The following is a 72,089-nucleotide window of genomic DNA, read 5'->3' on the forward strand; positions in this document are numbered from 1 at the left end:
AGCTCTGATATCACACATACTGCTCAGGCCAGAGTTTTTGTCAGTGAGGAAAGCAGTCGACCGACAAAATTGGAAGAGGGTATTTATTTTACTATTTCTTCTCTACTAAGGATATTCATACTTCCAAACATTTATGATTTGGATTCAAGGTACTGCCATAAAAGTGATCTATGACAGGTAAGTTTTCTAGGGCCCCTTTGCTAGTGCAGCAGGTTTACAGCGGTGCTGAGGAAGACCTGCAGGACCACATATCTCTGGAGGAGCTGTGTCCTGGCTGGGCCCTCCAGTAGGCCTTTCCAAAAGCAGTTTTTTGTGTCCCCTGCACACAGTGACCAGAAGTTTTCTTCCTCAAAGGTGAAACGTTGTTAAGTTCTGCACATGTGAGAAACAGACGGTCTTTGTGCAGCCAGAGGCGGAGGGATGGAAGGGGCTTTGCTTTCTTTTGGTGACTTATGAAAACGTTCCACCAGCTATAGCTCCATCTCTCCATGGAAAATATTAGATGATGGGTTCATGCTGGCCAGATTTCTCTGCCTGCCAGGCTTGAGGATCAGAAGCACAGTGGCAGAAGCCCAAGAAATGCTCAAAGCAGAGCTTACCTGCCTTCTTCTGGTCTCTCCCCAGGCTGTCCTCTCACCTCATGAATATCCTGCCAGGGGCTGGGGAAAGGGTAGATGGACAGGGTGTCAGAGAGACTTCGGGGACAGAGCAGAAGATGCTGGGGATTAAAGTATGGGAGGGAGCAGGGAGACCTTGCCCACTACATGACAGGCAGATACAGGCAGGTGAGCCACTTTTCCACTGACAGCAGCCTGGCTGCATCTTCTGCCTGCAACCGCCACCCTTCCCATGCAGAGCAATGGGGTTATGGCTGTGCATTTTATCCCCATCCATGTTTTCCACAGGGTGAGGCACATGGGGCTGGGGGCTGTGCTATGTGGAGACATACTGTGTCAAAAGGCTGCTCCATGCAGGTGAACCCCTGAGGTGCGCTCACAGCATCACCTGTGCTGCTGTTCAGCTTTGTGCCTGCATTTCAGCGGATATTTTTTCTCACCCTCAATCCATTTCATTGCTATGCTTGGGTAGGAAAGGCTTCTTAGGTTGCTGCTTCTCTGCGGTTAAAGTGGGACATCTGCCCAAAATGGGATGGTTTTCAAAAAATCTTGATAAAAAGAATTCAGACCCATGCAATGTTTCTTATTTTGCACATTACATCATCAGCCCCATCTGTTTCCAGCGTTTCATGAGGTTGCACTGGAATTGATATTGTGGGGCAGAAACTGATGATCCCCCACTTCGCTAATGAATCAGCAAAAGGAAGGAGGGAGCTGAAAGAGCCTTTTCTTTGCCTAGGACTGCTACAAATTTTAGGCATGAGCGTTTGTGTTGAGGTCCTTCAGCCCCTGTTGACATTGGTGTGGTGAAGGATACATACAACTGAAATCTTAAGACTCTTAATATCAAAAAGCTTTAGATATTGCTCTTGGGACCACACCTGAAACAAGGTCTTGCTACGGCTCACATGCCATTACACTGCATTTCCTTCATGCTTAGATGCCAAAATTACGTTGCTAAATTATAAGTAGTTTACATAATCCCAGAATGCAACATGAGAAAGCTTTCAAAATAAAAATGAATAATAAGATCAGCATTTATTGGTTTTTTCCTCCTACGTTACCACTGAAAATTCTCATTGGTGTGGCTTTATATGAATAGGTCTCTAGAAGTAAATTATGAGCAAAATTCAAAGCCACCATAAATTAAATGTGTTTTTTTCCTGCTTTGGTGTACAAGACTTTCCATTAAGCTAGCCCCATATAATATACCTTGGATGTGTTCAAGAAAGCCCTGTAAATTATAGTAAGTATTTAAAATGGTAAGTAGACATTGAAAAAGGCCACATTAGGATTAATGAATGAAAGGGTTGATACTGAAAATGCACTTGTAAATAAATAACATGAAAAGTAAAGATGACACACTGTTAGGTTAGAGTTACAAGTGGGAGTATGATGATAAATCACATGGCTGTTTGTCAGAGCTTCACATGTGGGTGCACGTACTCCTAAGTTCCTTTCTTCCTTTCCCTCTGAGCAAAATCTCTCCCTCCCATTGCCCCACTCACTGTGCCTCTGGGAGACTGGTGGAACTTGTCTTTGCTTTCAGCGCTTTTGGTGCTGGAGGTGTGCTGGGCTGTAGAGTTTGCTACCTCTGAGGAGTAAAGCATGCCTTTCACAGCTTTGGCTATGCAAGTGTAGTGCTTCAGGCCTGCTCTATCTGTTCTGATAATAAAATGCACATTGCTGACAGCAGGTATCTGCCAGGGGTGCAGCTGAGCCTGGATTCACTGCTGCTGTTCACAGGGGTGTAGGGTACTTCAGTGTGTTACCCCCAGCAGCTCTTGTTGGCAGCAAGCTGTCTTAGGATGGTAGCTCATAGCAATAGACAAGCCGGGGGAAAGCTGAGGATGATGTGCAGCGCGGTGTGGGGGATGCAGGGCTTGCGGCTCAGTGCAGTGGGTGAAGGAGAAAGCTTCTTCCCCTCTCCCACCCCTCCATAGGTCCTGGGCGTGATGCATGGCACACATTAACCCACACACATGTTAACATACAACACAGCTGGGGCTTTAGTAACAGTGCCATGATCATGGTCTGAGGTCTGGTCATGGTAGAAACTTTAACTGTAACTCTCTGCCTTGGGTTGAGCAGGTTCTCAGAAAATGTGCTAAAACCCCGAAACCCAGAGAGGAAAAAAGTTTCCTCCCAGGCAAGGTTCTTCCGTGTTTTCATTGTGCCAGCCATAAAGGCCATGTATACCGATAGCAGATACTGGCGTCATCACATCTTGTATCTCATATCGTCATCATCTGTGGGAGCAGTTCTGTGCAGCCTGTTCTGGCTCTCCACTGAAATAGCTCACAGACTGCAATCCAAAAGCATGGAGCAAAACCGAAATGGGTGGGGCTGTGGGACCACAAAACATATGTGTGTCAGTACTTGCAGGTCACCTGGGCTAAGGAAAATGTCTGCCTAATTACATTAGAGTTTGCATGTCTGAAAAAGCACGTGTGCAGTTAAGTAGGCCTTATGTAGCTGGGATTGGAAAGTCCACATTAAGATTACCTCTGCTTAGAAACTATATGATGTGGCTGCATGCAATCAAATTCTGGCTCCTACTGACACAGAGCAAGACCAAAATGTGATGCCCTTAATAGAGCTGCTCTGGATGCAGACTGGTGCGAGACAGGATCAGGCTGTGGCATGTACACTACATGAAGTGATGGGTGGGTACATTTTTATAACCTGATTTTACTTCCCTCCATAGTATTCAATTTTATCCGCATAGGTCCATTGAGAAAACAAGGTTCTGCTCTCACTGAAGTGTTTATGGGCCCATACAGCCAAAGGAATACCTTTTATGTGCCTGTGGCACTTTGAATATCTTTGAATGGGAAGGAATCTTTGTGGGCAAGAATAAATCCACATACTTTTTGGTCTGCCATGCAAGGAAGGGCAGAGCAGCAGTCAGTGCCACCTAAATCTTTGCCAGACCCCAGGGAAGGATTTAAGTTCAGGTTCCCTATTTGAGTAAGCACTAGGAACAAATGGTAACATAAAGGTTAGTAGAAGATTATAAATAGGATAATAAATGGAGAAGGAAGGATTATACTACCACATTAGAAATCATTTGAAGGGAAGGTAGAAACTCTCATGCTTTGCAATAATTTTTGAGTGCCCAGATTGATGGTAATCTATCTGTGTTATTTATTATAGAGATATATGTTTTGAAATATTTTTTTTAAAAGAGCTTTTTTAAATTATTAGAGCTACAAATAGAGTAGAGCACCAAAACTCTAATAGGCTGAAGTAGAATGTTAATGGTGTAGATATAAATATTTGCTGTGGAGATGTGTCTGAGTACACCCAATCAGCTGAAAAAGGAAAAGAACCTGTTTCTCATGTGGCCAGTATTAGCTAAGTAATTTGGCTTATATTTCTGAATACTTTGATTAACTGTTTTATGAAAAACACTCTGTCAGATAAACTCAGATAATTGGTAAAAGGGAAGAAACCATAGTCTATCCACAGACAGACTGTGAGCAAAAAGAGGTAAATTAGTTCATCTGCTTTGAGCTTTTCATTCAGCTCAGTGCAGTCCATAAAACTGAAAAGCCAAACACTGTGTAGTAAAAGAAGGGCTTAGGAGTTGAGATGGTGGAAAGGGAGTAACGGTCTCTGCCCTTTATTGGTCTCCCTAACCAGAGTCTACAAGTGCCTCACAGCCTTCAGTTTTGCACTCTGAGGCATAGATACAGTAGCATCTAACAAGCAGATGCAAGAGCAAAACTACCAACATCTGCCCGAGCTGAGCAGCATCACTTAGGGTTGACCTGATTGGAGCCACTTCCCATGTGAAAAAAGATTTCCAGTTTTCAGGTAGAGTAATATATTTTGCAACCATGCCATGTTAACTCAACTGTTCAGGGCTAGCTTAGCTGTCCATTTGTACCACTGCAGCTGAGTTATGCAGAGGTGTCCTGCCACGTGCCAAGCCCCACAGCATTTTATAAACGAGAGTCTGAGGAGCTACATGACGGCCAAGTGTTTGTTGTCAAACTTGCAATGGAGCAACGAACATCTCCCCTGCCCCTGGATCACTATCCTTCCCCTTTGGATGCATCTAGTCAGAAACTTGAAGGTGCAAGCTCTCTGTCAGTTAGTACACATGTTATTGCCTTCTAGTTAAGGCGTACATGTCTAGTATCCAGGACGTGTAGCAGCAAAGGGTCTGGTGTGTTTTTCACAGACAAACTAATGGGAGCTTTGAACTGCAGCTCCACTGCCAGCGTTGTTTTCGTCCAGCCACCAAAGGCTAATGTGGGCGACCATAGATGTGATGTAATTGCATCCTTTCCTTCTGTCATGCAGGTAAATGTGGTGAATATTCAAATGTTGTGGCATTGACAAAGGTGGTGTTGGGTGAGGAATTGACAGCAGCAGTGTCTGACAAAGCAACGGAGAACAACCAGAACTGGGACATTGAGCAAAATGGTCATGGGATAGTCCAGGAAAGAGGGTGCTAGCCACAGTCACAAACAGAACAGGGAAGGGGAGAGTGCGGATACTGATGCCACCAAAGGTAGAGGAAGACAGGGATAGATAAAAGAAGCCCTTTTTGTCATTAATAAACATGTCAAAATGTCACTGCATGAGAAGGGATTGGGGCAGGAGCCAAACAAGAATGCACGCAGGGACAACAAAGGGAAGAACTACAACTGCAGTAGAGAGGGCACTGAAGATTTCCAAAGGACAATCCCCATTAGGTGAACTTCCACATTATTTTTTACCTTGGTCTGGTTGAGAAATCCTGCAAAGAAGATCTTATTACAACCTGTCACATGTTTGGGCTGGGCAGCCAGACTACTCACTGCTTTCAAAATACACCTGAAATGCTGGGAAGCCCCAGGGAACTGCTGGGTTGCACTGATGAGAAAGGCATTTGAGGAGCAGCCTTGGCTCTCAGGTCTCAAAGCATGGGTGTCTCATGGTGGTGAGGACAGCCTTCTTCTGCTGCCTTGTTCCCTGCAGTGTTTTTGGCAGATGATACTTACAACCTTGTTTATGCTAGTAACACTGTAGTGGTTTTGTAAGTCACTAAGCAATGTCTATGAAATTGAGCTCAGCTTTGTGTCTCTGCTTTAAAAAGGTTTTGTTATATTTTAAGGGCATGTTTGTTTCTTTTTGTGAACCTGAGAGCTTTTTAGCTGTTTCTCCCACTCTTAGGCTTTCAGACGATGAGATTAGTTTAGCAATCAGGAAATTACTAGCATCATCCTAATTTTAGTATTGTTCATGCATTGCAAAGCAACTTGCTACGCAAGAAAAAAAACCCACATGTCTGAACAATATTGGTGCAATATGTCAGACGTAGCAATATTCTCTGTGATTATCACCCTATACAATTTTCAAAGCAGTGATGAATTGTGACAGATCCTCCTCTGAAATAACCCAACATAGTTTATGAAATCAGTGGAAGTGTATCAGTTTACATCAGCTGAGGATCTGGGCTACGTTTCTAGCTTTCTGCTAATACTTTTTTATGACGGAAGCCAGTACCTGAGATGAACTGAGAGTTAACCTCTCTAGGTGCACTTTATAGTCTTCTTGTGAGAAACATTAGATATGTCTCAAACTCATTTAAAAAAAGAGATGCAGCCACTGAAAATGAAAAATATTTCTGGCAAAGTCTGGCAAAAATATAATAGAAACTTCCGCCAGTTGTGGCAAGGATTTGGGAGGTCAGGGGCAGTTAATAAATTTCTTAACTGGCAAGCAAAGAAACTTTTAGACATGATGGCAACAGAAAGCAGGCTGCACTTGCTAATTTTTTTATACAAGCGATTTTTGTTTACCTAGATGTACACCTCCAGTATGCTCACAAACGTTTTGTAACAGATATTTATAATCACAGTGAATTTGTAGTACCATGGGATCTATTGCAGTACCATCAGTGCCATTTAAGCTTTACCATGAAAGACCACCATTTTCTGTGTGTGAACAGTCAAGCGTGGGGATTAGCGAAGTGTGAATTAGCGCAGTCCTTCTGACTGGCTAAAAACTTTTTCTTGTCATTTAGAGGTAAAGAAGAGTTAATTCAGAGAAGACCAAGTTACTGACAATTTTAATAATGAAGTAACACTTCAGAATGGTGGTGCAACATGAACAATTTGCAATGACCAGTATAACAATGTGAGAGAGGCATGTCATGAGCTTCTCCCTCTGTTGACATGTCTGAGACTGCTCAGCAGTTACCATCCTTTAGGAGCTTTTCTAGTAATTTCTTTTTATTTATATACGTGTCTTTTCCCAAACCTGCCAAAAATGCTATTTAAAAAGACCACACAGAGAACGGATCTACCTTACACAAATGTCTGGTGGGAAATAGTCATGTAAATTTTGATTTACTGAATGCACAAAAGAAGGAGGCCACCGCCTAAGAAATGGATGACAGCATCCGAAAGTGGTTCCAGCATTTTAAAAGCAATTATGGGGGGCTAGATTTATGCACAAGACCTGCTCTGTACATTAACTAAATTTGTGGGTTTAATCACTGGAAGGAGAAAACCAGATATGAAATACTCAAAGTAACAGGTCATTGTAGATATTCCCCTGAGGACATAATTTGTGTGGGTGTGTGTAGACAGGACTGCACGTATGTGTTGCAGAAGTGACAAAGGAAGAAGTCAGTGAACATCCTCAAAAAGCAAATACAGAAGAATGTTGGAATATATGGCTTCCTGAATAAAGAAAATAAAGCTGTGACTATGTGAAGATTTCTTAGTATGGGAATGGCAAAGGAGTAACGCATTCTTCACTCCAGTGGAAATTAATGGAGCATGCATTCCTCATTCTCAGTCTATTTGAGGCTGCAACAGGGGATATCACATCTGGCAAAACTACTTTGAGTCATGTTATACCACTTATAACATCATCTGGACCTTAGGAAACAGCTTTCTGAAAATAAGGAATGCTGTACAGTACCTGACATTAGCCCTGCTGAAAGGTACTGATAAGTTGCAGAGACCTAAGAAATTAAGGGCCACATTTACATGGAATTTCCCTGCACTTTATTACAGTCAGTTCCCTGGTTTTGCAATTTTAACTGCCCTTTTCCCTTAAGTGCCTTCCCCTGGGTCAGTAGGGGATGCTTGTTTGTGAAAGGGAACCAAATCAGTCAGAAAGGAGAGCATCTGGGATAACAGAAGAACACTGTGCACCCAGAAACATTACAGAATCTGGTATAAATTGAGAGCATTCATTATTAACAGAAATACTATTTTCAAACTGTATCACACTTTCACCTCTGAGGATTTCACATGCTATAGTCCTGATCCCTTGTTTGCAGTCCTAACTCCCACAGTTAGCTCGATCAGATTTGATGGAATTAGTGGTGTGAGGAGGATGCAGAGGACACAGATCTGCAGAACTTGTACATAGACACAGCTTCATAAAAACTTAACTACTGCTGGGATGGAAGGCACTGTCCTCTAGATTTTTTGCATATATTCTGCAGTTACCTTGCAGGAGGGGCTGGTTTTGGCAGTGGTTGGTGACTTTTTTTCAAAAGCACCTTAGGATTCATACAGCATTTGCAGAGCAGAGAAAAGCCTCAGTCTTTTAGTACCCACAAGTGAGAGAAGCTCACACACAGCACTGAATTGCATGTGCAGGGTTCAGATTTACCACCTCGTTCTTGCTTTAGAACAAGTGTGAAATGGCAAAAAAGTGATGTCCAGGAATACCTGAAATAAAATGAACAGAGCTGGCTGGTATTCATAAACCAAGCTGATGGGAGATTTGGAAATGCAACAGGGAGAAGGAAAATCTGAATGTCTTAAAACCTCCTACTGGAGCACATTGGAATAAGGGCTATGGGTAGAGTCAGTGTTTGCCCTCAAACCAGAGTGTGATTCTGAGTCAAAATACCAGATCTGTGCACCTCTATGGATGGTGGCCTTTTAAACAAACACCTCCATCCCAATATGTTCCTTTAGCATCACCTGTCACCTGGCATCAGCTAGTTTAACAATCCCAGGGAGGTGATCATAAACAAATGCAGAAACTCCTGTATTTGAGTGTCTTTGAGTGCGTGTGTAGGGGTAAAAGTGTTACTAAGTGCTCTGTTCAGGGGTCAATAGGTTAGCAGTTATATAGAGTGGCATGAGGTTTACTACTCAAAGTAAACACGCCCTTACTAAAAATGTACAGGGATGCCCATTTCTGCTATAGGATTATATCATGCTGGGGGATTGAGGTTTTTAAGGGTTTTGGGTTTTGGTGGTGGTTTTTTGGGGTTTTTTTTTGTTTTTTTTGTGGGGTTTTTTGATGTTTAGTTGTTTCCAACATTTGTTATAAAAAGTCCCCAGTATCCCATCCTGCACCCGGGATTATAAAAATATTTGAAGTCACAGAATGGATATATGGGTAGGCAGACACACATTTTGATTTATGTTATACTATGGTTTAGGCACACATTTGAAGGCAAGGTTTTTGGCTGACAACAGCATCACAATAGCAGTCTTCTAGCCATATATTATAGTGATGACCCCAGAAAATTATCAGGGTTTAATACAAGGCTATAATATAGGGTTTCTGAAAACTCTACATAAGCAATAGACAACATAAAAAGTCATATTACTATTTATGTGCCATCAAATCACATTAGAGGGGATTTGACCACATAAATAGTAAAATGACTTTTTGGGAATATGGAAATCAAAGAAAAATGTTTCAAATAGAAACCATAATTTACAGAAAAATCACAAATATGCAACCATGTTACGAAAGTAGGAAAGTAAGAGAGGCAAAAAGGGAAAGGAAGAGTTCTTGGAATCTTTTCCATATAATTCTGTGTAAGATTTTAATTTTTTAAACACATCCAATCAAAGATGCATCCTGTCATGTCATATCATTATTACCTAAATTTATTGTATTACATTGCGAGATACATGGGAGTTGACCAATATCTTTGTTGTTAACTGTTTGCCGGCTGTTTGCTCCTGGGGTGAGTGGGGAGAATTTTAGCTTCTCAGAACCATCAAAATAAAGAGCATCATTTCTCTTTGATCTTTCTCTGCTGTGAGAAAATGTTCTGTGGATAGAAATACTTCCCAGTCCCAGAATCTTACCCTCTAGATTTTCTTGAATTAGTTGTGAATACATATCAGTATTTATTTGGTTCTCTTTGTTTGCTGATGCCAATAAAAACTGAGGAGTAAGCAAGAATAATAACTGTGGTAATTTTGGAATATCTGGAGTGTACTGAGTGCTGAAAAGACAAGTGTGAAAGTAAGGGGCCACTCCAAAGAAAAGTTTAGTACCCAAAGAACGTAATTGAAGTTTATGAGAATTTTGCCATTGAACTCAGTGTGAACTGCGTTGACCTCTGGCCATGCAAAAATGCCGGTAGATGAGCTGTCGCTTTGCCCGCAGGTCCCCTCTGCAGCACAGCATGGGGCTGTACTGCTGCAGGCCAGCCTGTCCTGCACATCCTGCTCATAACCCTTCATTCCTCCTTTGTGGGAAGAGCGCAGAGTGGACTGAAGTTTGCCCCCAGTGACTGTAACACACAAACCCAAAATATTCAGAAGCAGAATAAAATTGTAACAAATGCTGGCAATTATTATCCTAGGATTTTGGGAGATGAGGGTGAAGAAGGAGTTGTTATACTCCCTGCGATCTGACTGGAATCTTTGATGAAGGAATTTTTCTTCTATGGTTCTGATTCAGTAAGTGCTTAAAACATGCCTAGCATTAAACATGTAAGCAATGCTTCTGCCTTTAAAGTGAATTTGTCTTATGGGATGTGAATATGACTATTTGTTTGCCTAAAGTTTACCACATGCCTAAGTGCTTTGCTGGAGAGATGGTCAATATTCTTAGATTATTTTTAAGAAAAAAAGGATTTTATTTTGAGGTAGTAATAAATACTAAATTCTTGGAAGATTAAAGGATTGAGGAGACTTTACATGTCATGTACATGTGCGTGCACAGCTTCCTTTGAAGTCAATGGAACTTGTGTGTGCAAAAGGGCAGAGATACAGGGCAGCAGAAGTTCATAATATTGTGGCTTAGGAGCCAAAAAGATCAGGGGATATCTAGAATGTGTATATGAACTTTTAAAAGCTTGAGTGCTTTAAAGTGCTTCTTTCTTTCTTTTTCTTTCTTTCTTTCTCTTTCTTTCTTTCTTTCTTCCTTTCTTCCTTTCTTCCTTTCTTTCTTTCTTTTTTTCTTTCTCTCAAGAAAACAACCTGGAACTTTATTTTTTACCTAGAATATAACAGTTAAAATCCACTTGCAGGAAAATCTGTCTTTCAGGGAGCTTCTCTGAGAGTAAAACAAAACAGTGGTTGTTTAGAAAAGCTGAGGAGAACCTTGGGCATATACAAAAGGCGAAAGAGGCAATCCAGAAGCAGAAGGCGATGTTGCTGGAAACAGGAAGGTGAGCTCTTGAGTGTAAAGAGATATACCCGGGAAGCAGAATGATCATTTGCCAAGGGAAGGTGGACAAACCATCCAAGAGAACAGCACATCAGAATCTACCTCTGGGAAATGTGTTGAATCAGGAAGGCTGTGAATATCTTGCACCTTGGATTATTTGTGTGTGCTCAAGCAAGAAAACTATATAGCTATTTACTTCCTTGCTGAAAGAAAACAATTAGCTAACATTCTTAGTGATGCTCTTAAATGAGAACATTATTTTCTTTTTGCAAAACATTGCTTTCATTGATTGACTTTGTTTTGTAAACCTGCAAATGTTAGATTTCTCCTTAGATTGGGGGAAGGCTTAGAGCTCTTTATGATTCTGTCTCTCCACATGAGCTACATCTAGGAAAGTGCTGAGCAAAGAATGAGGGGTGCTTAGTGCTCTCCCACACTGTCTAACATTGCCATAAAATTGCACCTTTGAAGAGCTGGGATAAAGACTGTGAAGCTGAACTATTCCATTTCTGGTAACAATAGCATAATAATAATCACTTATTAACAGCCTTGTTCATTTGGCTTACTTCCTCACTTTTTACCAACCTTCTAAAAATCCTGTTTTGCCCTTGCTGGTCTCTCTCTTGTAAAATGGTATCAGCAGCTGTATCTTGGTTTGGAAAAGGAAAGGAAGAGGGAAGACAGGCTCTAGCCAGCACACTACTGCAAAACGACTGCTAGCTCACCACATTGCACTCTTTTTCTGCTAATTACAGGAAAAATGATTTATTAATATTTGTGCAATGGTAACTTCTCAGCTCACCCACAGCCTTTTCTAATCCAGCCACTTATTTTCAGTACTACTTTTAAGCTCTGACTTTAATTAATGGGGTGCAGAAGTTTAAAGCATATGGGGTTGCTTTTCTTAAGTCTGGGAACAAGCAGAGTTTAAAAACCTTGCAGATACAATTCTCAATACTGACTTAAACTCTGTTTCTGAAAATGCTACATATAAGTTGTCACATTTTCTTCAGCTTGACATAAAATTCTGTGACGTGTCACATCAAATAGCAACAATCATGAAATTTTTAGAGATGTGTCAGTTTTGAGATCTGTACTTTCTTGCTTTGATCCATCACAGTTCAATTGGAAGATAAAATAATCACTTCCATTTCTCACTACTTTTTTTATAAAAACATACAATAAAAAATATACATTTTAAAATTTTCAAAGTATTTGTTCTGAAGCCCCTTTAAACAGAAAACTCTTGTAGCTGCTAAAATCTGCTGCAAAACCAGCGCTTGAGTTGCGGTGATGTTTTTTGCCTGCTCCACGGCACAGCTTGAAAGGTGTCATCATTTAGGGGATGCCCACGGTCATCTCTGGTCCGCTTGGTCTCCCCACATCCAGAGCATGATCCTCGCCCTGTGAAGTCAGGGCCAGTGGCAGACACTCAGTGCCTTGTGGATTTGGTCCGCCTGAATAAAACTTCAGGTGCCTTTTAAAGTGACTAAAGAGATAACCTCCCAGAAAATGCTGGCTCACTCGCCGTGCTCCCTTCAGCAACAGGTGGAGCGAGGAGCATGCAGACTTTGCTGGGATTTCACAAGGAAGCCACCTAGCTAGGGCACTGCCTCTCCCTCCTGGGTGAGCTCGGGTGAATGAAGAGTGAGCAAACCCTGGTGCCCTGGACTCCCCCCATGCCGTCCCCCAATCCCTCTTGGGGGCTCATCCATCTTGGGCGCCCGTCGGGGCCACGGTGGGTGGCGGCGCACATCTGCCAGGGGGCTGGAGCACAGCTGCGCGAGAGGAGGGGGCGCAGACCAGCAGCCCTGTCTGCAGGGCGATTCATCAGCAGGATGGCTACTGCTGGGAAGAATTCCTCCCCGGCGGGATGAACCTCCAGTGACTCTTCTCGAGGGCTGAGGACATCCCCCTCCCACACGGGCAGGGCCATCGCTCAGCCCCAGGCTGAACTCTCCCTCACCTCCTGACCCCCTCTTCAACTCCCACATATGCACCAAGGCGTGAACTGGGCCTCCGCGGGGCCCAGAGGCCTCGTAACCCACTTCTGCTTCATTTCCAGCCCCACACTGGATGCTGGCTGCCCTGTCGGGGTTGGGGGGTTGCTGTCTTTGGCCCCTCAGTGTCGTCTCTGCCTCTCCATGCCTACAACAACCAGCCTAGGAGGCTTGCCTGCCAGACCCTGATGGGAACACTGTTGCATGCTGGAGGGTGCAGCCGCCTTTTAACAATTCAGTCTTTTAGTCTCCTCCTGGCCTGGCCCCTCCAAACACACCTAGGGGCTCTCCTGACAGACCGCATTGCCACTCTCTGCCCACCGCTGGCAGCACAAACCAAAGGAAAACTGGTGTCACTCTGGGGCCTCATCTGGTGTCGGGTGGGGATGTCCTCGGTTTTGGAGAAGTGAGCAGTAGCTTTCCCTTGGTGGCTCTGGAAGCCATCGCCAGGGTGGGGGACTGTGATGAGGTTCCTGAGGACAAGTGACAAAGGGCACAGTGGGTGCCATTAACATTTTCAAATCACCTGGTCTGATTATTTCATGCCGGGGGAAGCGTTAAGGAAACAGAAACCCAAGGACAGCAGCTGAACCTTTGTGCTTTTTGTGCTTTTTCTTTCTTTCCCCCCATCCCCCAAGCTTTCAATGTACTTGCCTGCTGGGTCCTCAGGGAATAACGTGCCCTGGCAATTTATTACACTGTCTCTAGGCAGAGCCTACTGCTGCTGTATCAGAGAATTACTTAAGGAGTTACTCAGGTCCAGGTGGCTGTTTGAGAACTTATATCAAGAACTTACATCACCTGCTTTCTCTTGCAGTTAAACGTAGGTCCCTTCCTTTGGCTCATTTCTCCTTTTATCAGAGCATAATTTAACCACTGGTCATTGGAGACAAAGAGAAGCCTAAATAAGCTTCAGAGTACACCTGAGGAACTCTGCTGAGGAAAGCTAAGCAGCAATGTTTTCTTCTGAAAACCAGTGTCCTTTCACAGCGACTCTAGTAGCTTCTGCTCTCCAGGGTTGGATGAAGGAGCTACTAGACAGGAGAAAAGAGGCAAAAGATAGCATGACAAGAGATATCAGAAAGGCCAAGGGGAAGGCAAGGAAAAAGTATTTGCTCATATCTGAGAAGAGGCAAAAAAAACCCCCAATGTTTCTTTACATTTTAACTCCTCGGGTACATTCACCAGTGAGAGTGGCATGAGTGTGCAGCCTCAGCATCCTGTGTCCTGGACCAGGAAGATGAGTGCTCAGGTGCTCTGACACTTGTTGCAGGTCCAGGGAGCTGGTTAGGGTCAGGAAAGGAGGATGTGCAGGGACACAGTTCCTGTTAATACCAGAAAATGCCCAATTCCAAGGGCTGGTGGCAGAAACTCTATGGAAAAGCAGCTTGTGCTTTAAGTTTGTATTGCATTGAAACGTGTGTTTCAGTGCTTTGGCTGTTTTTGTAAAAGCACAGTGAGGAATATAGAGTACATTGGGACTCTGACTACTAGGGACCGCCTGTATGGGGACAGGTGGTGGACGTACCTCTTTATATTGTGCCATTCTCCATAGAAATCATCTAATGTTTACAGTGAAGCATTTTAAGGCAAACCAAAATCAGTGATTGTTGCAGTGAAAAGTCTGCCCTCTAAACTGCAGTGGTTTGGGAGTTGATTGACAAGCAGCTTAGACATCTGGACACTGAGAGCAGGTTAGACAGCTGAAGCTGCCAACCTTTTCAGCTTGTCCCAAGGTAAAGCTGTCCCAGCTCATCAGTCAGCACCCTAACATTCCTTAGGCCTCCAGATTTTAAAGAGGCCATGTTGACCCATAAAATCTAGTAATATGGATGGGTATGTTTTATGACTTTTTTTGGCTGAATAATAACTTGGGAGTCTGAAATGTCTGAAGAATTTTCTTTGCTCAGACCCTCCAGTGTGTAGAATAGGATGTTTCACAGCAGGGTTTTTTGTTTTTTTCCCCCCTTTAATTCTGATGCAATTAAAAGCAATGAGTGCAGCAAGTGCCTATAAGTCAGGCAATTATGCCACGTTTTTTTCCAAGGAACCGGTAAGCATTGTACAAACTTGACAGCTAGGACTGTCTGATGCCGTAGGCCAGTAGCCTTTCAACTCAAAAAACCTATGTTCAGTTTTGGAGATGAGCTGTTCACAACAGTGTACTAGATTTGTTTCTCTGCTGGAGAATCTTTGTGTACATTACAAAATGCCTTGCACCATTTTAGGCAAAGTGTAGTCTCTTAGCAGCAGAAGGGAGGAGACATTAACAAGTGTATCTGGGACAGATCGAGATGCAATGCGAGGCTGTCTAAGAATTCAATGGGCCAAAGAGTTTTGAGGCCCATCATAACCTATCTCTGAAATTCATCCAAGCCAAAAGCATGGGCAATGTGAGACACCTAAAACCTCAAAGTAAGACCCTGTTGTGACAGTCCCTGCATGGTGCACAGCACAGGTCACCAGTATTCACTGCACTCCTTTCTGTGCCAGGGTAAGGGAGCTCCAGCATGAAGCAGAATCCCCCCTCCTGAGCAGAAGTAAGCCCCTGAAGTGCTCACCTTCTTCGTTACACAGGATTAAAAAAGGGGTTATGAGCAGAGAATGGGCATATAGATTTTACAGCAGGCTTGACTTCAGAGCTGAGGGAAAAGCTACACATTTCTTTCCCAGCCATAAGGTAAAACAGGTGGCTACATAACACCTCCATCATCCTAGCCCTAATTCCTCTCTGCTTAGCCCTTTCTGCTTAGTCGTCTGTGTGCAATAGTCTTTCCTTCTGTGACTCATGAGGCAGCCTGAGGCGAACCTAACCTAGGACATCTCTAATCCTCCTTACAGACATAGACATACATGTAATGATCTGACTTTGGATGTACCAGAGCCCATTCTCAACAACCTGTTTTTCAAATCTGTCTTCCGTTCAGTTTGTTTAGTAATGACAATCAATAAATGGTTATTGGTGGTTCTGATCCATGTCAGCAAGGTCAGTTGCATTTTCACGATGGGCATTTGCAAGGACGCCTTCATGTATCACTACCATAGCACTTCATCAGTGTGATACTGAGATGTGAGATGCCTGAAGTAAAGCGGGCATTGATTCTAAGAACCTCTTGAGTGATGTGGTGCTGATCATCATCCTGGTGTGAGTAAGCATTGTCTCAGAAATGTATACATAATATACCATAAGCGTTTTTTTGTCAATCTAGTGTTCTGAAAGAGGGGGTTCCCATACCAGCTTAAAATAATCCTTTGGAGACAAATCTAGAAAAAAATATTTATAATTGTGTTGACCGACATGGCTTGAGCCCATTTCCATTTCTGGGCCCTCTTGGGGAAGTTAGATTAAAACAGGGGAAATATTTTGCATAAAAATTATTTTCATGGAGTAATGAATAAAATGATAATGCGCAAGCTACAGTGCATTGATCACACTGGTGAAATAACATCTGATGGGTTCCATAAAACTGACCTTCCTCCTTTCGCTTTTTCCTGGAAATATCTGTCTTTTTCCACGTGTAAACTCTGCAGCTTCATTATGATCTCCTATAACTAGTGCCTCCTTATTATCAGGTGAAGAGCAAGCCGAGTGATACTGCCTTTTTCCTTCTTCAGCTACTATCAAAACAGTGCAACAACCCCAGTCACAAACTCAAGAGTCTTTTGACAGCAGCAATTAAGCAACTTAATTAATGAGTGAATAAAAATGATAATATTTACTGAATGGGAGCATCCTGTTTTGCATTTTTATTCAAACTGTGCACCTGAAGAATACCACTGAGTATACTACCACCTCCCCTTCTGCTTGCAAGATCTCTTCTTTTTTTCCCCCACACTATTTTGACTTTGCGAGCACCCAAAAGCTATTGCATGCATAGACACTGGCACGATGCTGAGGCATCAAAAGTCCCTTCCAGCCAGATGAGGGGAATATGCTTCTATCTTGCTGTGCTTCTGCTGACCCTTAAAACTTGGCTTATATTTAAGGGACAATTTCCATGGTGCATTTGTAAGCCTGAACTTTACATGAAAGTAGGTGATTAATTACAGATAAATGGCTAATAAAACATTAATGCATTTTGTAATTAACAAACCTTGGAATGACAGTTCTCTCCTCCCACTTTCTCAACGTTTCACATGCATGTGTATAGACTTCTGTTCTCCCATATTCTTTATTTGCCTGTTAATCTGTGCAACCTCCATATATCACATGCATACATATAAATATACATTTTAGTCTACATGGGTTTTCTCAATGAAATATATAACCCATCTCAAGTGCAAGTAAGCCCCATACATAATTATTTTAGAATGACAGACAGTGAATTCCTTAGCTATTATTTTTGACGACCCTGTCATGGATGCCAGGCATATATTGTGGTAAGAGCCTGAGAAACTTGGGAAAACCCACCTGGGGAGCAAACTCCTTTTTTCTTTATGGAAAGGTTCCCCAAGTGACAGGCCTGCAATCCTGGGTGAGCTTAATTAAAGTCAATAGAGAAAACTAAAGCATTCAAAATTGCTGCCTTTGGGGCTTCCCCGCTCTTCTTTTTCTTCATTTGCTGACACTTTTAAGGGGAAGGTGCATTTTAAATTCCTTATTTGGGGCTTGGGGCTCAGTTCATCACATTCCCCTTCTGTTCTGTATCCCACATTAAATCTCTCTGACACTTCAAAGTGTTGTTTCCCATGATTTATGGCTAACTAATGCAGGTGCACTGGGCCTCCTGTGAGGTGCTGAATGCCCTCTTTGACATCAATATTAATGAATGAAGTTTTGATACAAAGCCAGGTAAGGGGTATTACCTCAGAGTACAGATAGGTAAACTGAGGCACCCAATAATACAGCAATGAAGCCAAAAGATGAACTTGACCTTACCTGGCTCCCAGAGTTCTGCATTTTTTACTAAGCCTTTTGTAGGATGATGTCTGCTGAGACTATGTTTTACTCCTTGGGTTTTTCCAAAATCTGCCTAACCAGACTTTGTGTCCCCATTCCTACCTTGTTATTCCTCCTTTCCATCCACAGCTTCCCATCACAGGCCAGAGACAAGCAGAAGTAGCGGAGCTGGGTGCATATATGGGTGAATCAAAAATGCCTTTGTATAACAGGTTCTTGACCATCTGCTGCACCTGCCTTTTCAATCCCTTGTCTGTTTTGAATTATACACATTGAAATGTCACAATCGCCATCAGGCCTGAAGCTTGGATTAGTTTTTGAGTTTGTAATGCTTGCTTTGGAAATGAATGATGAAACGCCCACTGACTTCAACATGAGAAAATCTCATCAACTGATAGCTACATTCACCTTCATTTGGACCTCACCTTTCCTGGTAGAACTCATTAGAAGTGTTGTCAGTAACCATACTGGGACTGGGGCATTTGTGACAAACTACCTTTGGGGTTTGCTTTTGGAATGAAATCCTCATTTACCAGCCTCTGGTAATGAGGCGGCCACACAACTGAAGAATGAAGGCATTTTCATCAGTGTCTAATGTTAGATATACTAAATGAGGTTTGTAGATTAGGAAAGAACTTTAAACACTGAAGTGATCAAAATCCCTGATGATAAGAATGGGTGTCAGAAACTCCACAGTTCTGATTTTTGGTCCTATAGAATTTACATTATTCACTGCATGCTGATCTAGGCTGTTTGTACATTTATTGTAGAGGGAGCTGTATGGTAGGATGGTAGTAATTGCCTATTTTCTCCTCCACGGCACTCAGAAACATAAGATGTATGCTATGTCAAAAGCAGGGGGAAGTCAAAGTCCAGTAAGAACAGAAGGGGTTAAAAACAGAGCTGCTGGACTTGCACATGGAGCTGGAAGAGGCTGAGGTGAGGAGATCCACTCAGCTTCGTAGTGATGTACAAAATGCTTCCTGGGGTGTCGATTCCACAAACAACCCTTCCCATTCTGTTTGGGGCTTGTGGGATATCTAAATCTGGTAGACCTAGTTCTGATCTCTTTCTATTTCAAACTATGGCAGAGCAAGCATCTCCTCTTTTCCCTGTTCCTCCTTACCACAATCCCTTGGCAAACAGCTCGCTGCTTTGCTTCCCTCCTGGAGGAAGGATATCAATGCTGAAAAGGTTAAGTGTGCTGCCTTATGAGTTGGGATGTTGTGAAATTTACACTCATTAACTTCTCTGGGTGGCCATCAGGAATTTAATTAATATCCTTGACATGGGTTGTTGCAAGTCATATCGTGGCTTCCAGATGCCCATTGCTGAGAGAGACAGAGATTGCACTTGTGAAGAGTGACAGCTTTCACAAGTACACAGAGGCTTTGTACTCTGTCTTGCAAGAAGAAAGACAGCTCTGGTTGCCACCTTCTTCCTGTGGGAAAAAAGGAAGAAAAAAAACGGCAGCCTTTTTGCAGGTAGCCTCACTCATGACAGTAACATCACGTCTGTTTCTGCCCTTGTCAACACATCTCACTGTCCACAATCACTCATCATCTCCAGACAGACAGCACTGGAGGAGATCATCAATTGCCAATGCAATTCAGCAGATACACTTCATAAATTTTAATTACATTCCCACTGAAAATGAATGGTCAGAAAATATAAAACATCTGCCATCCAGATCATTTACATTTTTCGTACAATAAATCATCAGCAACATCCAAAACAATGGATTAAATCATGTGGAGTGTGATAGGTCAAGAAAGAAGGAACGGCACCCATTGTGTGATTACTGTTTGGACCAAAGCCATTACACGATGTACAGTATCAAGGAAAATAAAAACATTAAAAAATAGTAACCGTTTGGACTTGTCCTCATAAATAAAAGATCCCTGGTCTCAGATAGACCCTGCTAATGGATCTATTACCGTGTCTATGGAAAAATGAGGGATTGTTTAAGTAAAGGAATATTTAGTTAATTAAGATGGAGGAAAATGAGCATTTATCAATTGAGTGGCTGGGCTATTTAGCTTGTAAATAGAATAAAGAAATGATGTCAGAGGAAAATAATCTGTTAATCAGGTTTAACTAACATGACTGTTAAAATACCTCAATCTACTTTTTCTTCAAGAGTGGCGTGAAATCCTGGTGTGAGATCACCAAACAATGTGTCCAAACTACGTATTTTACTTGGCGAAACATCAGACTAGAGGCTTAGTAAGCCAGGCGTGGGATTCAGAGGCAATCTATTAGATCCTCTTGGCCTGTGTTTGGCAGGGGAGCCAGCCCTGATGGTGATGGGTGCAGCGATGCTAGAGGAGCCCTGCCCCAGGAGGTAAAAGAGCTGCATTCAGTTCCTCCTCTCCTTCCAGCCACTGAACTGCTGAAGAAACAGGCCAAGGCAACAGGACCCATGTTTCCTTCCACAGAGGGGTTGAAGCAATGCAACTAGAACCACAATGGCAAAAAAAATCTTTCCGGTCTAGGTACTGCGGATTTCCTCATATCTGGTGAGATTTAATTGCCTCAGACTCTTGAAAGTTTTGGAATATTTTTGCCCTGAATTTTAGGTGTTTCTGTTGTTCAGTATTATATGTAAAATATTTTCTTGAGCAATGATACCATCTTTATGTCACTTTGTGCTGCAGCTTCCCCCAGATGATGCTTTCTTCAGCAGTCCTTCTTACTACTTGCACTGTTACCAAGTCTGAGACCTTGTCTTCTCTTCCTTGAGCCATTCTTATTTTCTAAAAACTGAAAGTATTTTGGCTAGACCCACCTTAAGGCTTGTTTGTTTGTTTGTGTTTTAAATAGTACCAACACAAAGGCATGGGAGTCCACCGAAACTGCAAACTGAGAACACACTCAATCACAAGTTGGTGGATATGGCACATCTCATCCCTAGAGCAGATGAGAGATTAGCGTGTTTGTTAACCTCGGTATCTTTCCTGTTGAATGAAATGGGTGGAAATCAGGTATACACTGAGCAAATGTTTATTTTGACTGGAAGCCCTGTCACTTTGTGTATTTATGTGAAATAGAGAGATGTATGCTTAGCCTGAGGAGGTATCTGCACTCTTCAAAAAAAAGGCCATTGATGAATGGCTGTAAAAGCTATACTTTTATCTGTTTTATGCTCTTCTAATGCTGCTAAATTGTTGTATATTAGGTTAAAAAATAGTTCATTCTGACGTTACATCATGAGCATGTCTCGCAATGGTATGTGCCATATAAGCCTCTTTCATTTGACAATTTACTGCTGTTAAAAGGAAATAAAAATCCTCATAGCATATGAGAGAACAATGTATCCGAGGGATTTTTCAAGGTGTTCAGCTTGAGATTTTAGGCTTGAACTAGGAATAACGGGTTTTGACTCTATGTATCTGCATATTTTTAATTCAGTTACACAAATATCATAGGGAAAGAGGTAGCAATTTTTTCCCTCATAGAGATGTTTTACTTCATACTAAACTCCTTTACAACAACAGTAATTATTGAAAAATATCACAGAAGTACCGCAGCACATGTTATTATTATTAGTTACTATTTATACAGTGACACATATTGCTCTACAGACAAATAAAAACAATGTGCTTTTCCTTTCTCACAGCTATGGTTTATGGGCTTTTTACTACGAGTTTGGCCAGCTGGTTTGGATATGACAAGTAATTCTCCCCAAATCTATTCCTTTTCCCCCAAGACCCGCCCTGAACAGAGGTGTGTTTTTAAAAATCACAGTGTTCATTCCATTCGGTGTCTCATCTTCCCACCTTGTGCCCTGTCTCCCCACTCTCAGTCCTCCCCATACTTTTCCAGTCTCTCAAGATCTACTGGTTTTTTCCATCCCATTATTGCCATTTTTCACATCTGCTCAGTCCAGGTCTGGGAGCAAAAGCATCAAGCCATAGTGCAAAGCACACAGTATCTCTGCCCAGCCTGGTAACGAAAGGTATCAGCAGGCCAGTTTTCCCACTGTTTCCCGTCTTTCGCCTCAACGGTGCTCTTCTGTGCATGGAAGGATACAGGACAGTCCATCAGACCAACCGCTTCCTTATGGCTTTGCCCTCCACCAAAGCACAGTCCTACGTTACCCGCTGCCCATTGCTTCCTCCTAGACTTTCACAGGAGCACTTAGGGAACCCAAACCATGCTCTTAAGGCACTGGCTGGCCCAGCATGTTGAAAAGGGTATATGCTACATACTCTTAAAGGAAATAACAATTATACTTGTGCTGTTCAGGGATGGCTAGGGATTGCTGAGTAAAGCCTTCCTTACACCTCAGATGTACAGATTTCAGGGGGCCAGCTGAGAGCTTACATTCCCAAGAGTTCCTTCAACCAGACACAAACAAGTTTTAGGAAGTTTGTCCAGTCCTTTAAGTGGCTTCAGCACTTCTTGCTCAGTGTACCTCCGACATTAAACATCTCCTGCCAAAATTACAGAGATTGAAGAGAAAATTCAAAAAAGCCTGTAGGCACCTAACATGCTGCTTGGGCGGAAGGCAAGTGCCTCAGTTGAAGTTGTCCACTTAATTTCTTAATGCACCTGAAAATCAGCTCAGGTAGGGTACCTAGAAGTTTCTAATACAGCTTTAGTGCTGGTGACCTGGTTTGGATCAAGTGCATGCTGTTGACATATGCCTCCTGATCACTCCCATCAGCTGAGCTTCATTTTGTGTCCCAGAGCAATGTCAGAATGTGCCAGCTGGGTTCTTTTCAGGTGAAAAACAGCAGGAAAACACACTGCAGGAGCCCCCTGAACATGCTGAAGCCATGAATGGGCAGCTCAGCCTATGGGACCATGCTGCAGCTAGTCCAGAAAGACCGCCCTGAAAGGTGCATGCTGTGGACGTGCGGTGCTCACTCCTAACTCTTTCGCTGTACATATCTGCTCCTATTGGTCTGCACGACTAATGCAGGCACAGCCACTGTAGCTGTGCAGTTCATCCCAGAGCTGACTGCATGTGTGCATACATGTATGGGTCTATGTCACCCAGACGTGCGTGTGCGTGCACATGTGTGTGCACGTGTAATTTATCTTTTTTGTGTGATACACCAAAAATAATGTATGAGCTCCCTCTGCTGCTTTATACAAAGAAATTAATCAAGAAAATTCCTTGCAAAGCTGAGAGCATTTTATTCATATCTTGCTGATAATGCTGTATGCACAAGTAGTAATGAAAACAATAGTATGTTATGCTTTAAAAGTACTGTCCAAATATTAAATAATTAGATAAATGAAAGACTCTGTGTTGGCTGCATTGCCTGGTAAAATATTCCAAATATATCTATTTTGATTGAATGAAACATGTCAACATGTTGGGTAAAAGACTGTTTCCTGACTTCCAAGAAGGCATCATTAAAAACAATGAAATCTCTGTTGAGGGGTAGGATACATTAAGTATACCTAGGTCTTTTTCTTTTCAAAAAAAAGAATAAATAATTTTCAGATGTTTAAAAGTGATATATCATTGTGTGTTAATAGGTTTTGATGTCTTTTGCATTTTGTTAAACAAGCTTTGCATAGTTAAACAATGTGACACAAGCTACTTCTTGAAGTTTATCTGAACTTGTATGACCCATAAAAGACAAATCAGATTAATTTAGTGATGAAAAGAGAGCCCTGCTGAATAATGTGGCTTTAAAGACTTAAGAAGCTCCAAAATATATTGTCTTCTTTTCTTTCTGTTCTCTTCTTCCTCATTCTGCTGCTTTTAAAAATGGTTCAAGAGACGTATCTGAAACACCTTACTTTTTTCTGTATTGGAAAGTGTAATTTTGATAAATTGACTTGCAAACAGTTTATTTCCTGAAGGGGCAAAATCAAAAGTATAGTTCTTTGAATGTTTTCAGAGAAAAACTTCAATTAGAGCTAGATGAGAATATGCAGTCAATTTTTCATCCTGAAAAATATAGATTTAGTTAAACAGGAAGAAAATGATGTATTTCTATCAATTCACAGGATTGGTTTGAATGACTTTTGAAAGATTTTTTTGACATTTTGAATTACAGAATAATAGACTGAAGGTACCCCTGGAGTCATCTGATCCCTGCCCAAATTAAAGTGTCTCAATATTGCTTAAGTGGATGCTTTTCTCCAAAAATGTACTTCATTAAAAAAAAGATATGCAGAAAAAAGTCCCAGAGTAGATGAACATTCTGAGTCACATAGACTCTGAATTTGACACAAAGCAATGCCTGTGCCTTTCATCTTGCTGAGTATTCAAAAAATATGTAACCAAAAATTAAAACAAAACAAATTTATTGTCAGAGCTGTCCATGAACAATTAGGTATATGTGCAGGGCTACTTGAAATCTTGACCTGAACTGAGAATGAAAGACAGCGAGAACCAAATAGGAGAAACCTTTCACTGGGATTACACCAACCACATAGGCTGAGCCAAACATCTAGTAGAACTTTTCCATACTAATCTTTGCAGGAATCTGCAAGAACTGTAGAAGAGAATAAACTTCAGCAGTTTCAAGTTTTCAGAAAATTTTCATTATTATGACTGCTTCTGCACTTTGACTTACCAGGACTGAGTGTTTCCATGGCTTTTGGACCATTGTCTATTTAGGTTTCTCACAATACCTTTGTTTAACAATTATTTGCTGCATTGTTCTGGTATGGGCTAAGTGGGACTATCACCCTTTACTTAAATTTCAATCTATACATTTCAGCTGCCCCACAACAGAACCGCAACTGAAAGGCAATTCGTTGCATCCACTTCTAGTGTGGGGCTATTATCTCATTTGTCATAATTTTTTAAACATCTGGAATTTGTTTCTCTACTTGCATACAAAAGCATTACCATGCACAGACAATTGTTACAAGACTAGACTAACCATCTAGCTATCTGTATTTTCTCTACCATTAATGACTTAGCAAGAATAAGTAGCATTTGAGATCCTCTTTTTTTTTTTTTTTCACATCTTGCTCCAGTGAAACTACTAGAAAACAATATCTCTACCTGATTAGAGTGTCGAGCTGGGATTTTGAGCTTTCCTAAGTAACAAGTATAACAGAGTCCTCTTCTATGCCTTAATTGCTGTGTAATATTACTGCACTGTATTGCACAGTAACTGTTAGGTAGCTGCATCAGAAATGGATACACTTCTCACAAAAACTGAGTTTTAGTGAGCCATCCTTATTTGTCCACATTTGCTGGCCCTTTCTACCATGGCAACCTTGCTGTGAACACTTCTGATAACATTGGTCTCTATTCTGTTTTATTACTGCACCAAATTTGGGTCTAATAAATACACTATTCACTGATGGAGCTATAATTATCCAATCTGCAGGCTTTGCACATATAGGAGTTGATGAATCAGATATTCTAACATAGGGCCTGATGTCTCTTCTGGCAACTCCACCACCTCAGTAGCTTGTGTTTTTCAGTTTTAAATTGGTAACATTAAATGTCTTTAATAGCTTATTACTGGAATCCTTTACACAACAGAGATGTGGTGAATACAAATAGGGTACTTGACAAATCAGAGACTGTGATGTCTGGCAGATCCCATTGGCAATTTAGTAATGGGCTCAGGATCACAGATATTAGAGTTGGAAAAGACACATTAGGTGAAATCCTAGCCTGACTGAAGTAAATGGCAGAACTTCAGCTGAGTTCAGTGGGGCCAGTTGCATTAATAATGTTGCATTATACCACCTTCCAGTATTGATCATAGTAATCCAGTCTGTGTGCCATTCTACAGGGAGCTCCTTGAATCCAGGCACTGAGGCTTGGTAGGAGAATAAGTAGCTATAAGCTTTATTGATTGCTGTATCCATTTAGCACCGACCAAACTCCCAAGGCCTTACCTCTGGGCTTATTCAAAATTTACAGAGAAGTTTCTTCTTGTTGCATAGTTCTGGTCAGGAATCCAAAGGGATGTCCCTTGGACATTGCACAGTGCAGCTTGAAGTGACTCAAAACTCTCATAAGATCCAGAATGACTTCTGCTGAGCTTCCTAGATGTTTCCAGCAAGCAACAGTAGGTTTACTTAAGGTTGTGTGTTGGAGCCATGGGCTCCTCCTTGAAGCTTGAGTCATATTTCCCACTGTCATCAGAAATATAAATGAAAACAAAATATAAAAAGATATAAAAAGTATAAAAGAGGCAACTGAGTATGCATCCTAAAACAAGGTCCTCTCAGATGGCAAACAGGCAGGAGGCTATCAAGGAACTGAGGCAGCTTGTGCGGAGGGTTGGTATTGGAAGAACAGTGCAGGGCACTCCAGAAGTCTATAGCAGAAGGCATAATTTAGAGCACCCTAAACTTCACTGGCCCTCAGGTTGCCCTAAATATTCTTCAAGTCCATTCTGGCAGCTGAGGTTCAAGATCAATACAGTGGAAATGTGACTCGGATCCACTTTTCTACTTGTGGTCATAATGAACGTAAACTAAGCATTGAGTCCCTGGCATGGTTACACACAGTTTCACGTAATTTCTCAAGGTTTCAAGTTTCTGTCCTGCTGAATGGAAACTAGAGGCCAGTCTCCAGATAAGAGCCCTTGAGAAGAAAAGCTACCAACGGCTGCAAAACTCTACCTTGTATATAACCTGTGCACTAATGCATTCTGCTGATAAAATCCCATGGTCATGTATCATTTCAAATCCTTCCACTGACTTTCAGGCAGTAACTGAAAAGCAAAAATGCAAGGTGATCATTGCCTCAATAAAAACCTTTCAAAGCCAAGTGTAAATGAGTGCTGTGAATTACACAATTTTTTCCCCATGCGTCTCACAGATCTGAACTCTAAGGATCAATCAGTTGCACACAGGAGTCACGACCCTGCTCTCATTGCTCTAAGGAACTGTTGTCTCACTGCAGGCTATGACCCTTGGCGTGAACCTGGTAATATTACTACTTGTGGGTCTATCAACAACAAGCCCTCTGTGGTCCCAATGTGCTTAAGAAAACTTAATTCCTCTTGTTCCAAATGTAGGGATCTCTTTTGTGCCAATTACCCTTTGACACTGCTATTCAAGCTTACTTTTCCAAACACTGGTCCCATAAACACTGCTCCCTTCACGGGGAGAGAGGCTAGCAATAGCAAGGAAAGCTACTGTAAAAATGTTTTCTCTTGATGCTCCCATTTTGGGATGGCTGCTAAATGTATGTCAGTGTCTTTTAGGAAGTTTTAGATAACGGCTGGATAGCTGACTTCCTCATGACTTAATCTACAATTTTCTTGTAGGCTTAGCAGACAGGTTGCAAATGCTTTATTGCCCCCATGGTAGTGTTATATCTTCCTATGTATCTATGGGTGAAATCAGATTCCTAGAAAGCACTATTCAGATATACCTTAGCATCAACTGCCTCAGTGGTCAGTCACAGTCTCAAAGATACCTTGTGGCTATACTAGCCTTGGAAATAAGTATTCCAGTTATTTCTACATTAGTGGACTGAAATCACTTCCTCCAACAAGAAGGAGAGTCCTGGCCAAGCCAGCGTTCAGATGCTGCAGCAGCAGCATTATTAATACCTATGTTTGCTCTGCTTTCTGATTCTGTAGAAGGAACATCAGGACAATGCACATACATCTGCTAGCAAGTGTTTATGTGCGAACTATCTATCAGGGCCTAGGAAGTGAAAACCTGCTGTGAAGCACACCAGAGCACAAGGGTACGCTTGGCCTTCACTCCACTTCTGCGCTGGTGACTTTTATCTACCACTCAGCTACTCTGCTGAGCAAACAAATAAAACCAGCCCTATCACCAGGTCCTGGTGTGTTCCTGGCTGAGCGGCAGGATGCCCCTCCAGCAGGCAGCTGGGCGGCACAGGTTTAGGCTGTTCATTTGCAAAGCGAGCAGGCTGGTGGCCCTGGGATGCAGGAGCACTGATACCTGAAGGAGAGGAAGCACAACTGATGGCAGCTGATAGCTTGATGGCCTGGAAGCCTTTCACAAGCTCATCCAAGGTACAAGTGCCACTTCGGGTTCTTGAGAAGGGCAGAACGAGCTTAAAAAGGATGAAGGCTGACATTGCAAGGGGTGTTGTTGAGGGAGACTGGGCTTTCTTCCTGGTCACCAATCTGCTCTGGGGCTTTCAGGAATGCACTGTCTCTTGCTTAGCCATGATTCCTGCACTCTGCTGTAGCTCGCTGAGTTACACTGTGCTCCCTGGGGCAAGGCTGCAGCTGCCTACCCTTCTCAGCAGGGCTCCCTGGCTCCTACTCAGCCCAGCTCCTGCTGCAGCATCCCGGCTGCTTCCCAGCTTGGAGGGGAGCAGGGGGAGCTCCTGTGTGTCTGTGAAGCGTCCACAGCCAGGGCTGTTGCTACGATTGCACGTGGACCAAGCTGGGGGTTCGTCTCATATTGGGGGCTGTGGTTGGGAGCAGCCACCGTGCAAATAAGCAACCCTACTCACCTTGCCTCTCCGGTGGCTAAAATGGTAATGAGGTTCTTTCTTGGACAGATGCAGGCAAATGGAGGGGTGAGCTGCGATGGTTAGCAGCAGGCAGGATCTGTTTCTAATGCCTGTCATTCCCGTGCCGAAAGACCACAAGGATGGCCTGTGACCCAGTTCATCTGGCCTGAAGCTTTCTGCTCTCAGAAGAATAATAATGAAAAAAAAAAAAAAGTTCGCTGTCTGCTTTTTCTTTTCCTCTGGTTGTTCTGTGAAAATTGATGTTTCTCTTGCTGTTGCTGTTGCTGTTGCTGTTGGCATTTTTAACCAAAAGTTAGCAGCTGGGGAGCTGGTGGCCTGCCAAAGCGGTTACCATGTGCTGCAAGGTGAGGGTTTCCCACACTGGCATTGGGCTGGGCAGGTTGCGAAAGAGAGCAGGGACAAATGAATGAAAGTGGATGGAAGTTGTAGGATCTGGTTCACTTTTCAGGGTTACGCTGGACGGTCTTAATTATAGTAATGTTACTTGCTTCCTTCTCCCTGGGATGTTTCAGTCATGTCCCATGGGGATGGCTCAAATAAGCTACCGTATATTTCTTTCCCTTAGCATGTAGCACTGGTGAAACCATGCTCCCATTGCTGGCTGATATAGTGAAGGTGTTACTGTCCTGGTCTTGTTTACTGTCAATTCCTGTTATGGGCACACAGCAAAAAGGGAGTCTTTTTATATATACACCCTGTGTATTGGAGGTGGCAGTATCTTTTTGTCAGAAAACTTTTTGCCTAGACTGAAACAAAGAATGGGGAAACCTTCCGCCCCAGAGAAGAGACGTTTGGAAATTTACATGCAAAGGAAAACCAGATATGCAGCCTATCCACTGAATCCATACCGACTGGATTTTTCCTAACATGCTAAAGACACCGAAGTTTCAGCAGCCTTTGATCTTTGGTACTGATTATAGCAACTCAATTTCAAAGGACTGACTTGGGTCATCTATTATTATTATTATTATAGTACGTTTAGTGGTTTTGTTTGAACAGCTCCCTTAATTTTAGGTGGAAAAGGCCTTATTCCCCTGTGGTTAGCACTTTGGGTAGTCACTTCCTAAAGAGCTTCCACCCTGACAGCTCCCTTTGGGCACTTATTTCCAGTGAGTTAAGGTGGGCTTTTGGGTCAGAGCTTACAGAGCTGTGAGTCAGAAGAGAATCAAGGATGATGTATTTTTCTCACTTTCTCTATCTCTGTACTGCTTTATTTCTGGAAAATCAAATATAACAGTTTAATCAAAAAGGAAGTGGGAAACAATATAAAAAATACTGCCTAGCTTTTGCACAAATAAAGAATAAATGAAATAGAAGCATATTCATCAAAATCCAAGTCAATACTGAAATAAAGTTGGCCCCTGTTGGTATATGTAACATAAAAGGAAAAGAAAAAAGTGAGGAACAAAGCACTTCTAAAAAGGATATATATATTTTTGTGAAATAGCTGTATTTCAGAATATAATAGTAGTAATGCACTTTATGCATAAATGTTATGAGAAGGGGAAACTTCAGGTTTAAATTAGATATTTTTCTTTCTCTGCAAACAGAATAGCAGAGAATAGCTTTGGATATAGCTTAGGACTGGGAATTAAGACCTAGGTAATTGAGGGGTGGAGGCTGAATTACAAATATCTGATGTGATCAATGGTAACAGGGCAGATGGGCCCTTTAAAGTCCTGGCAAGGCAGGAGGCCACACTTGTAATACTGCAATGTACAGGGACCAGGAATTCACCCAGGGGACTGGGAATCCTCCCAGGGGCTCCCAGCCAACAGCCTTAAATAAAGCTCTCTGGTGCAGAAGGAACATTGTAAATGTAAAAAAAAAAAACAACCAAAAAAAACCAAAGAAAGAAAGAAAAAAAGAATAAGAGAAAAGGCAAGGCAATGAAAGAGAAAAGGCAAGGCAATGTAGGCTGCAAAGGGACCATCAGTAGAAATATTTGTCCAAAAGTGTCTGAGGGAAACTGCTGCTTGGTTTTTGTTTGTTGCTCTTTCTCTTAATCTGGGTTTGGGGAAAAGCTGCTCAGGAGTTTTCCCTGGCACAGCTACAGTTCTTGGCCCTTTAACCTGGCAGAAAATGAGCCAGGGCTGCCCCCACTAGCTACAGGGTGGTCTCTAAGAGGTGACCTGATACTCACTCAGATCAACAAGCATTCCTTCAGCTCACCTGCACCACCTACCTACAGAGCTCCAATACCTTAATTCACCACCATGCCAGGAGGCAACCACTGGGGCTAGAAAGGATCTGACCTCCTCAGGTGGAAAGATGTATCGAAGAACAGATTCTAATAGAAGGATTCTTTGCCATGCCAAAACAGTAGCTTAGAAAGTGATTGGGAAAACTAAACAATGACCTGTTCCATCAGATGATCACTGGATGCATGTTTTCCTCTCAGGTTTTCCCATGGAGTACAAAAGTGTTGTCAAGAAGGGCTTTAGGAAATGTTACGACTTACAATTTTTTTTTCTGGTCTTGTTCTTTAGGATTAGGAGAAGCTTTTGGGATCGGGGTGTGAATTTCTTTCAATAAAAACTTGGGTTCACTGATGCCAATATAATTCTGCCATAACTTTCTCTGTGTCATCTCAGTAAGATCTCTTGATGCCAAATGAATAATTTCTGGACAATGTAAGAGTAAGGCTGTACAGCCTAAGCCAACCTCTCCTTGCATATTGTCCAAGAACCATAAACCTAAGAAAAATACTACCAAAGTGAAAGGCAGAAAAGAGCAGAAGCTCATCAGTCCTCTTCCTTCCCTTTCCATAGATGTCTTTATGATAACCATATTTCATGAGAAACAAGAATCTGGAAAAAAACTGGGACCCAGATTCCTCTTGGCCTTGAGGGGATACCTGAGGAAATTCATAGAGCATTTCACATAAAAGTTTAATAAAACCACTTTTGAGTCCTATATGGTCATCGGTGTTACAGAAACTCCAGTTTACTGCGTCTGAGAGGAGGCCAACAAATGGATCACATTGCCAAGTGGTTGTGGTACTGGTAAAGTTTCTGTCAAGAGATTTCAGTTCAAGTACACTTCACACCTGATGAAGGCATTGCTTTTTTAATCTAATTTTACACTTTGGCCCCTTGTTGGATGCAATCTCACTTCTGGTGCCTCAGATATGTGGTCAGTTCAGTACAGAATGCAAAATTACTTTTCTCCTTTTTATCCAGAAAAGGAGAAAGAAGGCCAGCACCTTCTTCCAAGGACATGGGCCGGGTAAAAGCATAGAAAGAGAAGCCCAGACTGCCAAGGGAAGAAGAATGACACCAATGTCATGATTCCCAGACGTAGTGATTTTCTTTATCCGGGTCCCTCCTATTCTACCCAACAGAGGCTGTGTTGCACCTAGTGCCTGTGAAGACTCCCCTTACCCCCACTCCCTCTGAACGTGTTTTGGCAGGACTGCATTTCCTGACTGATTTTTTTACTGTGGGTATTGGAAAACCAGATGTGTGGTTTGCCTCCCGAGCCGGAGAGCAACTGCCTGCAGAATGCTGTTAGCTGGGAGATTTAGCTGCATAAACTGAAGTGCTGTAAGTGGTGATTTTAGAATTTTCAACTTATAAACCTATTTTGATATTTATATAGAGCCATAAAATATAGCAGGAACGTTTTAATGTATTTACTTTCACAGGACAGCTACATATAGTCTGAAACTGAAGTTTTTATTTTTGTTTTCTTTACTTGTTATCCAGTAATATGTAAATTATTGATCACATCTGCTCAGGCTTAGCAAATCTTGCATTCACATATACCTTTTTAATGACTGAAAAAGTGATTTTTTTGAGTCTGTGGGTAGTAATGTTAATTAGCATACAGTGCTGAGGAACTGTTTTAACCCATGTACCAAACAAATATGTCTGCCATAAGGCTGTCATGGTAACTTTAATCTGAAATCACCATCCTGTTGCACAAGAAAGGACGGACAATGTTACCTGGAAAGAAGAATTCGGCTAACAATGACACTGATTTCTAAGAAGAGATTCTGGCGTTATTGCTGCTACTTTGGCTTTCCTGGAGATACTGAGTTGCAGCTGAGGGCAGAAATGGAAACAAAATGTGGCTTGTAAAGGGGTTGAGTGCCTGGCAAAGAAAGAAAGAAAGAGAGAGGGGAGGACCTTCTAAGATTGTAATGTATTTGCTAAGAAAGAGACAGATGAAGGTAGAGAGAGTGGAAAGTTTTGACAAAGTTGGAAGGACTGAATAAAGGAAGTTCCATTCAGGGTGGGAAGTGCGGTCTTCAACATCACCACCACTTTGGCTCCAAGTCAAATTAAATAATGGATGTTTTCCTTGACCTTGTGCTACTTTTGCAGTGTGTTATATGATACATTCAAAAATTAAACTGGTCCTTAATAAGACTCCTTACTTTGGTGTTATTATTGGAGTACCACATACAGTCTAATCCTCCAGGCTTCACTTGGACAAAACTGCCAGTGTTTTCAAAGCAGGTTTCACCAAACTGTCCAAAGAAAGCTTGTGAATACAGTCTCATTTTTGAGCAGTACTACAGATTCCCACTGTTTGCTCAAATTGTAGCTGAAATGGGTTGGAAATATCACAGCAGCAGTGTTTGGACATATGTCAGCATTGCTTGTTTTCATCAGTCTGGAAATACTAGGAGATTGGCTGGAAGCAGCAAGGGAGGAGTGAGGCTTTTCAATGGGAAATAATGGACTTCAGGTTAAGGTGGAAGATGCAGGAGGGTGCCTCTTGCAATCAGCTCGTTCACCTCTGGCCCCTAGAAAACATGCAGTAATGGACCAACACTATCAAGGACCTGTAGCTGTGAGCTCAGAATTATTTCAGATCAGCATAAATGGGATTTGTCTGTGCTTGTAGAGATGCCTAGTCTGCATTTTTATAGGTGCATAAATAACTTGGCAAACTAAATTAATGCACAAGCCAGGTTAAGACCTTTATAAAAGAAAAAGATTGTTGCATTATTGGCATTAATGTGATTGAAAGGGTGAGTGCAGAGATATAATACCATATGGTGGCAAGCAAGGCCTGTGATAAGCTTTCTGCTTCCCTAGGCACTGGGCAATAGGGTTGCAGCTTGGGGAAGAGGAGAGTGACCAGTGTACCATTCTTAAGATCTTTCTCAGGTTTTCCCTCTCATAGTTGCTAGTGAAGGAACAGGGGACTTTGCCCATCCTCACATGCTGTGGAGTCTAGAGTATTTATAGGCTTTTCCCTTAGGCCAGGGGAAGGTTTGCCTTCGTGCACTGCACAGTACTTTTCCTTTATTTGTACTTTGCCTTCTGCCTCCAAATGTGCTTGCCATCTCAACTCCACACAGATCTCTTGTTCAGGAGAATGCTGCCTAAAGTGAAAAGTTTGGAAGAGCTCTCGAAAATACACTTGGATGCGATAAACATTCAGGTTTCAAACAGGTAACGTTCAGAATGTGCACAGAGCACTAGAGGGAAGGACAGAGAATGAGGAGGAGGGAAGAAGCTCAGTATTGTCAGAAAGCCACAAGACCTTTGAATTATTGCGCTGGAAACTGAAACTGCTCTATCAAAGTTGATGGAAGTGCTATGCAAGGTTGTTCTCTCCTGTACCTTATTTCCAAAGTTTGCACTTTGAAATGTGTTTATCTGTAATTCAAACCTAGGGGTCTGACTCTGAGTGACCTCGAGTTATTTTTTTAAGCAGCCTCTATTTACATGACTCTATGCATGGTGACCCTTTGGGCACAGAAAGACATGCTGATGTGCTCTGAAATCAAAATGAATACACACACCCCTACCCCTTTATTGCCACCCCGCCCCATGTGGTAGCTCCTAGAAATTTGTCTTTTCTCTAAATCTAAGAAAATCTCACAGAAAATTTGGCATGTTATTGTTAGGAGAATGCATGAAACTAGTTGCATAGCTAGAATATTATGTACATTATTAAAATACATGTGTATGTACAGTTTCACATGCCCATACTGTGCAAACATACGATGTCATGTGAGAGCACTTGAGCAAATCATTACAACTCATAATATATTGTGTCCCCACACCACTACTTGAAGATGAAAGTTTTCAACACTAATGTTGCAAAGTGGGTATTATGCTTTATGTTTTTCGGTTCTATAGATGCTGTCATATTATATTGTTAAGTGATGACACTGGTGAAGTACTGTTGCTTCAAATGTTAGCAGCCCACTAGTGCTGGTGTGAAAACAGCAGGGGAGCCACCCACTTCTACAGTCTCCATGGTCTGCTAGATGCAGCTGGGAACTGGGGACTTCTCCAGTTATTCCTTTTCTTATGCCTTTATTGGCACAGCTTGCTGTATAGAGGTTACAAGGTGCTGAAAGTGAGACTTTTGTCAAATGCCTTCCAGTTTATTACTGCTTGGCTACAACAGGGCCCATTACAGTGGACTTGAGACCTTCCTTGGGCACCCACCCTAACCTAGGAGCTGAAAATGTCCATTTGTGTGCCACGTGGTACGGTAAGAAACCTCTGTGTGAGCCAGCAATCTCTGTGCCTTATGAGCAAAAGCCTACCTGTGCCCATAAGCAAGGCTGTCTAGCCTCTCTTCAGAAGGGGACAAGTTGGATGGATGTTGCTTAAGTCCCCCTGCTGTCCCCACTAGTGGGACTACTTGGAAGAACTGAAGAGAGAGGGGTGAGGGCCGGGAAGGGCGATGATGATCAGTGATCGGCTCTTCTTCCTTTGCAGCATGGACACGCTGACTCTGCCATCCCCCTCGATGGCAGCGCAGCGTGGGCTTGTGCGTTGCTGAGTGCCCTGTTTGTTTCCAGAGGAAATGTCAGGGCTTAAGGGAACAGAGGAAAATACCGATCTTAAAACAGCTGCAAAGGACCGCTATTTGTCTTGTCCGATTGGGGTATACTTTTAATTATTGGTAACGGTACTTTGTGCTAAGCTGAGGTGAAATGTATTGGCATTCATGCATACATACAGCCAATGAGCATTGCTGTTTCAGCTAAGAGGTAAGGAAGGACTGCCATTTTCATGTTGACTCTGAAGGAGGTGTTTTAATGAAATGGAAATGAGTGAAGATATTTTGCATTCACCTTTTGTGTGATTTTGTGTTTGCCATGTCCTGTGCTCAGGTGCATGCAAGAACTTCATAAGAGGAGTGCAAACTGGGACTGACACAGATAACTTTCCATGTCCAGAGTGGGATATGGGAATGGTTTTTTTGCATTTGGCACTTTCTGTTAATTAGCAGAACATGGAGGGCATATTGGCTTCTAGTGAGTGTATAACAGAGCTGATGCTCAACAATGCAGTAATAAAACATTGCACTATTTTAAAATGATCATTTAGGTCATGCTATATCATGGCTAAAATAACATGACCATCACCTATCTACCTGTTGTCAAATTTCACCTCAAAGGATGCGTTCTAGCTGTGTAATTTCTCTTCCAAACAGCTCCAGATTTACTATCTAAGCCCAGCCTGAACTCAGTCCTCTGCTTTTGATCACTATATTAATTTAACTGAAGAGCCCTAAAACAAGAAGAACATTGATAGCATGAAAACGGAGGATATAGAGAACACAGCAATACAAGCCTTTCTGGTGAAATAAAGTTGCCCTGCAGAAGTAGTAATAGATCAAACGCTCTTCATCTCCAGGCATGTCTATGGTAATAGAAGTTAACACTAGTCCATTCTTCTTATTGACACATCATTTGTTTAAAAAGTAAACTGGGTTTGACTCATGGACTGTAATGATCAGTTTGTGACATATGGTGGAAAAAATTTAAAGGCTGGTGTGTGAGTTTTTTCAGCAGTGTCTTGGTGCAAGGGTGTGGGGTAGGACAGAGTTGCGGCTATTGAAGCACAGAAGGGGAAACACTGGACAGTCCTTGGGAGACTGTAAGAGAAATGTTTCTGGGTTTCCACATTATTTCGTTTCTGCAACTGGTCCATAGCAAGAAGTTCAATTAAACATCAGGGATCCTTATGTGCTTCTGCCTGCTGGACACCATGCTGAGGCTTCGCCCTCTAGTCTAGTGCATGGTTTCATGATATGGGGCAAGCGAGCCCCATGTCACTGAGCACTCCTGCATAACCTTGCAGGAGGATACTATATCTCCACACTTACTAAATGTAGGGTGGAGGCAGATACGTTCTCATGCAGGACAGTGGGGCAACTGCTGTTTCTCCCTGCACACGCGTTTCTCCTCTGCACCCTGATTACACTGACGCTTGGATTTCAGCACTTCCTCAGATCTTGGTGGCATCCTGTTTTTCCATTAATTACTGGATTTCTCCATCAAAAGGATCAGTGATGCAGTGAAGACTGGCAGTAAATAATACTGTAATCATCATTAGCTATCATATGGGGAATTGTCTCCACCTCTCTTTTAGCCTGGGGTATTTGACGCCTCTGGCTACGCACATGTGTGTTCATATATGTGAGAGTGCATGTGCTTGAATGTGTATGTGTATATGCATGAACGAGCATCCAGAGTTTGCTGTGCACATCTTCTTGCACAAAAGAGGCATAACGATTTGCCTTGACATCACTAAAAGGAGCAGCATTCAGCTAAGAATGAAAACACCCTCCTCACCAGTGAAATAGCATGTTTGAGCTGATTGCTGTTATTGAAGCAGTTTATTAAGTATACAAGGAAGTCTAAAACAACAAGTTCAGAGGTAAAGAAAGGTTGTAAAGGCAAAGACAACAGCTTTCCTGTGAATCTACTTATTATGGAGTCATTTGGGCTGGTCACTACTTTTCAGGAAAATGGTATTTTTCAGGAGAAAAGAAAAAAGAGAAAAAAAAAAAGAATTTACAAAAGCCAAAGTGCTCTATCCTACTCTCCTCCTTCCCTTAACTCATTTTTCTGATAATCTCTGGTATTCACTGAATCAAATGGTGACTGCTGATTGTTTTGATGATAAATTGCCTGCAGCGCATGTGGGACTAATTATGAGATGGCACATTTCATTCTGCCACCTGTATAAACTAAATTTTAGACAGGCACAATAAGGGGAGTATTCACAACAACACAACATTTGGAAAAACTGCAGACCTCCCCGTTCCCTCCCCCACTCTTACTTATGGAAGGCTTTGTAATAGAGAGTTGTGTCTTGAGTCTATAAAGGGAAAACCTGAGGGATTAGGAGGATGTGAATAGGGGAGAAATCAACCTGGAGGATCTACAGGAAAGGAGAAATAGGGATCTGGGAGAAAAGAAGGAGAAGGGCAATATGTCCATAGAGAAGGAAAGATCAAAAGGAGGAAAAGACCTGAAAGCAATAAGATTTTTTTGGCACATGAGAGGGAGATGGTGAGGCTCAGAAAGTTGGCCTGGGGAGTAAATGCTCAAAAGGTACAGACAAAGAACTAAGAAAAAAAAGAGGAAATCTGGGTCAGACCCTCCTTGGTGACTGAGGGCTGCTTGATATACCTTGGAAAAGTGAAACAAAGGGTGAATTGTGACCTTTTCTGAAATCCAGGCATGGACAGGACACAAACATACAGTCTACGTGAGGCCAAAAGGGAAACTGCAGGCACTTTTTGCCTAACTCTCTCTTGCTTCTTCTTGGGGGTGAGGTGATGTGTGATTTCTATTAGTATTCTTCAGCAAGAAGGATTCTTTTTGTGCAGGAGAAAAAAATCCAAATCCTTATAAACTGTATTATATCCTCTGCTTGATATTTCTCTCACCAAATGGGGAGAAAACAATGGGCCAGATCATTCAACTATGTCTTTCAATTTTTGGAACAAAAAGTCCTTATTGTCTATAGCCTTCTACACACAACTGTCCTGCCATACGCTCTGCCCTCTGCAAATGTTGAGAGAATACAAGTGTGCATGCAGGTCCTTGAGTACAAGAGAGAAAAAGAGCATGGGTTTGTTATTTCATCCTGTGTTTTACACAGTGATGTTGTCATGGACCCTTACAATAACAAATACATAGTCTTCCTCCCATCTTCTCTGCTCCAATACTGGCACTTGTGTATTCCGCCTCATCCAAGGCTCCCAGTGCAATAGCTGACACATAATAGCACATCATACTGATCATCCATGCATGTATGCATGTATATGTATTTACACATTATCATCACATTGACTGGCTGGAACCAGCATTTGGTTATACAGTCTTCAAACTTTTGAAGTCCCTTGTTGCCATTGTGTTTTGTACATTTTATTATATCCCACAAGAACATCACTGGGATATCAGCAATATTGCTTTGTGATATGCTTTTAATCTCCCAGAACAAGTATTTGTGACCTCATCTGTGTTTATCACATTTCTTCCTACCCAACTGCCACCCTAGTACAAAGGCATTATTTCAAAGAGAATTATGTACATGCATATTTGCTTCTCCTCTTGCAAGAGACTGGTAAAAGTCATAATGGTTGTATTCAGCCTTTCCATAGCACCATAGCATATATGTACAAGAGACAGCATTTCCAGAGAAGCAGACTAGTTTTTTTACTGGTTTTCCTGAGAAAAAGAGACCAGATCACTGTGACTGGGTTGAGTGTCTACCAGATCTCCCCTAAAAACTCCTGAATGCACTGCCCATCCTCAATAAAACTGAGATTGATGTTTTGGAGGTATCAGGGTCCCACAGAGTTTATGCATACGTGTCCTCAATAGAAGAAAGACACACAAGTTAGTATTCCCACCAAAGACTGCTTGAAGAGTAAACGTATCTGTATCATTAGACTTCAGAGAACAGAGTCAGGAAAGAGTGGGAGAAGGATACAGTACTGGGAACGCAGAAACATGATGAAATGTCCTTCTACGGGTAAAATTCTGATGTGACTTGCAGCTTAGCAAATACCGGCAAATCTGAACTTGAGGCTCAAATGCACAGAAACAGTCTCTGTAAATTTCACCGGCACGGAACTATGCAGAGTTTTTCTTTTGCCATCCATCCATTCAGCTAGCCAGACAGACACATGGTTATACTTTGGAAAATCATAGCCCCTTTGCATTTTTTTTTTTATACTGTAACACGCTGTAATTCTGCCTTTAACTTTCCTTTTACATAGCATTGGTTTATGGACTACCTTTACAGAACTATTAGGAGTGCCAGAAGAAAAACAAACCTACAGAAGCACCAGGTTGGTAGAACAGTATCACTGGTATGAAGTCCTGACAATACATTATTATTTTATGGTAATACTGTAATCTCAGATTTGATTTGAAGGACTTTTTTTGCCTTCAGATCTCAGTATACATGAGACAATTTTGAGCAGAAAACAGTTCATAGCTCTTGTGTTAGATCCCTGTGCAGGCACAAATGTTGCCTCCTGTTGAGGGTTGAGCTTGGAGGTGTGGGGCGCAGCAGGCTGCTCCTTAGACACACAGACAGGAGGGGTGGGCAGCTGGGGACCTGCAAACTGGAAAGGGAGAGAAAAAATGAAAGCTATGAAAGAGTCCTAGAGCCTTCCAGGAACTGGAATCTTTCTGATACCCGAATCAAGCCTCCTCTCCAGTGCCTGCATTTACATTCTATCTCTGCATCAAATGAAAACAGAAAAATGTGATGGCACTGAAGTTAAATAAGCTACTTTTTTACAGCTAGGACCAATAAATCTGTTTAAAGATGCATTACTACTTTTCTTGAGGGATAATTTAGACTATGTATCAAAAGGAAAATCAATATTTTTTTTCAATTACAAATAATTGCCTGTTTGACTCCTTTCCACTTTTTCTTTTTTATTTATTTTGTCTTTGAAATATTTCTACTGAGAGTGTCTTCTGTCGCAAGTCTAAGCCAGTTACACTTTCAACACAGAAGCAGAAAAAGCATCCCAGGAAACCTTACCAGTGATGGTTTCAAAGGCTGTTCAAGCTGTTCAGAAAGTAGCCAGAGATTCAGGAGATGACATAAGCTCATGTTCACTGCACTACAGAATGTAGAGGTCGAAACCCATGTGCTGTAAATCTGAACATAAATGCTGTCAGGACATCTGGAAGATGTGGCCAGCTCCCCAAATACTGTCAGGATATGAGGGAGACATAGCCAGCTCTCCAGCAGTGGGCTCCTTGTTAGCTGGGAAAGCTTTAATTCGGGTCAGGTAAGGTTTCTTGGGGAAATGTTATTTAGTTTTCTAGGCAAAATGTTTTAGGCCATCTGAGACAGAGAAAAACTTAAAGGCGGGAAAATAAAAGACAATTTGAATAAAATCACATTTTCATAACTTCTCCTTATTAGTTATCTATGAGAAAAAAAGGTTTTGCTTATTCATAATTTTTAATTTGGTAAAATTGGTGCTCTCTTTCCATTTTGTTGATGAAACAACAACAAGCCCTGAAGTTTTGGGGAGGAACAGTAATCAAAGAAACCAGTGTATTTTTAAAAAAGGTAATGTTTTGAAGAAACATCCCACAAAGTCAAAGCTGAAAGTAGCTGAAAACCTGAGCCAACCTGTGTAGTGCCCTGTCTTTCTTAGTCTCTTGTATTTCTGTGAATCTTATCTTCATATATTTGGCTTTGGACTAACAGTAGCTCTTTATCTTTTTTAGATTTTAAGGCTGATGAAACTTAAAGTGGTTTATTATCAGTGTCATTAAAGTAGTGTAACTCTGTGCGTGGGTGTTTTCAAGGTTATACCTTTCTGCCATCCAGATCTGTAGCTGTATTTGGGGTAATTATATCCAAGCCAGCTTTTAAACCAGTTAGCTGTGCTACTGACAGGAGCGTAGCGGTTGCTCAGCTTGGACCATCCAGAGTGTTTAGCCAGGGTGCTGGGCAAGCTGGGGGTCTAACTCCATCAGACTGCACAGCTATCACGGCTAAGCTGGGTATGTCAATAGGAATTGCACCACATGTTTGGGTTAAAAAGTAAATGCCTTGTAAGGTTGGTTAATAACATTCTTATCTTATTTGCAGTGTAAGCATAGTCAAAACTGTTGCAAGCACCTGAGATCGTTTGAAACTGGTTTGATATATTCACTTCATTGAAGCTCAAAGATAAACTCATCCATGAACAGTGCAGGTTTGCTCTTCTGAAACTCCACAGGATTTCTGTCAGATATTTTGTGAGCAGGGAACATGATCACCCCCTTTTTCTATGGGAAGCTTTCTCTCTGTGTCCTTCACTTGCTAAAATCCATGAGCTTCTTGAGCCTTGGACTCACTGGCACTTTGTGTAGCCCCTGTCTGCCAGTGAGTTTGCTAATGTATAATGGCATTCATCTCGTGTGGTAAAGGCTCAGGTCTTCAAGGGGAAAAAAGAAGCAAATTTTTAAGCCTTAGCATCTTGCATTTCCTGAATGTCCCTTTAAGTTTATATTTAGTTCTAATGAAGGATAAATAGTTGGCAGAGGCACATTCCTCTCACTTTCATGGGGAAAGACATGTAGGAGTGGGGAGCTAAGGAAATCTTAATGAAAATGTACAGGGTTTGAGAAGAAGACATTTCTTTGAACATTCTTATTTTTCTTGACTCCCTGGAAAGTATTTTAAGTGATAACAGGGTGACCACTAAAAGTGGATGGTGAATAGGAGGCAGAAGTTGTTACATGCTAAAAAGGGCATTTCATAATAAGAGAACTACTGAGGGCCCTAGATTCTCTTGAATTTGCACATTAATAACGTCTTAAACAAGTGCCAAACTTAAACTGCTGAAAAAGGATGGAAAAAAATCCATTCATCTCCTGTTAAGACAGGGTTAAATTCTGTTCTTCAAAAACAGATCACAGTGTATATAAACTTTCTTATGAACAAAGAGGAGGAGAATCTGCCCATTCAAAACTAGATATATTTTTATTGTAAAGTAAGAGTAACTTCTGGTGCTTTTATTTTTTTGTTCCATAAAAATAAAAAATGTAACTAGCAGCAAAGGTTGTTGTAGTGCCAGTTCTGCAAAGCATTTAAGAATGTGCTGAAGTGCTTCCCTATGCCACAAAGCCCAAAGCACACGCTTTATCTTAAACATGTGCTCAACTCCCATTGAAAGCATCAATGTTTAAACACGTGTCTAAATGCTTTGCTGTACCAGAGCTCTGGGCACAATTCATTGTCCTTTGAAGCCAACGGGAATCTTTCCAGTCCTTTCAATAGGTATCCCATCAAGCAATAAATCTCTAATGTTAAACAATCAAACTGGAGAATAAAAAGAAATCTGTTAAAGGTAGTCGTTGACTATATTCAAATAACAAATAAATATAAAAGAAGCAGGATGCGGTCACAGCTATTCCAAAAGCAGACACAAAGAGAGACGAGATTCACTCAATAAATTCTTTGTTCAGTTATGCATTCAGCGTGTTCATTCTGCTAAGCTATAAACCTGTATTTACATAATTTTTTGATGTTTCAGTTCACTGTGGCCCTGATTCAGCAAATTACTTAAACAGGTGCTTTGCCTTCTACATCTCTATGTCCAAAAGTCAAAGTGGATCCACATGTACTTGTGGCCTATCAATAAACTGGAGCCTAGAAGATGGCTTTGCTGCATGTCAGATCACATAAAACTTCTTCCAAAAAGAAACTACTATCCAGAGAAGGAGTCAATATATAATAATTTTACAGTCTGTATCTTCTCACAGTCTGATATTATAAGAAACATTCTGTACAAAGGAAAAGTGATAAAAAGCAAGCAAGTAAACCAGAGCATTGTACTAATTTGGCTATAGTTACTGTAATATTTTAGGCTGAAAACAGTTTAAGACATGGTAACAAAAGTAGTTTGCTCATTGTAGACTTCTTGGAAATGAAACAGCCATGCCATCAAAGGCAACAGACCAGTCAGAGGGTGCCAAAATATTGTTCTGGATGGCAGCAAATATAATACAGAAGAAGATCAGATTGAAACAAATTTTGCAAACTGGATGTAGCCAAAGCTCAAGGTTTTCAGGTTTGATACATACTTCTGAACTGCAATATGCTTTTTTATTGTAATGTAGAAAGTGCTAATATGGCAGAAAATTTGTATCTTTGTGTTATAGCAATGCCTTTCTTGTCGTATTACTTAACATCTATATCACATTAGAAACCTACACGGTACCTTTATAAAATAAATTGACACGTTACATTAGCCTTCAATATGACAATTTTACATTCTTGACAGAAAAGGCATGACAACGACCCGCTTAACTACTGTAAGGCTGAAACAAAGAGAGGCATGCTGATGTCTGGTTTGTAAAGCTTCAGTCTTGGGTATTGCACCACCATCAGCGCTTGCTCCAGGTACCTCAGCTCTGTTCTCCTCCCTTCTACTGACACCCCTCCTTCTTCCATCTTCCTGACAAAGAAGGACACAAATTGCATAGGTGGCTGGCCATGGTGGCAGGACAACCCTCTCAGTACACACTTCGGAATAAACATGGCAAAACTGGCTTGTGACATGAGGACAGCTTCAGGCTTCTGACCACTCAACGACTAACTGGTACCCTCAACTTACGTAGGATATTATAAGCAAATTCTAGTTAAAGTCTGAAGGGAAAGGAGTCATCCTTTGTGCACCAGAAGCATTTTCTACCTTCTAAGCTGGTTACAAAGCCAGAGTAAGTGATTCTGGAAACCTTCCCTCCCATGTCCCAGTCTGAGCCCAGAACACTTTCCTTTAACATTTCCAGGCATTTCTCTCCCGTCCTCTAGCTGTGAGATTTACTGAGTGTACCCAGGAAAGGAACCACTTTGGTGGTAAGGCTTTGGGAACCCCACTATATCTGTTGTGTTTGCAATGCTATTGGCTTGAGGTTGGCCACATTAGTGCATTGTTCCAGTGCTGGACAGTACTTCAACTTCTTTTATCTGTAAAATGGGGATGGAGACGTGTCATGCAGGTAGAGCTGATGATGCATGAAGCACTACAAAATGAAGTGCAACATAAAGGCCAAGTCATTTTATAATTGTTTTCTGACTAAAACTGAATTAGAGTCTCAATGACAGAGCATTGAAGGATACATTCACATAGACTATAATGTGGCATGCTAACATAGTCAGATGTTGGTAAAAGCAAACCGATATTCCTAATCAGTCAACTTTATTAACCTCATATAAGAGAACACAGTGAGTAGATATTGCCTTTCCTTTGTATTTTGTTAGCAACCTGCTATTGCCGTCATAACATATTATGAGTAAAACTGCACTGCAGATAAAACATCTGTTTTGAATAAGCAGGTGTATGGCAATTTCAGAACCAAACCCCAAATCCTAATTAAAGGTTGCTATTCCCAGTTAACAAAAAAGTGTTACTGAAAGTTAACCGCTATATAACAGTAGCATATGGATGCACATACTTGTCTGATTATCAGGAGTCACTCAATAAACAAGTGCATCCACAGCTTGCAGAAGTTCTCCATTGGTTTTGCTTTTCTCATTTCTTAATGATGGATTTTAACATGGTAAACAGCATGGCATTTTAAACAATTTTTAAAAGGGTGTTGGACACCTTTTGTATCTGGAAAACTGGTATTTGTAAGCCAAATGCTGACCGTTTCATTACTACTAGTGACATTTCCCATTTACACCATGTTAACTCTTTCTTGAATTAATGAATCTTCTTGCTGATCCTAGCTTTATTAACAGCTCTTCTAAGATCAATGGAGGATTCTGCTGCTGCTATAAAGCATTTGATTTCTCTTGTCCAACTTGACAGGTGGAGACCGTTCTGCACTGTTTGGACCGCTTAGTAATTAAATCTATTTCAGAAGAGTTACTGGCTGCTTTAGAAACATGATTAATAATGCCGTTTCTTAAAAAGTAATTAGGAGAAGTAAAGAATTCAGAGAAGTCAAATACTTTCCTCTGAGTGTCATTTTGATCTAGAAGGTTAAGGAAGTAGAGACACAACCTTAAAAGCATAGATCATAAAGCAGGACTCTTTGTTCTTGAAGGAGAGGGAAACAGGGGAAGCTGCACTGAAGTGGTCTCCCATCAAACCTCAAGATCAACTTCACTGCAAAGTCGGTGAGACCTTGGCAATAAAGCAGTTGAACAGAGGGCTGAAGAGACCACAAAGGTAGTTAAATCTGGTGCTATGATAGACATTAAGTCCAGAAGTTATAAATTATCCTTTCCCTTCTTCTATAACAACTTGAGACATTTTGTAGAAAGGGCCCAAATCCACAAAAACTATGTGCTGCTGGAAAGGAGGAAGAGAAAGAAAGGGTTGATGATGGCACATTGACTGCTTGTACTATAGCCAGATAATATTAAAATCTGAACCTATCTCAGATACTTTAACAGGAAAACAAGACTAAATAAAGTGAAGAAGTTAAGCTTTGAATCGACACCTAGAAAAACCTTCTCCTCAGCCCTTAAAAATGATGCAATGGCAGACTTACATTGCGTAATCAAATGTGTGATACAAGTACCTCATGCATCCTGAAAGCACTTTGGTCCTCTCAGTAAAGTTCATCAACTTTCAAACATACAGTTCAACTTCACTTTTGAACTTGGCGTTCTTCCCACTTCCCCACCCCCACCCCCCCACCCCATTTGGAGCACTCATTTAAAACTGTTTCCCTCAGGTTTAATGCATATTCTTGTTTTCAGATTAAATCTACTAATGATAACCTTATACTCCTTAACATCTCTTGTATGTTTAAATGAATACAAGAAACCAAATCAAGTTCGTTAAGTCTTCCATTCAAATCTTCCAACTCTCAACTGTTCTAGCAGCCCATGAGGGAAACACCCATTAAAAAGTAGGGCATTTATGAGCAGGATTTAAAGGCACAATGGCCCACTGATAAGTGCATTTTAGCAAATTACAGTAGATACGATAGTGAGCTTATTGCTTAAAAGCTCCAACATCTGTCTTGCTTGGAGTAAATTCTCCTTTACATGTATGTGACATGAAGACATACCATTCTAATCCTTGCTTAATGTAACATGTTAGAGGTGTGATTCTCGCTGCATTCAGTGCTGTACAAATGCAGAAATCAAATCTAGTCTTTCTTTAAACTTCTCACAAACCATCATTATTTCTTTTTAAAAGTTAAGTGTCACTTTTTTGCATGAATGAACTGAAAACATGTATATTCAATGTACTGGGAATTATTGCTTGAAATGTCAGGACTGATGGAATAAGGGAAAAGAATAAATGTTCCTGTTAACTACTTTACCATGTGCAAGTGAACAAAGCAGAATGGAAATTGCTTATCCAAAGTGATGTAGGGTGTGCCAGATTTTATGGCAAAACATAAGACTCATGGTTATTATAATGTTATTCTGTTTTTATTGTGCTGGATCACAAGAAAATGAAGGGCATGGAGTATTTTTTTGGTGCCTTACTTATAGGTGATTCAGTCCAAAATGCGATGCACTTTTCTTTTTTTAATTGTAATTTGACTGGCTTTAGAAAAATTACCCTTCAAGACCAAAAAAATGATTGCAATACTCAGTGTTATCAGAGTGAGCTGGGCTACAGGTTATGTGAGATTATTTAGAAAACATAATGATAGGCTTAACGGCTTGCTGCTTTTTGAGCCTTTGGGAAGCACCTGGCTCTTATTTGCAAGCTTTTCTTCATGTTCAGCAGGGTAAGAAACCTAAAGTCCTAGCACAGGGCCTTTCTGGACCACATCTCCAGGAAGATGCCTGGGTGCCCACGGTGCTCTGCTGGCATCCATGTGGGAGGCAGATCCAGCAGCTCCTAAGTCCGTCTCCAAAGGAGTTGGGCTGAGCATTGCACAGTTCAGGGTGCAACTTGTATATAACAAAAAGGGTACACAGCCCCCTTGGATGCGTATTAGGCATTTGCCAGTGCCTTGGCAGGGGGCTGAGTGGGCCCTTTCTCCTTCCAGTGTTTGGGAACCTGCCTTGCAGGCAAAGCCTGATGCCTACACTGTCTCCCTCCTTATTCAGAGCAGGGCTCTCCTGCTCCTGTGCTAACATCCCCAGGCTAGCTGCCCTTTCATTAAAAAATGAGCTTGCTGCAATGGGGTTCAACTCCTTCAAAACGGGGTTCAACTCCTTCAAAATGGTAACCCTTCCCATGGGTAGGGCATACTGTAGGTTAGCTGGCTCTCCTTCATGAAATTGCATTGGCACAGCACTTTAAAAATTAATACCAACAATTCAACAGACGTTTTTAAAAATTTCCTTAGAATTCCTTGAATACTGAGAATTCAAAACATTGATCAAAACTTCAGTGTCAGTGAATTCAGATTCATCTAATCGAAATCTGAAAGAATAATTGGGAATACAGCCATTGTATATGCCAGTCTAGCTAGACACATTCATTTTCCTTTTCCTACAAAGAAGCTGCCCTGTCAGTAGCAAGAATGTGTGTGTGTATATATATATATATATATATATATTTATTTATGAAACAAATATATATGCTTATAATATATACACTCGTTTAGGAAAAAATGGTCCCAGCAGAGGAATTTGCAACTTTTGTGGGTCCCTGGGAATTAAATATGGAAAAGGTTTTTCCAGCCCATGAACTCCAGGAAGTTTACTGTTCACATTTTGGTACAAAACTATCAATAATGCAAAGGCAGGAGGATGCAGAGGTGAGTTCATCTGTTGACACTCACCAAAGACAAATTAGCTACATTTTTTCAGGGTGAATTTTCAGTCATAGTGAATTTTGTCTTACAGTCTATTTGTATTTCTATCATAATCTAGCACCGCTAAAATCTCAACTATGCTGAAGACTGCTATTGTTATAACGCATAAACAGTATGGGTTATTTTAATGGACATATTGCCTTAAACTGAGTTTTCACCATCTGTTCTGCCCCTAATTTTGAATGCAAAAGAACATATTTCACAATTACATCTGTAAGTAATGATATAAGTAATTTAAATGCATGTATATGTTCACACAATGCAGCAGACAGCTGGGTTATTTTTTTCTTTCAGGCACAAATCAAGGGAAGAAATGTACTAACTCCTCAAATAGCATTTCCCCCCTTCCCTTCTTGTTCCCCCATCTAGTGAAGCCATTTCACTGCGGGCATAGTCTTTCCAATAAGCTAATTTTGCTGTCCCTAGGAGTTCAAAGCATACTCAGTAAACTAACGTGCAAACTCATTTTTACAATGCTTCTCCTGTCTTCATCCAAATCCCCTCTGGCTTGAATGACAGTTTGGCAGATGCAAGGCATTAGATCAATCAGTTTCAATAGATGTTCAGGAGGAGACAGGTCAGGCTGTGTGGGCCAATCTGTCTGTGCTTCTAGCTCTGCCTTCACACCTTCGGTTTCGCACAGGCTTTTGCAAAAGTACCCTTCTGCAGGCATATCTTGGACTGATTGGGATGCAAGCTGCCTGGACAGAGAGTGGGGCTCACTCCAGCAGAAGCAGCGCACAAACTTCTGTGAATATGATAACCACAGCTGTGTGGAAGGCTGCTAGGAGACAATGCAGTCAGGAGACCATTTTGGCTCCTATTTGCAAAATGCCCTTTTTCAGTGAAAGACCTGTGGCTGGAGTGTCATTCTTCCACAGGTGCTTGCAGGGTCATGAGATGTGAATTTCAGTACTGAAGTCATGCTATTCCCTACAGCTAAATATAGACCGAATTCCTTGCCACTTTGCAAAGAGATCTATTAAATGAGTTGAGAAGTATAGCAAAAAATTACTTCTTGAAGATGCTATTTAGATAAAAGCTGATTTTACAGATTTTGTTCTAAGGAAATCACAAAATGTGAAAGTTGAATGGGTTTTGCAGTGCGCTGGTGTCCTTCATATCTGTCATATGCCTTTAGTATACCTGTATGTGCCTGCTGACGCTTGTCACCTCCGCTAGCAAACTGAACTGAGACAGCAACAGAACTCACACTAGCAGCAAGAAAAAGAGATTATTGTAAATTCCTGGAACAAAATTTTAACAGGGAGTTTGTTCCCATTGTTTAGTGCAAATTGCTAATAAGGATTAGAGAAGCTTTTATTTTCTGTATTATCACAGCCTTTTTATACTGCTGCACATTTACTACTGCTAGCTTTTTGCAATCTATGAAATAGATAACAGCAGTGGATTTGCATGGGCCCTATATTGTAGTTTGATAGTATTCTCTATAATTGTGCTTTCAGACCATACTGCATTTCTTACTTTTAAACTGATAACATCTTCTTTATTGTAAAGAGGTGATAGCCAGAAACAATGAAATGCTGATTTATGACAACTGTCCCTAAAAGCTTACAGAGTTGAGAATGATGGAGGAAAATTATCAGTGAATACTTAGGTAAGGTGAGTGGAGTCATGCATTAGGAAAATTGGAAATGTGTTTGAGATATTATACATTCAGATTTTCTTATAATATCTTTTGAAATTTATTTCATTTTAGCAGGGGGCTCTTTTTTCCATGGGGGTTGGGCCATTACATATGTAACCATGAATAAGGTAATCGGACAATAACTGGCTGGTTATTGATATGTGAAGGAAGGAAGAAATGCTGGGGCTGGCCTCCACTATGGGCCACATTTTGTGCTGTGGCCATCAGTCCAAAGGCAATGAAAGAATGTTCCCACACCATGCTCTATCCCTCCATCACTTCCATAGCATTGAAATGCACCTCTATATTAATATTTGGCGGCAGGGTTGGGGCACATACCATAAAGAGAGAAAGGGAAGTTCCCCTGAGCTGAAGTGAGAGCCATAGGTTGCTGCAGAAAGTGATTTTTAAAAATAATTGAACAGAAGTACTTGCATGGCAAGAAACTCCAGATTATAAGTGGATCAGTCACAACGTGAAATAGTTTTTTAAGCTGGCGCTACAAAAGGAGAGGAAGAAACAGGGTTTTAGAAGACCTGAAAACAGGATCTTAAGCACCTGATAAAACGGATAAAATTATTAAGGCTGGAATGATAACCCTAACTGCAGTCCTGAATGTCAAGGGATTGCCTCCTACTTGTAAAAGTAGGTGGTATTTCTATGCAGGGCACTTATGTTAAACCCCAGAATCCATAGCTCTTAGTTTCTAAACAATTAAGACAGTCTTTTCCAAAGAGCGGATGAATTAGTTTTCCTGGGGGAAGAGAACAGCTGTACTCCTCGCAGAACACCTTTCTGGCTTATTTCTTGCAACTTTTCAGATGGGTGTATAGGAATGGACTTTCAAAGCACATCTTCTCAGAAGCAAGTAGTCAAATAAGGGCAACCTTTGGGAAGGAGAAGGACTGAAAAAATAGAAGTCAAATGAATAGATAAGAAAATAAAATATGAAAATCTGATTTAAAACAAAGACAAGAAAAAAATACAGTAGAAGTCTGCCAAATAAAGGTTCTCTGCCATATGCAACTTTACTGCTGGTTTGGGACACAGACTCAAGGCCATACGAATCAAATGTGATTGCATTAGTTTGTTAATTAAACAGTCACTGCAAGCACCTAACATGAACAACTGCAAAAATTAAGCAAGACAATGGGAAGAAAACAACCTCTTAAAACCGAAGGGTATTGTAGCAAGAATTGGCTATCTGAACATTTTTAGCCTTCTGGAGAGAGGGGGACACTCCAAACTCAAATCATTAAACAAACTATGTCCTGAGCACACGCACTAAAATGGAGCATATAAAAAGTCAGGATTCAATGACTTCTAATGTTCTGACATGGAAATGCAACTTTGATCTGAAATCGTGGTTCAGACCCTTGCTCAGTGAAATCATTCCTTAGCTTTATCAGAGACTTTGATGTCTTTTAATATTCTTAAGCACATAACCTCTAAACAGAGAGATATGTTGGAGGAGGAGGAGGAGGAGGAGATTTTGTTTAAAAAATAGAGAACTGGGAATATAAAAGAATAAAACTCAGAGGGTTTTTTTTAGTATTAATTATCTATAGAATGAAACCTCTATGGCAGATGTGCCAGCCAACTCTCATCATCAGTTTCAAGACTTCAATCAGTGGATGACTCACAGTTAGTGAAAGAAAAATTGTTCCAGCTACATAAGGAGAGCATAAATATTATGTTTCACTTGGTATCATAATTAACTGCATGCTTCAGATATTTCTTTCATGTCTGCTTTCACAATAGGTAATATAATTTACCGTTAATAGGATTAAAATGTCTCTTAAAAAGTAAATACTTCATTGGTTTAAGAATGTTTTCTGTTTGTTTTGTGCAGATACATATTTAGCTACAGGCACAGTATTTATACCTCAGTGTAGAAAATAATGAAAAAAAAAAAAAGAAAAGATAATATTATAGTCCAGAAACAAATGCATTTTTCTCTCTTGCTTGGCATGATAATAAAAACTTCCTTTCTCTGAATTCCTGAAAATGAATCCTGAAGTTCCCACTCACGTACATTTTTTTTTAGCATTTCATGCTAAGGAAAAAATTCCAAAATATTACAATGTCAAGGCACAAATGTTTGTGCTAGGGACTTAAGAGTGGTAATGCCAGAACTCTTAAATTCAGAAATGCCATATTGGTATAGCTTTCTGAATTGAGAGTCAGAAGAAAACACCACCAGCTCTTCAAGGAAAAGGCATTCCATCATATGGAATACGAGCTACTTCCCATTCTAACATCTAAGTATGCAGTCATCTAGAAAACTGAACTGGGAAAATGCAAGCTGGTAAACAAAGAAAAGAGGTGGAAGGATGAAAACAGTGCTAAGATTATAATGAGCAGCAGAAGCTTTAGATCTCAAAACTCAGCTAACTGAGTACATGAATGTCCATCACTGAGTTTTTGTCGAGTTCCTGTTAAAAAATATTTCCCTAGTACATCTATGATACTTGGTTTGATTTATCTTCTCATTTTGCCAGGATTTTTATTAGTTTTTATGTTGGTTGTTTCAAGTGGAATTTCTCTGACTGATACCAAAAGCCAAAAGGAAAATTATAGCTGAAATACCAGTACACTAGATAATGTATAGTTTTCTTTATAGGTGAAGGTATTTTTTATTACATAGGTGTCATCATTATGTCTGTTGATTGGTTAGTATGGATATCTGCTTGGAAGAGATTTGGTCTCCCTGTTCACTGCAGCAAACAGAATTTGGCATAAACATTTGGATGTACTCACTTAACTGCTGATCCATCTATTGAAGTTTCATTAGGGAGCCATGTGCATTTGCAAAGGATGAATGGTTTCATTAGCACTGAGACTAATAAACTTATAAAAGTTAATAATGTGAATATGTTTGATTTGGAATTATGTGCATAGACATTACGAATCACAAAAAGGCAGGCTTAATAATGCCCAGTTTTTTCTAGACTTACACAGCTGGGGTATTTTTAAACTTTTCTAAGACCTTTTAACAAAAACCACACATTGATTTCTTTCACATGTGGTCCTATGATATTATCAACAGGTTCTAGTATTACACTAGGACTTTGATCTAAAAGCACAAATTTTACCCCCTCTGAATATTATTTCCCACATGGTTTGATGTAGTTTTTTGGATTCCTAATTATGGCAATTTTTGTCATCAGTAGATCAAGGTAAGTACATCAAAATTGTGTTGTAGTTGAAGTACATCCGTTCTGAAGTGTCTTTAAAGGCACAGAGGTCATAGGTAGTCTTTACATAGTCCTTTCTTTGAAGACTCCTAGAAAACTTTCTACAATAAGATAACCTCCGTGTTCAAAACCCACAAGTTAGCACAGCATGGCACTTCCATCAGTCTCTGAGCAAGTTTGGTTGTTAGCGTCTAAGTCACACTTTGATGCCATTTTTCTTCATCATCATCAGAAAAAGAAAATGTGTTTAGTTTCCCTCTCTCCCCAGCTTGCTTTTCTGATGCCAGTGTTACCTGATCACCTCACCCCACTCCACTGTCTGCATTCTGATTTCCATTTCTGAATATTCATGATGAGGTCTGAGTAATCAGCTCTCGCCCTAGAAAGCTGACTTGGCAGCTGATCCCTAATGGTTATCTCCCAAACTTGTAGACATACGCTCTTCTGTTTCTTTCAAATGTGGAAAATCAACTCATGTTTATTGAAGTTACTCAATTACAGCGTGAATGTAATGAAGTATGGTGCAGAAAGCTCTGCGTTAGGGCTGCAGCTGGTGGAAGTACACCACTTTCAGTACAGGATGATGCTAAGATAGCTACAGGATTTCTAGAACCACAGTTCACTGCTGAATTTAGTTCATGGGTCCCTGAACCATCTGTGAGTGTAATGTGAAAAGCCTAAATCTTTCATTCATCTCCAAAAAGTTTCAGCAGAGACACACAACAAGAAGGATCCTTCCCAGCCTGGCCAGCATGTTTTACCCCAGATCTACACCACCGTGACTGCATAAGTCAGTGTTGCTACCTACACGCCTTCCCTCTCCTTGGGGAGACTATCAGTGATTGCACCACTTCTGATAGGGATATCTATTCTTCTCATTGGGACCTGGAGTGAGAACACATCAGGTTGTACCACAGAAGGAACTGAGTGGTTTGGGGAGGAACAAATGACAGGCACATGCATCTGGCAGGCTCTGAATTGAAGACATATAGTTAAAGACTCTCTGTATTGCCAATAACTTGAGTCACCATCTATTTCCTTTCATCACTTTCTTTCTATTAGAGAGAGAACTCATCTATGACAAATCTATCAGTGGCTCCATTCTTAGACTTAACTAATAGCAGGGCTGCAGCTGCAGGAATTATAAATACATCTGGTTTTGTGCTGCCTGGTACAACACTGTATCTATTATGATGATCTGACATACATCTTAACATCTCCTTCAGGTGCTGGCACATCATTTACAATAATCTCAGGTAACTGATGTTGTGACACCTCTCCTGCATGTGTGCTAGGTTCCTGTTAAATGACCATAAAGTGAGCTACTAAAGGGAAACATCATCGGAAAAGAGCAAGACCAAATTCAGACCTTCTGTAAGTGGGTGCAACTTCACAGACATGACATATTGCAGCTTGCAGGAAAAGATGGGGATTTGACCTGCAATGGTATGTGTTCTTTTCGTATAATTTTTCCCAACTAGAGCAAAAGCAATACTCCCACCCCACTGGAATTAATAGAAAGCATGTTGGGATGAATGGCTGTTGCCTAAATTATCCTCCCAGCTCTGCATCAGTTGCCACCAAGAAGCAGTAGTGATGTAGGGCATTGTGTGAAACAAGACATACAGTAAGAAATTTTGTGGTCCATTCAGAAATGAAGCCAAAATTACTGAAGTTTCACTTTGGACTGAATTTCCCTAAAATTAAAACCGGAAAAAATGTATTCACTCACGGACTTGACCCACAACTGAAGGTTTTATTTCAGATTTGAAAGACCTAAACTGGAAAAGGAATTAGGGTGGTTTCCTTTTTCCAAAAGGTCTTGAAAGTTGAAAGATATATGAAAAGTCTGAGGAACAGAAGTTCCAAGATAAATTCCCTCCTCTGCCTCAGGGCAATCCCACAGCTCCAACTCCTGCACTGTCCCCATGACACTGTCCTACTTCATACAATAAATAGACCAGTGAGTCTAATTTTAAAAATAACCAATGTTTTGGTATGTGAGTTCTTTCTTTAAGACCTGAAGAAGGGCTTGTGTGTCCGAAAGCAGATCTTTGGGATTTTTTCCATCCTAACACCTGTGGGATATCCTCCACTTTGGCAACTGAGGGAGGAGGGAGATCCCCGCATCTCCCACAGCAGGAGAGTGCTCAGGCTGGCAGGGCTCCTGCATGGAGGACACGAGAGCAGCCCCAGCTCTGGTTGTGCTGCTGCTTGTGCTGCAACTGTAAATCAGTCCTCTTCTTCCCCCTCCAGGAAAGGATCTCCAGATCTAAGTACTTGGGCGGTTCAAGTTAAACTTGCCACATTGCATAGGGATGCTTTTTAAGAATTTGCCAGTCACCCCTACTACCACCACCAACACCACTACTACTACTACTACTACTACTACTACTACTACTACTACTACTACTACTACTACTACTACTGCACAACCTCCAGGGCTAACTAAAACCTCTGTGGGCCACCCTGCAGTGAAATCCATGTTCACAGGAGCTGATGAAGCTACTTCATATGAATGATACTTACTCACAGGCATGGTTAGAAACTCAAGGCAGCTTCTAAAAGCCCCGCTGCCCCTGGCTGCCTTTAGAAACAGTACCTGTGATTTTTGGTGGGAAAAAGTCATCAGTGCAGAGCAGCATGTGGTGCTGGAGGTAAGGTGGGATAGTGGAGGTGAAGGTAGGGGCTAAGGAAAGACGTTGCCTGCCCAGCAGCATATGGGTGGCATGAGTCCTGGCAAGGGATATATAACAATGTTAGGAGCATCTGGAAATTGGTTGGGTTTTTAGTAACCAGGGTGTCAAATCAGATTCTGGGAAGCCCTGTTTGAAAATGTTCAGAAACTCTTTCTGTTGATGAACCTGAGATCTTTTCAGGGCTCAGAACTCAGTGGAATTACAGTAGATTTTCCCAGTGACTCATTACAAAAGCCCCATCCCGGACTAAAGGCAGCTTCTTTGTCAAATTGCAAATCCCTTGCCCCAGGTTAAACAGCTAGGTATCCATAAAACGGTTGCATATTTATTTCTGATTTGGTAAACTTTATTTTTCCTTTACCTTGTTCTTAGAAACAGGTGAAAAAGATCAGATGACATATTAAAAAGACAACTGCCCAAAAGTCTCCCAACAAAATATTCCCCTAGAAAGGCAGCTAATGTAGCTCATTTCAGCACAGTTAAAACCAGGGCAAAATTCTAAGCTGGAGTTTTATAATGAGAAGTACTGTGCAAGTTTTGCTGTAGGCAACGCTTTCAGATCTATCAATAGTAGAGTTAAACACAAATTGACAGATGAAACTCTCAGGATGGTCTTATTAGCAAGTGAATTAGACAAAGTGAAATCATACTGTAAAAGCTCTCCTTTAGCGTGGTTTTCAAATCACCTGTATTTTTGTTTACCATCCTCCAAATTCAGCATGTTGCCACTTTCGTGTACCTCAGAAAGTCTCAGATGGATTTATACCACATCGCATGTGAACTGTGAAGAAAGGTGCTATCGGTGATTATGGGCAAAATCCTGCCCACACATATGTGCATGACTCCTGTTGGGTTTAGTGGAGTTTCACATGCATAAATGAGAGCAAGATCTGGTCCTTAATCTGATGACATTTTTTTGTACAGCACAGCAGGTTAATAATAAAATGGCATCTCATCATTTCTGCATGTAATTTTTTTTTGAAGGAAATAACTGCTATGTCTTTGGATCAGGTGTTAATTATTCCCAGTAAGGTTTGGTGGGTAACTAGTGATGCAGATATCAAACCACCCACTCTCTTTGTAGATGAAGGGAAAGTATCAGGAGAATTTCTGCTGAAGTATTCATCACATCTCAAGTCTCAAATTGTCCAAACCATTCAATTATAACACTTCACTCAATGCATGTCAGCGTGTCTGGCACTGCGTTTCAGGAACAAGTTGAGCTGGATTTCTCAAAAAGGCAGACGTTGGCTTGTCCCCTTGAGAGACAACAGAAATAGAGTCTATTGGCTCAAAGTTGAGACCGGTTCCTGGATCAGTACATAGGAACTATGGGAACTATTACAGCTTTCTAACTTTGTAGCCTCCAGTCTCAGTTCACACATACATATGTAAAATGCTGAGATTTCCTGCGGTAACAGCATGAACATACTATTTGCCACCGAATAAATAGGTAAAACACTAAACTGGTGGTGACACAATAAACAGGTCTAGGGATGTCAGTCCTATCAGTACAGATCTATCTCTATCCTCACCATCATCTCTCTACAATGGTAAATGGAAGCAATGCCCAAAAGAGGAGAGGAAATCCTTTGAGTCCTTCGAGGGCTATATGAGATTTTGTTAACTGCAGAGATACAATACATCACTGTCAGGAAGTGGTAACCTTGGATTATGGTCACTGGTGATAAAAAAGGCTTTCGGAGGGAGATGATGGACACCATGCCTATTATGTGGTAGAAGGAAAAAAAAGCGTGGGTGGAGAACTTTTAAGCGAATGGGGACATCATGTGAGCAGATATCTCCTTAAGCTCTTTGCGTCTGCTTTCTGTGCTGGCATGGGCTGTACATGTTCCCAGAGCAACGAAAAGGCTGCTCACAGGGTTTTTAGTGTTAATGTTCAATTTGATGTATCAATATAGTTCTGCTTGCACAGGCTATAATGAGCTCAAGATCATAAAGCTCTTATCAGCAACCCTGTTTAAATGTATCTCAGATGATTCAGGCTCCTCTTTACTCTCACTTCAGTCTGTTTTGACCTGAAGCTGTGGAATGACATTGGTGAAAATTAGCAAGGTCAGTAAATATCATTCAGGAGAATATTTCTAAACCCCTCAGCAGAATTCAGCCAATATCAGAGTCTGTCTTTATGAGCTCCTTCCATAGTACAGTCATGTTTCTGTGTCATCTTCCTTATTTTTAATAGGAATCCTAACCGTCGAAGCATTTTGGCTGTTTAAAAGAAGAGGCAAAAAATTGTTTTCAGAGAGCCTTGTGTCTGTAGGCAAGTAAATTAGTGTGTAGGAAGGTAACACTAACATAGGGCTTTTTCCTCTGGCACCCACTTATTAAGCCAACCCATGAAAAGGAAGGCTGAGCTTTTCAAGATAGCACTACTCATGCACAGAAAGATAGGGATGTACCTGTGTGGCTTCCGAAATAACAAAGTGCACTTGTGTCTGGCCTCTTGGGTGAGCAGAGCAGTTCAGATCTGCCGCCCGTGCCTGCAGAGGTGAGTCCCCAGCTTTAGGAACGTGTATTCCATTCAGACAAATTCCCACCCAATCAGCTCAACTACATTAACACCTATTCCTAGGCTGTGTAGAACCGAACACTAGCCTGACCTAGTTGTCAGGCTATGAGCAAAAGGGGACCTGATGTTAAGGCTGTGTTTGTTACCACACATTTGTGCTTCTGGGGGATTCGGTATGCCTGGTTCACAAGCATGACCAACTAAAATGGTACGTTTTTAATTAGGAGGAAAAATAACAAGACGACAGACATCTGAGGGCAGTTTTGTTGAGAGCTAAATTGATGTTGAAAAGCTTTCACTTTTTGAAACCATTCAATAGCCAGGTGTTTTCTAGTGTGGTTCTTCAGTGCATTTCACTGCAGCGTGTCAGTATTACTTAGCACTATCACATTTACATCAAGTCAAATGCTGTAATGCAGGGAGTATCACCATAAGGAATGAAATGTGTCAGCCTGCATACAGGGATTCTTGGGAAATATTTGCCTTTCAAAAATCCTGCAGCTTTTATACAAATTCTTCTCACATGTTTGCTACCCTAACATTCACAGGTAATTACAATAGGATGAATAATCCACATTAATCAGGTAAGCAGGTATTTGAGATCCAGCACATCTCCTATCAGACAATGCACATGAAAATACAGTAATTGAAGCTGCTGAGAGAATTCCCCACTGACAATGTCTATGTAAATCCACTGTAAAGAATAATTCTACGATTATGTAAAATTTGAACAAGTCCTTTTATCTTTAAAAGAACGCTGCACCTTATTTCGCTTAGCACACCAATCTGGAGGCCCACAGAGTAAGAAGTGAATTGTCACAGGGTCCAATCCTACAGGATTCACACAGAGCCAAAGCCATTGCTGGTGTAACACCGGTGACTACTCTTTAGTCCAGCTGTCATCTTCCTGGAGAAAACTCCTCTGAATTAATGTAGCAGATCTTTGCTGGGTTTCCCAGCCCCCTAAAGCTCTCTGTTTCCCTCTACCCCTCTCCCACCCCATATCTCAGTATTTCTTACTGTAGCCTTTCTTCTGATCTATAACTTTAGTGTAACAACTTGCTGTCTATATTTCAGTTATTTTTATAAGGCCAAGTTTTCACATTTACCCAACCTGACAACTCTCATATGTACTTAGGTGACATGAAAGGGTCAGCATGTTTCAACCCTATTCTGGTAGGCACCCTGGCCCTAACAGAATCCTCTGACATGGGGTATTGCCAGCAGGGAGCTGATAAAGACCTTGAAATGGAACCACAAACTCGTGAGGTGAGTCAGGAGCTCCCAACAGGAAAAAAACCACAGAAGAAGGCATTTAAAGGGACATTTCTCCTGATTTGGATACTAAGTCTGAAACTCATAGATGATCTTTCATGGAGTTTTGAGCCCTCCTTAGCTGGAAGCGGAAGTCAGCATCCTGAGCCCTTAGCTTACTTGTGCAGGAAGGGAGATGTGAAAGTGTTTTCCCTCATTGCCCGAAGGTATGTGCACCTCTACTTTTCATCTCCTAGGTGAACACTGCTGTTTCTTCATGCTGTGCTTTGGGTGGGGTGTGTGCGTGTGTGTGTGTGTGTGTGTGTGTGCGTGTGTGTTGAACATCTGGTGGGCCACAGAGAGGAGATGTGAGAGGCGGATAGTTATTTGGTTCTCTGGACTTCACAGTATGAGCTTCCCTGGCAGTGAAAAATGGATTTTCACCCTGCTTGAGTGAACACTCATAATAATGCTTTAGACAAATTCTGTCCTCTTCCCTCTTGCTCTGTGTGTCATAACCACAGGCTTGGGAGTCACAAGCTCTTATTCTGGCTTGGGATGAGGGACACTATCTGTGCTTTGTGCTACATCTTGAAGGACCTTCCAGGCTTATGCAGTGGTTGAACAGGAATTGTGAGTTTCTAAATGTTGAATATAAGAGGTGCAGTAGCACTTAGCAAGTTTTTTTGTGGCTAATGCCTTTCCCCACTCTGCTATGTCCCAGAAGCTGTGTGCCACACAGGAGCAAGGGTAGCAGGATCTGACCTAAACTGGAGTGATGTGTCAATGTGAAGCCAGTCCATAAAAATTCTTTCCCTGTCTGGAAGCCAGCATGCTGAAGCTAAGTTCAGACAAGCTTGTATTGCTAAGACCACTCAACTCTCTTGCCACTGCTACTGAGAGTCCTGGCAAAGGAGGCAGGGAAGAAGCAGGGCCACACTTCTCTTTCAGCACGAGTTTTCGAAAAAAGCTGTCTGTAGTAAAAGAAGCACACTGCTTGTCTTTGAGACTGGGACAACAGCTGATCCCTCAGGAGACTGTGCCAAATAAATTAAATATAAATCTGATAAAACAAATCACAACTTAGTTAAAGGTACATGAACAATTCCCAGAGACACTCTCACTCATCACCCCAAAATTGCCATTTTAATATATGACCTTGCTATAACAGTACATATATGTTAATGAGTGTCACATCAGCTTGCCCTGGTGATCATCCAATATACTCCGGATATACTGTATGTTCTACCACATGAAGTCTTAACTGGGCTACAGCCTAAAAACAGTGCACCCCAGAGTTTTTTGAAATAAATCAGAAAATATTCTAGCAATGTTCCACTAACAACTATTTAAAAACAAGTGATGAAGGGCAAAAAGTCATCTCTACTTTTCACTTGTTTTTAACTTAGCCATCTTGGCTACAAGTTATGATAAAAAAGGTAATGAGAGGGAGAAACTGTGGTGCAGTGGTTGTAGCTGAAGTTTCTTTGGTAAATAGGGGGAACTGTCCTGGAACCTACATTAGATGATAGGCATTAAGACAGATACCTCATCAGACAACAAGTTTGTAAAAAAGATAAAAATAAAACAAAGAGAAAACACTAGAAAACATATTACTCTCCAAATAATACCGGGTACTAGTGTAAAATGTTAAAAGACATGAGCCAAAGTGGCAGGATCTGGCCAGGGACAGGGAACCTGTAATCAGTGGGTTTATTCAGGTATATAAGGGCACATTCATGCACAGTCAGGGCCCATATTTTCACACTGATATTCTGTATGCTGCAGCTCATTGCAAGCTGGAGTAGGTAAACAAAAAAAAGCCCTGAAAAAAGCTGAGGTTTGTAACAGAACTCTCTCTCCTACATTTCACCAGAGACTGGCTGCTGGGATGTTGTTCTATAATAGCAGCAGCATTGGTGACTTCTCCAGCCTCACATCTTCGGATTAAGTATATGTAATGACATATCACTGCAGCAAGGCTTGAATGATATGAGGAATGTGATAACCCACTGCCCAATGCCTATTCTATCCAGGCAATGCAGACTGTGCTGCATGCTTGCTGCAATGCCATTCGTGCTCTCAGAAACAATAATCAAGTCCGTTACAGCCAGAAAAGCCCAAGGCCAGTAGTGACAAAATCACAGCAACACAAAAAAGATTTAGCATATTTTTATCTTATTTTTGAAAAATTTCCTTTTTTCTTGGGTTTTGGTGTCTTTTTTTTTTCCTCTCCCCTTTCCCGACTCATCTGCAGCCTGTGCCTTTTCATCTTCCAGCCAGCTACAGAGATCCTCTGGGAAAGGAAATACTTCCACACACACAGCACCTGCTTCCCTCTCCCCTGCAACAAATAAATACCCTCAAGCCTTTCAATTTACATCAGAATCACCGAGCACAGTTTAAACTTTAACCCAGTAATGTATATTTAAAGTGGTTCCTAGGTAAGGTTTGTGCATGTGTGTGTGCATGCATGTTTGTGTGCATGCAAGTATTTCTGCCTGCTCCCCCAGACAAAGCCATCTCCGTGTCATTTGGTTAGCAGCTTCCCCGAAATGACTGTAATGCCCCTGAAGTGTTCAGGCATCATAAAATCCTCGTATTACAGATGGACTGATTTCGGAGGCAAGAGGAGATCTTCGGGTGTATGAAACTCTTTCTGGGCCTCATTCAGATCGGCAGTCAAAATGACTAGGCTTATTGATAATATTGGATTGTTAAAAAATTATTTAGCCTTTATGATGACAACCAGGTATCCCTCTGTATTGCTTCCTCTTATCAGATGCTGCTGAGTGAAAGCCTTCCTAGTTTTATCCCGTGTTTTCTAGCCTACTTTTCGATGTTAATTTCCACTTATCATTCTCCTGCCCTGTCACTGAATTCTCCCGCAGTCCTTTCATGGCGACTCATCCATGAGGATACTTACTTGCATCTTTACTGCTTTTAAATTTCAGCTTTCCCTTTTACTCTGCTCTATTTCCATATGTCATTTTCCTTTTCTGCCTGTCTGGGAGTTGCTGTACCTAACTCTGTAAAGCATTATCTCTCCATCTCTCTAAAGTGTTTTGTGGTACTTTGTGTGAAGGATGGCATATAAAAATAAATTGTATTGCACTGTATTTTTGGACTGGCATCTAATCTTTACCGAGCTCATTCAGCCTATTTCTGAAAAACATTGGATCTTAAAGACTCTTCTGATCCAATGAATCTTGATGACTTTTCTGATCCTAGAAAAAGACTCCCTAATTTTCAAGTCATCTCCTGACACTAACACAGAGATAGAAGTCAGGAGAGTAGCTTGAAAAATAGGGTTTGGCAGAAAAATATTCCTGGAACTCTTCCTTGTCTATCGTGTGTCTTAACCTCACCTCTGCCCTCCACCCCACATTTTACTTGCAAATGTCCACCATTATGAGTGCTGAGGTGGGGGGAGTGGGAAGCAGGCTGATGGTGTACTGCACTCATAGCGAAACAACCCAACAGCTTGCTTATGCATCGATTTGGCTTAGGATGGAAAATTAGAACAGCTTTAATCTGCTAGCAGCATCAAGCAGGGAAGCACTCCCTGGAGTGAAAGCGTTAGGAGTATCACAGCAGGGGCTGATGAGAGACAGCCTGCCGCGGTGTCACAGCAAGGCAGTTGCACTCGATGCACAAAAAGCTGGGGTGCTAAGGAGGACCCAGGTGACCTGACTGGGAATTGTAGGGGGAGAAAGCATAAGCCTGTGTATTGGGCTCTTCCACAATAGGAAAATGCTTTCAGAGGCGTGCTCCCATATTACTGCCTTTGTTTGCCCTTCCTCACCTTTAACATCACCCTGCCTCATCAAAAATTTGGTCCCTACCTTGTCAATGTGCATGTGCCTGCCTACTCTGACATGGGGACCCATTTGATTCAGAGAGCTTCTACACAGGGACAGCCATGACTATATGTGAAATGGTCAGTATTTGTCCTCAGACTGGAAAATTTGGTGAGCAGCAGTCATACCTTTGCATTTGTTATGCAAAGCACAGATATGTTTGCTTTCTACTAAATAACTCTATTCACAATTATGAAAGGGCAATGCCTGAACTACTAAAAAAATATATGGTGCAGAGATCTTCCTGGCTTGCACTGAGTCTCACTGAACTTTGCAGTACTGTTCAAATGCCTGGACATTTGCAGGGAATATTTAGCTGGTGGCTTTCTGTGAAAGCAGCAGATTTGAGGAATATGACATCCTGGAAGGTCCTCCTGCATAACCTGCTTGTTGCATTTGTTCTTTGGCAGACACAGTATGATTACACATGCTGTCTGCTGCCCCTGGAAAATAACCCTACCCTTACTTGCAAATGTGCTTAATTTTACCGCAGTGCACAGCTTGACTGCACTTTGTGGATGCCCATGTGAACGTAAAGGTAGGTATAGCACATACATTTACAAGGTGAGATAAGACTTGTGAAGACAGCAAGACATAATAAGATCTTACAAAACCAAGGAACTCTGAAGTTTGCAATACAAAATAAGCACTAGTTTAATGCTATGAAGCTAAGCCCCAATGGTAAGGAGTGGTTTTTTGTGAGAGAGTTTTTTTCATATGACTATTATTTTTTTAATGTATTTGGACAAACATATATACAATAGTAAAGCTTAGGTGTGAACCTTGAATCTTGACCAAAGTTGATTAACCACCTGATGTATGCTTCTGCAGCCAAAATATATGATTTACTCTGCCTTGTGTTCATAGATGGTCTTCTCCAGCCTACTTAAACCCTCTGGTCCCCTTGGTATTACCAACTGGGGTATTACCAACAGTCAAGAGTCGTGCCATCTGCGTTAGTTTGTGTGAATGTGAAAAGCAGCTAGGAGTTCAATTCTAAGCACAAACGGTTCCTAATCATTTTGCGTTCCTGTGAACATCAGACCTGGAAACCCGCTTACATACAGTGCACATCAACATCCGGTTACTCCAACCTTACAAGAACTTATATGTCCCACTTCCTCTTGGAAGTTGTCCAAAATTGTGCTGATGTTTCTCAGTCTCTTTTTTCCTCACTTCAGAGCTGCTGACAGCTGTTTCCTCCTCAGCTAGTTATTTGAAACTGAATCTGAAAGTGCAAAGACTACCTGCTTCTAAAGCCTTTCTCTGCAAAATGCACCTACAAGGTCTCTGATGACAAATAACGATCTATCCTTGATGTGACTCTCTGGGGGTGAGCTGTAAGGTGGGGAGGTTTCTGTCCATATGCTGGAAGCATGAGGTGCTTTCTGACACCTGTATGTGCCAGCAAACACCAGACTAATGCGAAGAGTGTGTGCACATGGGTAACTGGGGAATGTAGGCTATGCCACTTTCATCGAAAGAGGTCTAATTGCTTGAAAGGGTTAGAAAAAGCTACTGAGGTATAATAGCCATGGAGACTTTCTTGCTTCTTAGCAGAGAGAAGAAAGATTGGCTGGGCTTAGCACAAACCTATGCAAAGTTATTTTAGTATACTGTACTGTTGAACTGTCAATAACAGTAGCAAAGCATTTCTTGTATGAAATGGACTTAACGCAGGATAAACTGTGTGGTGTGCAGGCAGGTTCAGCATGCTTGAAAGCGGTTATGTGCACTGAAGAGTAGAAAGGCTTCTCTATAAAGCCATGGCCAAAGCTGCACACAGGAGCATGCTGGAGCAGGTGTAGTCCAAATGGCTGGAGCACTCTTGAAAATGAAAGCTCAGGCAGTTCTTCACACAGTTTGTATGTATTAGTTCTAGGAAGAAAGCAGATAGCCCAAACTTGCCTGCTCCTAATGACTGGGTGATAGCGGGAGAAACTCCCATAAGGCTAGCATCCAGCAGCGTCATGCTGGTCCCAAGTCTTCATGAACACATTCTGAGATGCACTGCAGCATCTTTCAGAAACATTGTTGTCATGCTTTCAGTGAAATCTCTGTGACTCCATTCTAGTCACCAAAATAATGTCACTTAGTAAAGATGTGTTTTAAAATATTTTAACATCTCATAATGAGTATTTCTAAAGATTAATGACAGAGAACATTCAGTTCATCATCCTTCTCTGTACTGGAGTGAGTAAATAATACTCTTTACTAACAACTAGTATCATCAGGAAAGGGTTGATTTTTTTGGAATTTGTGCTTATATGATGACCTTACCCACTGAAAAACTTTATAACAATAGTAAACTTCTGCTTTAACAATGTTTATACAACCTCCCCTTCCCATCAATTAATTTTACCAGACTAAACTCTAAGGAGACCTAACTCTGACCAGTCTTCCATATAAAACCTTCTAAACTTTCTTCCTAAAAGTTCTTGCACTCCTTGATAGTCAAAACAAAGTAATTGGGACTGTAATTTATGTGTATATAATAACTATGAACCTTTTTTCTCCTTTTGTTTGCAATATCTTATCAATCTTATGAATCTTTTATGTTATCTTTTATCGGTACTGCATTTACATGCTTATAAGTTTCAGATTTTAAATTAATAAAGGTTGTAAAAACACTCCGCCAAGTAATATATCAAAAAGCAGTTAAGACATTTTGTAAACCTTGTGAAATAATTAGGTCCAGCTCTTCACTTATATTCCCTACCTAAGACCTAGTGGTGCTAATAGGAAAACTTGTACCCACCTTCAGAATCTGATCCTAATGCTCTGAAGGTTGTAGAAAGACTCCTTCCTGTTGATGCCAGTGAGCTGTGGTTCAGGCTGTCATTGCTGGATAGTGATAAATCCACCCCAGCAGATGTGTCTGAATCAGGAGACCAAGCATCTATAAGGACCTCCCCATCTGGTTCTCCATGGTAGATATTCCTTCATCTTGTCTCTTTCGCACAAGGAACATCAGTGGTATCCATGGTTGTCACGTTGTATTTTGTTTTACGATCCCTTTGTAAAGTGGCTCATATGCTAAAGCCAGACTGAAACCAAACACGTATGTTTGACTTCACTCAGCAATGTGAGAGTATGAATCCTCAATCAGGCATCACCTTCAAAACTGTTACTGAGTAATTAATCTATAATTCACAGTGCAACTGGCAAGCAAGTAGGTTTAACAAAGGAATTTGCAGTTACATGTCCAGAAAACAGCAAATGATTTATTATTTTATTCATAGCTGAAAGCAAATAATCTTTGACCTGACAATAAGTTACACAGTTGGAATAGGAGCTGCTTTTGAACTAAAACAAACCTTATAATTTTCAGCCAGTCAAGAGCTCCAACTTACATCAGAAAATAATTAAAGAAATACCAAAGACTGCAGCCAATTTAGTTTAGGACGGACCAGTGCTGTATGATTTATTATTGGCAAAAGTACTGTTATCTCTTGAACTATTGTAATTGTTATTATTATTGACTTATGCTTTGAAAGAAGTAAAACTTTAGCTCAGAAGCCTAGAGTGGAAGCTGACAATCTGAACCCTCTTTACTAAAGGTCACAGTAAAACAATTTTCCCAGTTTCTGCATCTATCTGTGGTCTCTGTGAGTCTTTCTGCTATCTCTAGGCATGGCTATGGCAGAATGAGCATGGTTTTCCTGTTGCATAAAATTAATAGAAAAGGGCTGTGTATGTAATGATTATAATCATCTGACAGGACCTACACCTGATCATGTTCAGGCTGCTAAAATGGTCCTCTTCCAGGTTAAGCCATTCCTCTGAATTTATAGAGTGTCCCTGAAACTAAGCTTGTGACAATATTACATGGGAAATGTAATTGTACACAAATAATGTAAACATTCATTAATTTCTCATCAGCAAGTTCCTTGTTCATCTGTGCCTCCTGGACTCAGGACAAAAACTTGCTGGTTGAGATGCAAAGGGTAAACTAGACCAAGTCCTGAAAATACTGCCTGTACAGCCTGTGTCCTTAAGACACAGAAATCACTCTGGCTTGTGTGCATCTGCACAGGATATGGGGCTCGGGGTATTTAATTGGGGTTTTACACACAATGATTAAACTGAGTGTTGCTGAAATGTGAGACAAAGAGGGTGTCAGTCCTACACAGGACTGGCTGTAGAAGGCTGGTGAAGAGGTTATCTGGATCACAGTTAATCAGTAGATGGGGTGGTAAACATTCCCTGTTTTACTTTAGTTCTCATACTGCATTGGCTTATTTTTAGTTTTCTATTTGTGGTCCTTACATTTGTGGAATTATTGCATTTTTTCCCAATTCTATTAGCTCATATGTTGCGTAAGACCCTACGCTACTGCTCGTTTTTTTCATATTTTCTCATTTTAGCAAATACTAGATATCAAATAGGGAAGTGGTAAATCTGCTAGGCCTTTCCAGCAGCCATTTAAGATCGTTGTGGTTTCCATGTTCATTTGACACAAGCACAGTGGAAACTGTCATGCAAGTAGGGCTGACTTACAAAATAGTTCTTTAGTGATCAACCAACTGAATGTTCAAAGCGGATCTGCTGATCTGAGACATTCAGGGAGGAAGGAGCACAGAAGTAAAGAGAAAAAGATCTCTTGTTCCGTTTTGCTCACCTATGTTTTCTCTGTGCAAACTACATATTCTGCTTTTTCCTCTCAGGATAGAATGCTTCATGATCAGGACCTTGCTGTGCTTACTGGCTAATATATACATGGCAATTGCCACTAAGAAAGCCCAGCAAGCATTAAGAGTCCCAAGCAAGGTTTTAATTTACATAAGCTGGTGACCTCCAAACAGTCCCCTCAGTCAATACCATTGGTGTAAATTCCAGTACAGCTCAGAGTCCGGGGACCTTTTTCAGCCTGTTTGTGTGACTTGTGACATTGCAGAGCAGAAACAGGAATTTGGCTATCATCTGGATTTCATTTCACAATATATATATCCCAGCACAAATAGTCACAACCAAGAAATCCATTACAAATTCATGGCCTGTAGAGCTTGACTGTTCAACTGACAACATTTATCATGAGCTCTTTGCAAAATCATATGAGATTTCATAACAGGTGTCCACTTCGTACAGGTCATCACCACTGTGGCCTGTGTCAAAATGCATTATACAGTAGCTGAAAGCTATACATACATGTCGCCAGCTACCTCGTTTTGCAATGTGTGTTGGAATGCAGTGAGAGATAAGCAGGAGACACAAAGTTTAGATCTGAACTTTCCTCTGCTTCTGAATTTCTGCACCAAAGTTGAGAATGAGATGGCAGTACTGAATGCAGAGTTCTCTTTTCAGTGAACCTTCAGCTGTGATACAAAGAGGGGGAAGAAAGAGTACGATGAGCATAGGGTTTAAATAAAAATCCAACACATTACGTTATTGTTTGGTGACCACCTCTAAACACAATATAACCATATATAAACCCACTCTTTCTTCCTGAATTTTGTTCCAGTCTTGTCAGGCTGGGCTGTTTTGATGTGTAATGAGTGTCTTATCTGACATTTCCTATTGTCCCTAGTGGTTGTAAGATCATTACTCCTGAGAAAACAAAGTTTACATGTTGATAAGTGGTGAAGGGAAGAATACGGCTGTGATGAGAAACTGCAGCTACTCTTCTCACTTCCCTCTCATGCTCTGTCTCTAACCAGAATAATTCACATGCTTGCAATTTAGAGAAAAGTTTCTAAGTCCTCTATTTGGGAACATATTTCAGTTTCTCCTGGGAGGTGAAAGCAGTTTGCTGTGCCATGCTTAGACTCTTACAGTGACTGATTTTCTGCTTCCTTCTCTTGGGGTAGAATCAATGATGGTGGGGTAGGTTCCAAAATATTTATTGGAATAGGAGAAAAAAAAAAAAAGACAAAAATAGTTGAACCCATTTAATAGCTGTGATATCATTTTACTGTCTTCCCCTCTCTGCAGGGCATATGTCAGTGGCTGATTTTGTGCTTGGAGCACCAAAGGAAGGGTCTGTAAAGGCTTTTTCCATCCCAGTATTGAAAAGGGCACCCCAGAGACAGCTGTCCCTGATGTGATTAACCACTGAAATGGTACTTGCAAACAGGGTGATGAAAACATCTGAAGTCTGCTATAAAGTGACGAGGCTCAAAGTCACCTTGAGTCGGGGAAAAAAAGATTCCTAGAATTGGGAGAAAATATGTGAATTGTTTATATGAAAGATAATCCAGTAGTATTTTAGAAGTTATATTGGAAAATATCCTTATTTCATTGAGCAGCTTCTTAAAAACTGGATGGTTTGAAATGGTTTAGCTTAAAATGAGCATATAAACAGTGCTTAGGATCTGAAAAAAGGAACATTAACTTATTTGTTTCAGGTTCTTAATGCACACATGTATTTGATTTGCATTGCCTACGCAAGGAAATTATCTGCTAAATTAGAAAACAATACTTGCTCTGTCAAATCCAGTTTTCACATCTTAACTAGCAGTGATGCTCTTTCCCAATTGGACCTGCGTCAGCTCATATTGTCACAAAAGTCAAGGAAATATCTTTTGGTGTTTACCATGCCATTCAAAAGAATGGGCTTTCTCAGACCAATAAAGTTCCCAAGTGAAAGTCTTCTCCCACCAATCAACCCACCTTAAAATCAGAGCTCTACACCTTTGAGAGCTTCAGATGAGCCTAATAATTATGGTATTGGTCAGAAGAAGAGAGACACCTATCAAAATTTAGGGATAAAATAAAACACTCTTAGAAATGTTGAAGTTTAAGGAAAAGTAAATTTTAGTGATATTTGGTGTAAAACTGTGCGTAGCACCAAATATATATATATCCATGTTTTCCATGATATAATGGGGAACAAGCCTCATTTGGCCATCATTCTGCCTCAGGGGTCTTGCAAACCAAAAGCTTTCTTTCTTAAAAACATGTCTCAGTTTGAATATTGTTTTGGAAAACAAATAATGCTGGCAGATCTACCCAAACAGCTTAATGAATCTTCTGCCACGGAACCTGGCGTTTAACACCAGCTCATTTTGGAAATTCAAAGTATCCACCTCACAAACAAAAGAAGTAAAAATACCCCAAGAGAAACACTGTTTTGCAGGAGTGAAGCCTATCTGTTTCTCCCCATCCTTGTTACTTCATATGGCAATAGTATTAGAGAGTATCTAGGTTCATGCAAACAGGAGCCCACCCAAAGAGCTAGGGCAGTGACACACTGACCCTTCACCTGTTGGCAGCAAGGCTTTTACACTGTGTAATTCCTCCTAGCCTGGAAAGGAAAAAAAAATGTTTTCCATACCTCGAGCTGGCGGAGGCAGTCAGTTTGAATAGCTATAGTTCCTCAGCGTAGGTGAGAAAAAAGGAAGAGAAGAACCAAAAATAGCACCTTCTCTGAGAGCACGCAGGGTTTGAGTCTTCTACCGCATACTATATCAATGCCGCTCCACAAAATGGCAGCTGGCTGGCAGGCAGCAGCTTCTGAGAAAGATGAAGTGGTATTCCCTGGAAAATTAAATAACTGGTATGGAGCTGCAAATCTTGCAGTGCCGGCTTCCAAAATGTTGGCTTGGGGTGGGGTGGGGTGAGGTGTGGAGGGAGTGTTGTGGTGCGGGGCTGGATAGCCTCAGGGACATCTCCACTGGAAATGAAGGAGATGTCGAGCTGGGATAGGATCGTGTAGGTGCTGCTCTGAAGTCTTGCAGCCTGGTGCTTTTAAAGCAGTATATTTTCCCTGCTCCAGCTCCTGAACAAAGCAAACAAATGAAGCACCTTTAGTTGACTACTTAATGTTTCAAGCATCTTCTCACCTTATTAATATTTTTTTAAAAGCAAAACCCAGACACAACCAGTAACTGCATGAAACTTTTACCCACTTTTTGAGAGACTGAAACATGCAAAGGATGGTGGAGAGAAGACCAACAATATTTTCATTTTTGTTTGTGTTTTAATTAAATGTAATGGGTCTGTTTCCAAGATTTACACCAATGTCTTATTCAAAGTGGAAAATGGCACAAATTTCACAAATTCCATCTCAATATGACCCTGAAATTAATAAGCCTGTGATGCTGATGAAGTGTTACAGACTTTTATTAGGCAGAAGCTGAACTGCTTTTATTTCATGCTCCTGTGTCTTCATACCTGCATAGGGTGCAGCTCTCAACGTGAAACTCTGAACTTGGTAAATATAGCTAAAAATTGTGACAGAAGGTTTTAAATTTCAGGAGAAAAAAGAAGCAGAGAAGAATAGTAGAGCCATATGAAAGACACAGTAATTTTGTCTTTGCTTGAGAAATCCCAATGAAAAGATGAAATTGCACTTTAGTAAAAAAGGGGAAAAAAAACCCCAAACCTGGAGCAGTATTTGGCCCTGGTTCTTGGAAAATCTGTCCTTAATTTAGCTGAGCATAAGTATGCCTTCTTTCTAAATGAATGGGGTATGGCAAATTTGTTAGTGTGAGAAGAAGCTTGTATAACTTTTTAGCTACTGGGCAATATATTCTCGGCTAGAAAAAAATCTTACAGTGCTTCCTTAAGTGCAGAAAGAGGTAGCCAGCAGACAGTGTACAACATGTGTAACTCTGGGCACTGAGAACTTTGCGAGTCTGCCAAAAACTCATCTCATTAGTGCGCTTTGCAGCTGTAGAACAACCATTTGGCTGAAATGATGTAGACAATATAAAACCATGTCCTGGAGGTGAAAGGCCCAGTGGAGGGAGTAGGCTGGAACACCATGCACCAGAATGGTGTTCTAGGAATTCCCTGGTCAGGGTACGAAAATTCATCTGCACATCTTGATACCCAGCTTTGACAGAAAAAGGTGTATTCTCTGCAGTGAGATCTTTCTTTGCAGCTAGCGTAATCCTGGAACTGTAAGGCTGGAGCAGTACATCTTTTATACATAACACTCACAGACCTGATACACTTGCGTCAGGAAAGAAATTAAGACAGCTGCCTGTCCCATAGGAGCACAAATTAAATGCTGAAGCCAAATACATTTATGCAATGTTTTATACACCTCCAAAACACAAAAGCTGTCAAGTCGCAATTTTGGTTGTTTTTGAATTGTTTCTTATACACTGTCAGGGTTTCATGCACCGTTCTTTACATTTAAAGAAAGCAACACAAACTGATTTCTG

The sequence above is a fragment of the Falco rusticolus genome, chromosome 3 (genome assembly GCF_015220075.1).
Source record: "Falco rusticolus isolate bFalRus1 chromosome 3, bFalRus1.pri, whole genome shotgun sequence".
In the NCBI taxonomy this organism is placed as follows: Eukaryota; Metazoa; Chordata; class Aves; order Falconiformes; family Falconidae; genus Falco; species Falco rusticolus.